General features: G+C 40.6%; 1 protein-coding gene, 1 non-coding gene and 1 pseudogene across 3 annotated transcripts; all 3 read right to left on the reverse strand.

The window, feature by feature from the left end:
* Positions 1-412: 412 nt before the first annotated feature.
* Positions 413-782, reverse strand: LOC150059026 (small ubiquitin-related modifier 2 pseudogene; annotated as a pseudogene).
* Positions 783-9,408: 8,626 nt separating this feature from the next.
* Cfap418 (cilia and flagella associated protein 418) lies at positions 9,409-26,277 on the reverse strand. Of its 2 annotated transcripts, XM_090339092.1 has the most exons (6): positions 26,082-26,276; positions 22,301-22,379; positions 18,448-18,512; positions 17,842-17,907; positions 14,217-14,312; positions 9,411-9,759 (listed from the first exon to the last, which is right to left on the reverse strand). In XM_090339092.1, exons 1-6 carry the CDS (start codon positions 26,234-26,236, stop codon positions 9,606-9,608), a joined length of 615 nt encoding a protein of 204 aa, XP_090195218.1. In that variant the 5' UTR covers positions 26,237-26,276; the 3' UTR covers positions 9,411-9,605. The 2 variants fall into 2 exon arrangements, with proteins under 2 accessions (XP_090195219.1, XP_090195218.1); XM_090339093.1 differs by lacking the exon at positions 14,217-14,312 and having other exon boundaries at positions 9,409-9,759; positions 26,082-26,277.
* A 426-nt stretch (positions 26,278-26,703) lies between these two features.
* Positions 26,704-26,785, reverse strand: Trnas-aga (transfer RNA serine (anticodon AGA)). Its single transcript has one exon. It is a non-coding gene; the product is annotated as a tRNA-Ser (tRNA).
* Between the last annotated feature and the right edge of the window lie 45,304 nt (positions 26,786-72,089).

Raw genomic sequence — 72,089 nt, forward strand, 5'->3', positions numbered from 1 at the left:
CAGGTACGTACAAAAAAGTTATAAAATGGTCCTTGGTTTTACAATGATAAATGAAAACATTAAAATTCTCCAATCAAACAAGATATGTAAGGATTTTTGTTGTTTTTTTCTTTTTTTGTTAAAACAGTGAGAGCAAAATAACTTACTGAAATATAAAGATAAAAGCTGAATGAGCATGCCACTAATGGAGAAGGGGGATATTTTTACCGAACCAGTATTTTTCCCCATCCCATCTCCATTTGATGTCAATCAAAATATACCATTGGCCATTTAGTTAAAAAAGAAAAAAAGGAGAAAAGAAAAGCAATATGCTTGTGCACATACACCAGTTACTTTATGTACAATAAAGGAATGGGGAAGGGGAAAATGAAAGAATAAGAAAACTGTACCGTAGTAGTCAGGATATGGTGGAACCAAATTGCAGTTTTCTAATGAAGAATGTATTCTTGGTCTATAAGAACAAAGTTCTGGAGCAAAGTAGCAGGTTCCCTTTTTTAGTAGACACCTCCTGTCTGCTGCTGGAACACGTCAATTGTATCTTCATCTTCCATTTCCAACTGTGCAGGTGTGTCTGTTTCATTGATTGGCTGCCCATCAAATCGGAATCTGATCTGCCTCATGGACAAACCCTGTCGTTCACAATAGGCTTTCATTAGTTTACTAAGTGGGGTATGCCTCTTCATCTTAAATTGCACCACAGAACCATCCTGCCCCGCCACCTTCAAATGAATATGATCATTGTTCTCAGTCTTGACTCCTTCCTTGGGCTTTTCGTCGGCCATCGCGAGCCAACTCCTCAGATGTCGCTTCACAAAAGAGGTCCCCCGTCTGCACCAAATGAGCACACAGGCAGCACCACAGCGGCTGGAGGAGGTCAAGATTTTTATTTTCATTCAGAGATAAACATAACTCTAGCTCTGTAGACTTTTGTTAACAATAACAGTCTGATTAAAAAAGGATGGATGTTTCAGAAAATTCTTCTGGGTGCTTTTCTCAGAAGAGACAGAGCTTGAGCTCAGAGGTCCTCAGTGCAAGGCTGCCCTCTAGGGGTTGGATACTTATTAGTCTACTGAACTCAGAATGTGGTCTTTTGAAATTCTAGTTTCTTCGGTGCCACCCTGCCCATTTCTTCTTCACTGTGACTAACTCTCCCTGGGTAGGGCTACTTCAAGACCTCCCTCCTTTGCCAGGGAAAGCCTAGGATGGGATGTTAATGACTTAACTAATCTAAAGTTGCAGTAAGAATTTCAGACTGTGAAAGGGGAAGTTTAAGCATACAACCTTCCTTTTTCCTGTCTGGGAGCAGAGTACATTTCTGGCACAAGTACTGACCATACAGCCTAGCAGTTTCCATTCTGGTCACACTCTGATAGATGAGAAACACAGAGATTTCCAGTGCTGGGTTTTAGTAGGTTGTGAAATAGTGTAATATACCAAGTCTGCCAGTAAATTTTGATGTCTGGAATGGAGTCAGATACATGACATAAAAACCCAGTTTTTACATTAACTCATTTTGTTCCTCCTTCTTTGCCAACTCATTTTCCCCCACATCTCCTACTGTTGCCTTCTGACCATTGGCCATGGCTTCCGGTTCATGGTAAATGAACTCTCATGCTCTAATTCTGCCTTTACTGAATACACTTTTCTTAGGACTAGCTCCCTGAGATGTTTTATTCTCAGTGTGGGATGCCATTCTTCTCTTGAGTCCAAAAGAAGTGACACACAGAGTATGTGTCACTTCAAAAAAGTGCTTTTTAGCCGGGTGCTGGTGGCTTATGCCTGTAATCCTAGCCATTCAGGAGGCTGAGATGTGAGGAGACTCTTATCTTCAATTAACCACTAGAAAACTGCAAGTGGTGCTGTGACTCAAAGTGGGAGAGCAGTTAAGCTTGAGCTGAAGAACTCAGGGACAGTGCCCAGGCCCAGAGTTCAAGCTGCCCCCCCCCAAAAAAAAGAACAAATATGTATATATGCAGCCGTTTACATGGTTTTCCTGAGCATCTACTGTGCTCTCAGCTTGCTTGGGACAGGCAGGCAAATCAGACCATATGTGATGCCTGCTGGTAAGGATGTGCCATTACAGATCCATGCACTACTTACTGGGATACCAAGGAGGAAGTTAATTGATTTCAGAGGCGAGAAAAGAGAACAGAGCAGGCTTTTTAGGGGGGGGGGAAGTGCTTGTTACTTTTCTCTCTCAATTGCTTTTGAGTTAGTTCAATTTGTATCTACCAGTTTGACTCTATTGGACAGGTTTAATTTTTTTTTTTTTGTCAGTTGTGGGGCTTGCCATCAGGCTTGGCATTATCCCTGAATTTTTTTTCTGCTCAAGGTTAGCTCTCTACTACCTTGAGCCATAGAACCACTTCTGGGTTTCTGGTGGTTAAGAGTCTCACAGCAATCCTCAGATCCAGCCTCCTGAGTAGGTATGATGAGCCATCAGTGCCAGGCCAGGTTTAAATAATTCTTTTCTAGATCTTAACTCTTGCAGCTTTTGTTCTTACTATTCCATTTGCCTACAACCACTGGAGGCAAAAATCAAGCCAATTTATTTTGTAAATTTCCTTATAGTTCTTCAAACATCTGCTGCTTCAAAGTATGCTCTTCTGTACTAAGTCTCTCTTAAGAATCATCTCCAACCAGGAGGAGGAGCCTTCTTTCCTGCCACCCAGTGGTTGGCCTTTGTAAGGTACTGATTACTTGTCTCTATGAGGATTACTGATCATTGCAGAAATAAGTGGTTTCTTTTTTCCGCCTGACTGGAAGCTCTGAGAAGACACAGATGTCATTATGAAACCTGCAAAATCTCTGGGTCCTTCCTGTTTTTATCCCAGCTCCTAATAGGTGGCTAGCATAGTTCTGGGTCTACTGAGGTGGATTTTCTCTATTTGTAAAGAAGTTTCTGTTTTTTATTGTTATTGTAAAGGCAATGTACAGAGGAGTTACAGTTACACAAATCAGGTAAAGAGTACATTTCTTTTTGGACACTGTCACATCTACCCTCACTCTCTCCCAGTTTTCCCTCCTGTCCCCACCCACCCACTTTCAACATAGTCTCTAGTGAGTGCCACTGCTGTGTTTGTTCACATTCTTTAAAAAAAAAAATTTTTTTTTTGCCAGTCCTGGGCTTGAGCTCAGGGCCTGAGCGCTGTTCTTGGACTTTCTCAAGGCTAGAGCTCTACTACTTGAGCCTCAGCACCACTTCTGGCTTTTTCTATGTATGTGGTACTGAGGAATCAAACCCGGGTCTTCGTGCATGCTAGGCAAGCACTCTACCTAGAAGGAAACAAATTACTAACCCAATTCTCATCTTACAGGTGAGCCTAAAGGAAGAGTGGGTTATAGTACACAGCAATTCTTTTTTTTCATATATTTTTTATTGTAATTAATAGAAGGGTTACATTATATTCACCAGATAGAAGGTATATTACTTCACAAACATTGATACCCTTTCTCATGTCTTGCTCCCCATTTCCTTCCTTCCAACCCCACCCTTCATCTTGTTTTCCCCCTTCCCTATCCAATTTCAAATAACCAAATATGCATTTATTCAATATATCAGATACTAAAGTGAAATACTGTAACAATATGAGATAGATGAGAAATAACATAGTACATTGAGGACAACAGTCACTTATTATATGGCTTTTGTTTTTAAATCCTAGAGGTCCTTCCATTTAGCATCATACTGTATGGCCTTATGTATCTAGGTTTTGTTTTATTGCAAATCTCTGCTAGGAGAGCCCAAGGTTTCTACTGATTATGACAAATGAGGGAAACCATTGAGCCTATGTTCCTTTGAGTCTGGCTTACTTCATTTAATATGATTTTTTCTAAGTCTTTCCATTTCCTTACAAATGGGGCGATGTCATTCTTTCTGACAGCAGCATAGAATTCCATTGTGTATAAATACATCTTGTTGATCCACTCATCAACTGAGGGACATCTAGGTTGGTTCCATATCTTTGCTATGGTAAATAATGCTGCAGTGAACATCATTGTGTTAGTGGATTTAGTATGCCCTTGTTTCTGGATGGTTGGGTAAATGCCAAGTAGTGGAATTGCTGGGTCATAGGGGAGCTCTATGTTTAGTCTTTTGAGGAACTGCCATACTGCTTTCCGTAGTGGTTGAACGAGTTTGCACTCCCACCAACAGAGTACACAGCAATTCTTTATTTTTTATTTTTTATTTTTTTTTGCCAGTCTTGGGCTTGACCTCAGGGCCTGAGCACTGTCCTTGGACTTTCTCAAGGTTAGAGCTCTACCACTTGAGCCTCAGCACCATTTCTGGCTTTTTTCTATGTATGTGGTACCGAGGAATCAAACCCGGGTCTTCGTGCATGCTAGGCAAGCACTCTACCACTAGGCCAAACTCCCGGCCCCAGTACACAGCAATTCTATATCAACATTTGACAAGTTCTTGTTCCTTAAATGTTAGCTGCAATGCAGAATCTAAAATCTTATCAAATGAACTTGGAGTACTGCTTTACACTAAACTAACCTATAGAATATAAGCTAACCTATAGAATATCAATGCATTGGTCATTTGGCAATATCAGTGTTGAATTATATAGATTTTTCCAAATATTGTTTCATTTTTATCATAGAGTATCAAAAAATCACTTGTTAAGTCACAACTAGTCTTACCAGGGAAGAATTTAAGTATTGGGGATTCTTTTCTTGCTTACTGTGGTAGATAACAAACTACCCAAAATTCGAATCTTAGCTTAAAACAATGTACTTCATTCTCCTATAGCTGCATCATTCATTGTCTGAATTCTAGTAGTTTGAAAGTTTTTCCAAGCAAAACAGATCCCATAAGAAAAGCAGTTAGTTTATCTAACGCCATTGTACAATACTTCCCACTTAGAAACCAACAATATTAAATATATATATACATATACATATATATATATATATTTGCCAGTCCTGGGGTTTGAACTCAGGGTCTGGGCACTGTCCCTGAGCTTTTGTTGTTCAAGGCTAGCACTCTACACTTAAGCCACAGCCACACTTTGGCTTTTTCTGGGAATGTGGTACCGAGGAATCAAACCCAGGGCTTCATGCATGCTAGGCAAGCACTCTACCACTAAGCCACCTACCCAGCCCTTAACAATACTTTTGATATTAATGAAGTCAAAGATTTTTTTTTTTTTGCCAGTCCTGGGCTTGAGCTCAGGGCCTGAGCACTGTCCTTGGACTTTCTCAAGGCTAGAGCTTTACCACTTGAGCCTCAGCACCACTTCCGGCTTTTTTTTTTTCTACGTATGTGGTACCGAGGAATCGAACCCGGGTCCTCATGCATGCTAGGCAAGCACCTTAACCACTAGGCAAAACTCCCGGCCCCTGAAGTCAAAGATTTTTACTACCTGTATTCAAACCATCGATAAGTGAAACTGCCTTTTCTGGAGGAAACGGCAAGTGCATAGCACTGTTGCTTTAAATGGTGTAAAGGAGGGCCTCAGCATGTTTACCCACTGTTTATATCTCCAGTGTAAATGTCCACAGAGCAAACAAGAATATGTCTTAAGCACCATGAAAATAGATTTGTGGAGCTAAAAAAAACTCTTGGATATTCACCCGGGTGGATTTAATTTAGAGAGCAGATGGTGTACAAGAGAAGGGCTTGGAAAATTGTCTGGATTGGATAGTTGAGTGAGGTCAATCCAAGGTGAGGGGTCCTTGAGGGTCAGCAGGCAGGTGGCCTGGCTGGGAAAGTAAGGAATGATTTCATGATGGCACGTTCAAGTCAGCCAGAAAGAAGCAGGTTGGGGTGGGGTGGGGGTGGGTGGGTGGAATGGGGGGGGGTTCACACATCTTACATAGCACTGCTACCCTTCTCATGGGGGATGGCTGAAACATAGGATCAAATGATCTGTTGTGGTATACATGCTACATGTTTGCTATGTTAGACAGTATTTACTTTAAAAGGAAGACCAGTCAGAGCATTTGCTGAGCACATATTGTGGAGCAAATGCCAGGTGTTTTCATGTTATAGGAATAACTCCTTCACTCAGATAAGGCAACTGAACCCCAAGGAGTCAAGTAGCTTCCTCAGGAATAAGATTTGCATCTCAGATTCTGTCCACTTCATTTTGTCATCCATGATTTTAAGCCATTTGAATAAAGACAAGTGTAATTATCATTATCCACATGTGTATCTATTATATCATCCTATGCAATCCTTTCTTTGGCGATTGTCTTGAACTCAGGACTTGGGTGTTTATCCTTGAGCTTTTATGCTCAAAGCTAGTGCTCTACCAACTTGGGCCACAGCTCCACATCTGGCTCTCTGTTGGTTAACTGGAGATAAGAGTCTCACATACGTCCCTCCCGGGCTGGCTTCAAACTGTGATCAAGCTCTCAGCCTCCAGTAAGCTAGGATTATAGGTGAGCCATCAAGGCCACGCTCTATGCAGTCTTTTGAAATGGGCACAGAATATGTCACAAACCCAAAGAAAAGTGATATGGAACCTCTAGAGAGATGAACTCTTTCCAAGTTTGCCTCTGCTTTAAGAATTTTTTGAGATAACAGGAATAGCCGACTCGTGGGATCTCTGTGGTGGTGGATAAGGATTGTTGGTAAAATAGGACAGCAGAGAAAGCTAAGGATTTGGAACTTACCACTCAGCTTCATCTCACTCGCTGTGGAGTGCTTAGCTTAAAAAACAAAATCAAAACTCTTTTGCATCCAAAAAGCAATTCAGATTTATACCCTCTACACATGTACCTACAATTTGGCCCAAAAGGAAATAACAAATTTACTGGCATCTGGATAGGTGCTCCCCTATCAACTGTGTCTGTGTTTCTTGTACCTGGATCTGCTCCTTTGATACCCATGTTCTTTCTCAAACTTGTGGTGGCATGTCTCTTCATTCTAGTGTAAACCAATTGTGTTCAACTGGATACTTGGAAACATTTATTTAAAAAGTCCATTAGACTCTTTTTTTGTTTTCGAAAATTTTATTCATTTATTCTTTATGTAGTACTGAGGGCTTAATGCATGCTAGGCAAACTCTCTACCACTAAGCCACATTCCCGGCCTACTTGGAAACTTTTTTGTTGACATCAAAATGATTTCAAATTAATACCCATATAAATAGATTACTATAAAATGAAATCAATAAACACAGAGTAAAGCTATTTGTTATTTACTCATGTCAAGGCACAGCAATAGTGTTAGAATGTGATCAGTTCAAATAAAGCAGTTGTCTGGCTTGACAAATGATATTTGCTGCAGGTAGAAAACTATTATAAATATTGAAAATAGTCAAAATATATTAAATGTTTTATAGATTTTACATTTTTAAGTTAAAGTTGTCAAGAAACCATGATTTTCTTTTATATCTATTCTAAAATACTTGCATTTAACTTAAATCACAGCAGATAATATCCATCTGTATATAAAAATAGATATCTAAATATTCACCTACACTAGGACATGTTCATAAAACATGTACTTTATAAATTTCCACTAAAAGAAACTCACTATGTTAGAGAATGTCAAACATGGGTTATGTATACAAGTTTCTGAAATAAAAGAAAAAATGAAACAGGACAAGTTTGTCCTTTTACAGGCAAAATCAGTTTAATATAGGTTAAAATATGTAGGTTTAATATATTCAAATTAATGATTTAGTACGTTTTCTCCCTGGAATAAAAAGAAATCACCCCATTATCATCCCTGCCAACAGCGAGCTTCTCTGTGGATCTTGTTGCTTGTGCTTTTTTTTTTTTTTTGCCTTCAACAAATCTCCCTGAATTTCAGACACAGTTACAAAGAGATATAACTTTAGAGTAAAAAATTTATTTAAAGATAAAGCCTGCACATTGTTTTAACATAAAAATGTGAACATCAGTCACTCTGACATTTGTTTTGTTGGAGTGCTGGACTCGGGGTAAGTTGTACAAGTATGCGCGTGCGTCGCAGTCAGGAAAAGGATTTGAAGGATCACCAGTTCCTCCCTTGGGCAGGTGGCTGGATGGGCAGTAAATCTAAGATTGTAGCTTTGCTAAAAACTACTCCCTTTTGATGTACCCTGTCTCATGTTTGAACCCACATGTATACATGTAAAGAGAGTTTTTGGCAGGCAGGAAGCTTCCCAAATCTTTCAGTGGTGCTAGGAGGGGAAAACTTTGAGACAATTGCCTTTTTGTATGTGCCACAATTTTTTTTTTTTTGCCAGTCCTGGAACTCAGGGCCTGAGCTTTCTGAAGGCTTGTGCTCTACCACTTGAGCCACAGCACCACATCTGGCTTTTCTATGTATGTGGTACCAAGGAACCGAGCCCAGGTTTTTGTGCTCTATCACTAGGTCACATTTCTGGCCCCAACAATTGCCTTTTTGAATGTGCCACTGCTGTAAAGTTCAAACATCAGTGACGTCAGGGGCCAGCAGGTTGTCTGCTGATTTGTTATGCTACACTTCTTTCCAATGTACCCATCTAATAAATAATATACCACTCTCGTCCACCAGAAAATTGCATAGGCTGAAGAATTATCTTACTCGCTGTTCACATGTGGGCATTAACAATGACAGTTCTTGAAAACCCAAACAATGACTTACTGATCTCAAGAATTTCTGTCATTGTAAGTGTGTTGGAAGGATATATGTGGATATATATATATATATATATAATATGGATATTTGTTCAGATAGAAACTAAATAACTTTCAATAGTATAAAACAAAGGGAGAAGAAATTAGTAAGCTAAAATTGGTAACATTATCATTATTGAGTATAACACTGCCTGTCATTGGTGAGGTCCATGAGTTATAGGCAATGGTTTACAGATACCTGTACTCCTGTCAACCCTTCACCTAGCCACTCATCATGCGGCTTTACGGAGTCCAGATTCTCAGTTCTGGCAGTAACAGATCAGGCTGGACGAGGCGCTGTGAACATTCCTACAATGACTTCTCTGCTCTGGCTACATTCCCTGCCTTTAACGGCTCTATGTGAAAAAAAGATTGAAGTGTTATTAGCAGAAAATACTATAATTGCCAATTCATGGCCATATATTTCTGTGAAACTTCATAATTAAACTTCCATGGGAAAAGAGATAAGTCTAGCAAAAACAAAAACAAAACCCTGGGCATTTGTTATCTTACTAGGTGAAGCATCCTCATATCAAAAAGGAATAATTCTGCAGCCATGAGTGACTCACCTACAATCCTAGTACCTGAGAAAGCTGAGACCGGAGGATCACAGCTTGAAGCCTGCCCAGAAAGGAAAGTCCTTGATGCTCTTATCTCCAACTAACAACCAAAAAGCCCCAAGTGGAGCTGTGGCTCAAGGGGAAAAGTGCCAGCCTTGACAAAAAAGCTCCGACAGTGCCCAGGCTCTGAGTCCAAGCCCCAGGATGGACACACACACACACCCCACACAAACACACACACACACACACCACCCACACCCACCCCCCCACACGAATAATTCTAGTGTTACAGTATGTCTGTCTCCTCTAGTCCTTTGTGCAGTTAAGTGAGATTCACTGTGTTTTCCAAAGGGCACGGCGTTAGTCTACACCTCTGTCTAAGTATGATGGCGGTCAGCTGGAGTCTTTTCTCACAGATGTGTTTGTCTGCATGTAAAGTCTGTATTCCTAATGTTTACCACAAACCCAACGAAGCTGATGATCTGTTTGCAGGTTTGTCAGTTCTTCAATTGTTCTCCAGCTACACTGGCAGGCATATGCCCGAGCTCCTTTCTTTGTTACCAGTTTTGTTTTTAATTTGTGGAAGTCCGGCATGTTGTTTCTGTTGGTAGACAGGAAGGTGTCAGCATTATGGCTTTTATCAGTGTTTAATGATACAGAAATCCTAATACAGCTTCCTATTATTTCCAAATTGAGATTATTTGAACAGCAAGTGACCTTAGTTTCTTCACACTAACAATAGAAGACAGCTTCAGCAGTGTCTTTCTCATGATATTTCTCTGATATTCAGTACTTTTTTGAAGACAAAGTCTTGTTAAGTAACCCAGGCAGATGCATATGCATGGTCCTTTGGTTTTAGCCTCTCAAGCATGCACCATCACATCCATTTACTATTCTATGCTTTTTGCTTTGCCAGTCCTGTCCTTGAACTTTCTCAAGGCTAGAGCTCTACCACTTGAGTCTCAGCACCATTTCTGGCTTTTTTCTATGTATGTGGTACTGAGGAATTGAACCCAGGTCTTTGTGCATGCAGTCTACCACTAGGCCAAACTCTTGGCCCTATTCTACACTTTTTAATGGTAATTCTATAGCCTGTTTATTAAGGTACTGCACTGTACAATACAGTAGTTGAAGGGCTGAGGAATTACCGATTTGATGTGTCAGAGATGACATGAATGCAATGAATGGCAAGTACAGTGGCTCACGTGCACTAGGCATGTGCAGTAGAGAAATTAACAATAGGTGGAAGAAGCACAAAGGTAATGAGCTCTGATGAAAAATCCTTAGCTGCTTTTCATGTTGAACTCAGTCTGTATCTTTCATTTCCTTTAGTGGTTGCTCCTGGGCATCTACCCAGAGCACTGCATGTCAGGATACAGTAAAGATACTTGTACATCCATGTTCGTTGTTGCAGAATTCACAATAGCCAAGTTATAGAAACAGCCCAGATGCCCTATAATTGATGAGTGGATCATGGAAATATGGTACTTATGTACAATGAAATCATACAAATATACAAGATGATAATATTGTATTAGTAATATTGTACAAATACAATATGATAATATAAGCATTTGCAGGAAAATGGAAGGACCTAGAAAAAATTATGACAAGTGAAATAAGTCAGGCTCAGAGAGACAAATGGCACACATTTTCTCTCATATGCAGTTCTAAAATACAAACACACATGATAACACATACAGTCATATGCATATCTACACAAACACAAAAATACCTAAAGGATGGGATACTTAGTGGCGCAACTCTTCTGAACAACTAAAGAACCATTTAACAAAAGGAATACCAGGAGGTTGAAATGTGTTCTCTGTGTGTGTGTGCGTGTACAGCAGGGGCACAGGAATGGAGGGAGGAAGGATGAACAAATGTAGTCATGACATTCAAGGTACATTATGGAAAAACTGAGCTATGCTCAAGCCATAGCTTGAGGCTATGGATGGAATAGCGAAAGGTGGGAGAGAAAGAAAGGGGTGATATCTACGCGCATTGCAATCATAACCTCATTTCTGTAATTAAAACCCCTTGTCTGCAATGACTTAAGAAGCACAAATATTTAAAGAAAAATAACTGGTAAAAAGTTGGTAATAGGGGCAGGATGCAAGTGGTAGAGGACCAGCTGTGAGCAAAAAACTAAGCCAGGAGTGTCAGGCCCTGAGTTCCAGCTCCAGTACAAAAAAGAAAAAAAAAATTACCAAAACTAAGCTTGTTAAATGAGGGAACATGTTATTTATTCATTTTGCTTTTTTTTTTTATTGTACTGAGGTTTGAACTCAAGGTGCTACACTTGTTAGACAGGCTCACTACTACTTGAGTTATGCTCCCAGACTTTTTGCTTTATTTTCAGATTGGGTGTTGTGGCCCAAGCTGGCCGGGACCACAATCTTTCCCCTTAAACTTCCCACAAAGCTAGAATGATAGGCCTGTGCAGTCATTGTTGTGATTGTGTGTGTGTGTGTGTGTGTGTGTGTGTGTGTGTGTGTTGTTATGAGATCTAGACACTTTAACTTTTTTCCTAAACTGACATTAAACCATAATCCTCTCAATGCCTACTTCTTAGGTAACTGGAATTATAAGCATGAGCTACCATGGCTGGATATGCTCTGAATTACAAACCTAACCCAACCTACTATTTTACTGCTTTGTGTGTTTTTATTTGTGCCTGGAATGGGGGTTGAACAGAGGGCCTGGTTGCTGTCTGCCTGAGCTTTTTCATTCAAGGCTAGCACTCTACCACATGAACCATAGCTTCACTTTTGTTTTTTGCTGGTTAATTGGAGAGCCTGACAGACTTTCCCGTACCAGCTGGCTTCAAACCCCAATCCTCAGACTTCAGCCAGGGTCATGAGTAGCTAGAATTATGGGAATGAGCCACTCAAACCAGGTCTAATCTAACATTTTATATTTGACTGAATTCTTAGTGATATTAGGAATAGGAATCATTAGTAGTCAGAAAACTGATACAAGTGCTTTAACTCATTACGCTGTCTAGGCTACTCTTTCTTTTATTAAAGAATTTATTAACATTGATTTTTACATCATATTTCAAATGACAAGTTTAACAACCAAGTATTCAAGAAGGGAATCTCTATATACAATCACTGGCACTTAGATTTTAGAACCTAATCAAAATTAGGCTGAGGGTTTGTATATCATAGATATATATTAATCTATGTAATAAAACATTATGTCTATAGAGTCATAAGTTTTTATATCTATGTAGTTGTATTTGTATTTCCTGTACCATGTCTATAGCATTGGGTATGCAACTATTGAGTCCTCGCTCTTGTACTCTTTGGATCTAATAGCCACATATTAAGGACACCATGTGCCTTTTGTTTCTTTGGTCTTGACTTGTCTCACTCAACATGATTCACTCTAGATTCATCCACTTCCCTGCAAATGCCATTATTTTATCTTGTCTGTTGGCTATGTAGAATTCCATTGTGTATATATACCACATTTTCTGTATCCATTCATCTGCAGTAGGGCATCTGGATTGTTTCCATCGCCTGGCTATTGTGAATAGTGCAGAGATGAACATAGCTGAGCAGGTGTCCTTATCATATCATGGGTTATGATGTTCAGGGTAGATGCCCAGAAGAGGTATGGCGGGATCATAGGGAAGGTCAATTTTCAGTTCTTTAAGAAACCTCCACACTGCTTTCCAGAGTGGCTGAACTAGTTTACCAGCAGTGCAGTAGGGTTCCTTTTTCTCCACAACCCCGTGCCTAGGCTACTCTTGAACTTATGATCCTCCTGCTCCTGCTTTAGCCTTCCTAGTGCTGGAATTACAGACATATATCATCACAATCAGCTTCAGGTGCTTATTAGGAAGAATGTATGTTCAAAATTTAGTATAATACATTATCCTATCATTTTTTCATTAAAGAAAACACAGAATTTAACAAAATCAAAAAGTATTTTTCTTGGTGATTGTGGTATTAATCACTCACCACTTGTTGTGGTCAATAACCTCCTTTCCCTCCTACACAACTTGTGGGCTGGGATGGGAGGGAAAACCGAGGTGAGAGCAAAGGAAGGGGTGATACTGTTTAAATGGACTCTACCTGACTGATGTAACTGTATATCATCTTCATAATAACACTTAAAAACTACGAGCTCTATCGTTGATATATGACGATTATTAACCAGAAGATACTAAGTGGGTTTAGAAAAAGCAGGGAAGGCAAAGGGAAACTGAAATTAAAAGCTAACATTTCAACTACGGGAATAAAAAGTAAGGCGAAACCTAAAAGCAGGGGTTTTGAAGCTGGGACTTGTAGACAGAAGTAGGCTTTGACGTTTTTCCTAGATGTGGATGTATGAGCACATGTGTGAGTCCAAAGCCAAGCTGGGTGGTGGGGGACTCAGGGAAGACGCAGGACACGAGGCAGTGTGAGGGCCAGGGAGTTCTGGGGCGGTAAGATGATGCGCAGGACAGCCAGAGGAGTGGACCGGAGAGCGGTGATGGACAGAGTCTGCATGATGGAGGGCACTGAATGTTTGCTAAGGAATCTGGACATGATTCTGGGAGCACAAGAGTGTTGGACATAACTGTCACAAACTCAGAGAAAGACCAGGGAGTACTTCTCTACTACTATCCAGAAATAAATCCTTATTTATCCTTACAAGGATAAACAATCCTTATATTTAGACTGACAACACACAAATGGAAAGGAAGAGATAAGATAGTGAGATAAACAGAGAAGAGGAAAAGTCACATGTCTGGCCAAGACCAAGCGACAATACAGAAAAAAGAGAAATATAAAGTCCTCGATATTTTTTTTTTCCCCAGAGTGAACTTCCTTAAAAACATACCCAGAGGCTGTGTCTGAGGCTCAGACCTCAACTTCCAGATACTTGGAGAGGGAGAAAGCGGAATAGAGGCCGGGTAGTACAAAAGTTAGTGAGATCCTGTCTGGAAAACAAACTAAAAATGAATGGCTGCAGGCATGGCTCATGCCCACTTGTGCATTGCCTGACAATGTCCCACAACTCAAGACCCAGGGCTGAAAACAGACAAAGCAAGAGAAAACATACCTGAAAAACAGATAATCGCATGATGTGTCCCACATATAGTCACTGTAGCTCACTACCCAGAAATCACAAGCTATACACCGCAGATGATCACATGCTCTGATTGGAGAAAAGGAAACGTTTACTGAGAGATTGGTATGTATGTAGCATAGGACATATTTACATATTACAGGTTACTGAGTACAGATTAAGTATGAGTGTTTATACTAAAGAATTATTTATACATGTAAAATTTCAGGGTAATTTTTGCACACATCCAAGATCTTGCACAAGAATACATGTATGCATATATATATATTAGACATAAAACAAAGTAGACCTGTAGATTTTTTTTTTGCCAGTCCTGGGGCTTGAACTTAGGGCCTGAGCACTGTCCTTGGGCTTTCTCAAGGCTAGAGCTCTACCACTTGAGCCACAGCACCATTTCTGGCTTTTTCTATGTAAATGGTACCGAGGAATCGAACCCAGGTCTTCATGCATGCTAGCTAGGCAAGCACTCTATCACTAGGCCAAATTCCTGGCCCCCTATAGCTCTTTTAATTAGATGATTTTCAAATTATATCCAAGGGAACTCTACACAAGCTACCTAAGTACTTCACTATCAAAGAATATGGGACATTATCCTGAAACAAATCTCTATCTACTGTCAACGACTTCTGTGCGTTCGAACCATGCTCATTTGTTTTAGTTTCCCCATGAACTGGCATCAATGCATGCATTTGCTTAGCTAAAATAAATTTCCTTGCCGGATGCTGGTGGCTCATGATTATAATCCTAGCTACTCAGAAAGCTGAAATTTGAGGACTGCAGTTCAAACCCAGCTGGGGCAGGAAAGTCCATGAGACTCCAATTAATCACCAAAAAGTCAAGGGGCTCAAGTGGTAGAATGCTAGCACAAAAGCTCAGACAGAAAGCTGAGACAGATCCTGAGTTCAGGTCCCATGATGAGTGTACATGTACACACACATGCACACACACACGTACACATACACGCACACTTCCTTGTTTTCTACACATGGTTAAATATATTTCCTATCTACCAAGTGTTTACAAATGACAACAAAGGAAAAAAATTGTCACAAGCACAGTTAGCAAAGTGAACAGTCTCTGGATAGAGTGCTGGATTTAAATGCTGATCCTATTATTATTGTGGTTTTTTTTTTTTTTTTTGGTGCCAGTCCTGGGCTTGAGCTCAGGGCCTGAGCACTGTCCTTGGACTTTCTCAAGGCTAGAGCTCTACCACCTGAGCCTCAGCACCACTTCTGGCTTTTTTCTATGTATGTGGTACCGAGGAATCGAACCCGGGTATTCATGCATGCTAGGCAAGCACTCTACCACTAGGTCAAACTCCCGGCCCCTGTTGTTGTTTTTAATGTCAGTACTGGGTTGGCTTGTTTGGGTTTCTTGGTCATAACTGTTGCTCAATGATTTAAAAATATATACAAATTTCATAAGCAACTCTGTATTTTCTTTTAAACTGTTAATTTCTGAAGTATCTGGTACATATGAAATTCAACAAATTTACATCTGTACAAATTTGAATTCATATTTTGGATATATAAGCCAGCAAATGAAAAATGATGGCTCCCAAAGCTACCATAACTTGCTTTCTTATACATACATAGCTTATTACATGACTGTACAGAGTGTTAACTTTAATGCCTTAATACACATGTGCAATTTGGCTGAATTATTGCTGTTGTGGGAGTCATTATTTAGAATCTCCTGACATCTTATATGAGCAAAGTCTCAACCATAATGTTAAATACAGCTATTTAATTTAATTTAAAATTTAGTAGTTTATTTAAATCTATTCACACTACCACATTTTCTTACAAACACTGTCCTATGAGAAAAATGAAAGTAATGTGCAGTTAAAGAAGCCATTTCACTGCTATGAGTCACTCTATTAGATGATAATTAGTACAGTCTATGGAATAATCCAGTCTGGCAAATAGTTTTAAAAAATGCTATAGATAAAATTCAGTTTGCTTGAAAATAATGCCTTGGGTTTTATCTATACCACTTACTAATGTTACTACGCTTCCAACTCTTATTCTTTTTCCTTTTCACTTAGCTAGAGGCCTAATTCTTTTTTTTTTTTTTTTTTTTTTGGTGCTGGTCCTGGGGCTTGAACTCAGGGGCTGAGTGCCAGTGCTGTCCTTGAACTTCCAGATCTCAGCCTCCTGCATAGCTAGGATTACAGTTGTGAGCCATCAGTGCAGCTCCAATAGCAAAAGCAGCTACTTTTCTCCTACCCACATTAAATGCAGTGACTGGTACACTTGAAAGTGCATTTCATAGGTTAGGGGTCAAGTTACCCGTTTGAGTTCCTGTTTTGTAATCATAAATGTGACCTGGGGCAAGTCATATTACCTGGTAGTTTTATTTTTTTGTACTGGTTCTGGGGCTTGAAATCAGGGTGCTGTCCCTAAGCCTTTTTTGCTCAAGGCTAAGTGCTCTATTACTTGAGCCACAGGTCTACTTCCAACTTTTGGTGGTTAATTGGAGATGGTTAACTGGAGATAGATTTTACTGCCTGGGTTGGTTGAGACTCTTATCTCCAAAGAACCATCAAAAAGGTGAAGTGGAGTTGTGGCTCAGGTGGTAGAGCACTAGCTGTGAACAAAAAAAAAAACAAGGAGCAGCACTTAGGCAGAGTCTAAACCCTAGTACCAGCAAACAAATAAAGTAATGCAGGTAGTAGGCTCTTTCTTTGGTTTTTTTTTTTTGTCAAAAATAGAACCAAAGGTAGCAAGGCATGCAAAGATTTTCCTGAAGTCATTCCGTATTGTGAAGATGAAGCTGGAATATGCTAGGAATTAACTTGCGCTTGGAGTAAGACTGTCTTGAGATACTGGGTGAGAAAGCAAATCTGGACAGGGGCAGGGAACAGACAAGCAGTAGTTGAGGTTCTGATTCAGATCTATGCAAAATCAAGTGACTGTGCTTGAAAATGTTTTGGGTAATAGCTTTTCTGCTGTTTGGTGAATCAGCATGGCCGAGGTGTCATGTGCAGCATGCCAGCACAGCTTCCTCTGGCCTGGGAGGAAGTGCTTTTTCCTGGTGCCTGTGAAAATCAAGTCTGAGGACCAGGTGCTGGTGGCTCATACCTGCAATCCTAGCTACTTAGGAGGCTGAGATGTGAGGATCATGGTTCAAAGCCAGCCCAGGCAAGAACATCTGTGAGACTCTTAACTCCAATTAACCACCAGAAATTCAGAAGTGGTGCTGTGGCTCAAGTGGTTGAGCACTAGCCTTGAGCGAAAGATTCAGGGACAGCTCCCAGGCCTTGGGTTCAAACCCCATGGCCAACAGACAGAAAAAAAAAAAAAAAAGAAAGAAAGAAAAAGAAAATGAAAGCAAGCTTGACCCAGAGTGAGCTAGGAATTTTATACAATGAACAGCACATACCCTACATCACAACTCTTAGTAGCCAATTCCCAAGAATAAGAAACATTTAAAAGAAGTGTCCCTAGAATGCCTAAAAATATGTTTATTATAAAATAATGGGTGCCAAGATGAAAAGAACTACACATCTCAACAAAAGAGCATCAATTTGTTAAAAACAACAAATAATTTTAAAAAAAACCTAATGGAAAAGAGTAAGGTATTTGTGGCTTCCTACCTCTGTGATGTATTTGTTCCAATTCCACATGGAACACTGCTTCCACTCAAATATACTGGCCCGCAACTGGATGTGTTCAACAGATGGAGAAAAAGAAAATTACAGGAAAAAGAAACAGGAGAAGTTAATTTGGCCCCACTGACTTTATGTTCTTGTAATCAAACTGTACTTTTCCCCTAGCAAGCCAACTGTTTCAAAGAAGAGATATTTATTTTATTGGATATAACCTACATACTCAGGAACACTCAAAAGAGCTCAAATGAGTCACAGAAAAATGTGTTTGCCAAATAATGTAAGGAACAAAGTAAATGCTACATAATATAACAGAACATTAATTTTGAGAAACTGTTCACACATTTTTTTAAACACAGTAGAAAATTATTTACAATAGCAATAATCTCCTATTTAATTTCCTTTACAGTAAGGGAGAGGGGTGTCATAGACCATAAGAACATTGAAGATATTGTTATTGGTCTTTCTCCTAAAGGCCAACCTACATTTTATTCTTCAATGTCACTACTGCTTAAATGGTAACAAAATCTATTAGACAAGGCTCATAGTGTTTTGCTCATTAGTGCATAACTCACCAAAGCAATCTCAACTTACCTTTTAGTGAGGCCTTGAATGGAGGCTTTAGTAGATGTGTTACTTGAAGGTTTAGATTTTAATTTCTGTTATAAAACAAAACAATAAGAGGCCAAGAGTAACTTTGAGAATGGTAACATGAAAGCTAATATTTTTTGTTTTAATAGTGAGACTATGTTTGAATTTTGTGGCATCATTTTGTAAGTATCTGAAAGGAAAACAAAGATCACAACCATTTACAAGTATCAAGGAAGTACAAATCCATAAGGAATTTGCAAATTGCTTTCCTACATTGACTTTAAGTATAGGAAATTGATATACTGCCACTTAGCATGTTAAGATTTAGAATCACTTTATAACTCTTCAGCTAATATCAGAGTTCAATGATTTAATATGAAGGGCCTGCTATTTAAAACTTAATTCTGGAAAAATTCAATTGAGGAAGAAAAAACCCTAACCAACCCAGACTCATTTTTAAAGGCTGTGAGTGGTATATATCTGCATTAAAAATAAATGAACCAAACTCCTGTATAAGTTCAGGAATATTAACTTTGACCAAATGAAATGTTATCAACCAATAGATATTCAAGGAAAATGTAGTTACCTAGTTATAATTAAACAGAAGTTCTTATATGATTATATAATGTGCCCATCATTAGCCAGCATTATTAGCTGTAAACTGGTATAAGTTCCTAAACAACATAAACTAACTACATATTAGGACCACCTCCAAGGAGAGGAAGTAAGGTGAAGAAAGCAATTTAAACTATGTAGAGACATGATTTCATTTTACCTAGTGAGTGAGGGAGTTGAATGGAGGCAAAACTATCTCACTTTGCTATTTCTCTTCTTTTTGAGATTAAATACGATTTTTCTCCTCTTCCTTTTTTTTTTTTTTTTTTGGTCAGTCCTAGGGTTTGAACTAAGGGCGTGGGCACTGTCTCTGAGCTTCTTTTGCTCAATGCTAGTGCTCTACCACTTGTGCCACAGCACCACTTCTGACTTTTTGAGTAGTTTACTGGAGTCTCATGGACTTTTCTGCTGGGGCTGGATTCAAACCGCTATCCTCAGATCTTAGCCTCCTGAGTAGCTAGGATTACAGGTACTGGCTGGGTATTTTCAAATAAGGAATGTTTTATTACAGTTACATTTGTTGTTGGTTTCTAGGCTTTCTAGAGCAGGTCTGAAGGCAGTTAGATGAAGCTGGGGCCCATGGCAGGCTCTAATCTGAGCTACTCAGGAAGCTGAGATCTGAGAATCATGGTTGGAAGTCAGCCCAGGCAGTAAAGTCTGGGAGAATCTTAACCACCAAAAAAGCTGGAAATGGGGCCAGGAGTTTGGCCTAGTGGTTAAAGTGCTTGCCTAGCATGCATGAAGACCCGGGTTCGATTCCTTGGTACCACATACATAGAAAAAAGCCGGAAGTGGTGCTGAAGCCCAAGTGGTAGAGCTCTAGCCTTGAGAAAGTCCAAGGACAGTGCTCAGGCCCTGAGCTCAAGCCCAGGACTGGCAAAAAAAAAAAAAAAAAAAAAAAAAAAGCTGGAAATGGAGGTATGGTTCAAGGTATGTCTGACTTCAAGCCTCAGGATTGCTATAAGAATGCATGCATATATGTACACACACACACACACACACACACACACACACACACACACACACACACACACAAATGTAAACTGTGAGAGAGCCAGGACTATGTGAGGGTTAGTGCTTTGGGGTATGAAATGCCTGTTAACACAATGCAAGCAGGGACCATTCATTCATATACACTTCTTTTGCTCACCTACTAAATATTTAACACAGACCATTGTCTCCCTGAAAGGGTGGAAAACTAGACATAATAACTAAGAAAGAAACATAGGGACAAAAACATGAGAAGGGGTATCAATGTGTGAGAAGTAATGCTCCTGCTACCTGGTGAATGTGACTGTAACCCCTCTACATATTACCACAATTAAAAAAAGAAACATAGAAATGCATAAAGTTACTTCTTTATGATTCAAGAGCTATATTCATTTCAATTTAGAATTATCTTTTTTTTTTTGGCTAGTTCTGGGGCTTGAACTCAGGGCCTAGGCACTGTCCTTGAGCTTTCTCAAGGCTAGCACTCTATCACTTAAGCTACAGCATCAGTTCCCTCTTTTCTCTGTGTGTGCTACCGAGGAATCGAACCCAAGGCTTTGTGCCTGCTAGGCAAGCAGTCTGCCACAAGGCCCAGTTTCAATTTAGTATATCTTAAAGCCATACCAGCCATATCTTCTGAATCGCTTCGAAGTGAAAATAATGTCTCATATGCAGATATATACTTTAGTTAATAATGTTCAAATGATTAATGAGTAACAAAACATCATGCCAGTTTCTTTAGCTACTCATGAGCATTATGACTCGGCACTTAGGATACACTAATTTGGTACTTGTGATACTTGCGGGGTGTTTAATATTACCATTGCATTGACTTATGAGATAGGTGAATGAAAATGTCACACAGGCATGCATACATGCATGTACACACAAACTACACCAGTTAGGTCTTTCTTGGTCTTGCTAATAAAAATACCAGTGGCCCACATTCATAACTTGCACTTTTCAGTCCACTGTCTTAACCTTACTTATCTTAAAAAAAAACCCTCTTGTGCTATATTTGTTATATATCTATTTTCTTGGTTTTCTTTGTGAATAAATAAGTTGTGGACTATTATATAGCACTTAGATATTGTTTCTGGTAGCTACCTTCTTAAAGTATCAAAACATTGATGGAAAGGACAGCAGTTGCTCCTGGGAAGGAGGGCTGTGGAGCAGGGCTTGAAGGGCCTTTAACAATATCTCTGTTCAAGGGACATCCAGTTTAACCTAGCTACATCATGAGTTTGACTAAGGCCATCCTAAGTTACAGATTAGGCTTGAATTCAGGGCCTGAGCAGTGTCCTTAGGGCTTCCTCAAGGCTAGTGCTCTACCAGTTGAGCCACAGTACCACTTCTAGCTTTTTCTGTATATAAGGTACCAAGGAATTGAACCCAAGGCTTCATGCATGCTTGCTAGGCAAGCACTCTACCACTAGGCTAAACTCCTGGCCCTAAAAAATTCTTTTTAATTAAAAATAAGTAAAATTTAAAAAGCACAACGAATACAGCAAAACATGCAAATATATTTAGTTTGGATAGCTATTAGATATGTTCAGTAAAAAGGTGACTATATTATTATTTTATGGACATTTTATAAAATTAGAAGGGATACACAAATACTAAAAATTGTTCTGGTTTTCTTTTTTTTTGTTGTTTTTTTTGAGCTGGTTCTGGGGCACGAACTTAAGGCCTGGGCACTGTCCCTGAGTGGTTTTTTTTTTTTGTTCAAGGTTAAAATTATACCCCTTGAGCTACAGCTCCAGTAGTGGCTTTTTGGAAGTTTGGAGTCTCACAAACTTTTCCTGCCTGAGCTAGCTTGGAACTGAGATCCTCAGATTTCAGCCTGCTCAGTAGACAGGATTACAAGCATGGCCAGTAGTACTCAGCTAAAAAGTTAAAATATTAACGACTTTAGTCCTGGGCTCTTAGTACTAGCACTGCAGCTGAGATGCTGAACACATACCTACAGTGGACGTTGTCTGTTTTGAGTTTTGTACAAGGCGATTTTAGACAACAAATAAAGACAAATGACTGACACCTGGGTGTTTGTTGACTTTTATACTAACAGCCTCCCTAGTTTCTTATCCTTGCTGAGAAAGAAACAGGGAAGCACATGGTGAGAGTTTCTCATATTTAAAGTAAATGTACTCAGGATCTAAAGGCCTACACATAGCCACTGTGCCCTCTTCAAGGCTATTCCAATAGTGTGGAAAGATAAGGACGTACTGCACACCAGTAACACATGACTTACAAAGGATTTTTTATCCAAGTTGGGTTCTTCAAATATTTCATTAATAAGACTATCAAGATCATCTTCTTTTTCTGTTGATCTGAAAAAAGAAAAGCACACAGAGAAAATCTCTCTTGAAAATGGAAGCACAGATACGGACTTTACATAGAAAATTTTGTTTCATGTTCACTACTGGAGATAACAGTGTAAGGAGAAGAACAACGTTAACTGGTTTTCTTGCTGTGGATGCACCCTAAGTTTCTGAGGCAAAGATATACTTTATTGGTATAAATTCACAAATGCTCTTTACTGTTGCATATGTAACCAAGACAAATAAGACAGTTATACCTACATGTTACATTCAAGAGAAAACTGGGAATAAACTTTCCTAAATGACATGAATTACTCATTTAGAGAATGTGAAAACAGAATTACATGGAATTACATGCAAAAGTTACCACTGGATGTTAAGCATGTCTCTTTACTAGAGGAGCCAAATCATCAAATTACAAAGAGACCAAAAAACCCCAACTCAGACCAAGCCAGGAAAACTCTCAGTGGGTCCTAGTGGCTCACAACTGTAATCCTAGCTATGCGGGAGGCTGAGATCTGAGGATCACTGTTTGAAGCCAGATGGGACAAGAAAGCCCATGAGTCTCTTACCTCCAATAAATTACCAAAACAGCCAGAAGTAGAGTGCTGGCTCAAGTGCTAGAGTACCAACCTTTTAGAGCTTTAAAGTTTATATGTTGTAGGTGCAATATTATCAACATCACAGCTTCATTGGACATTTAATTGATTTGTTTTGGAAGGCACAGTTTTTTGCCCCTGTTTATTTTGGCAGAACTCCTTAGAAATGTGTTAACTCTCAAATCTCTGAACACCTGGAGCTGTAGCTCTTCTTTGTTCCTGCCTGGAATAAGATTAATTTATAGTGACGTAAGAAAATCCAAAGCCTATGGCTTCATGCGTGATGGCTGCTCCGAGCCTTTCTGCTTTGGTCTTCCCTCTCTTATCCCTAATGTCTTGCTCTACCTTGGCTTTTTCCTTTGCTTTAAGTATGCTTAAGACTTTTCTCTTTATGAAAACAAACAACAGCAAAAAAAAACCCTCCCCAAATAAAAAGAACAAGAAAACAAGCCACTCTAAAAAATAACATTTATTTAAGCTGCCACCCTCCCTTACTCAATGGCTGAAAGTCTCCATCCATCTGCTTCTTCACAAGCAGATTAGATTTGGCATTAGCTGGTAACTTAGATGAACTTCTCAACTTAAACTACTGACAGCCCTAATTTGGTGAGTTCAGTAAAGATAACAGTATTTACCTCAGAGGGCTGTGGAGATTAAATAACACCTATAAAACATTCAGCATAAAGAAGTGACTCAGTAAGTATTAGCTATTATCACTGTAGCTATTATGAGGGATTATATTTAAATATTCCTATTGGTATTATTCTGAATCACTTTCTTACTATTGCATTTCTGCTCAATCAAGGCTAGTCGTCCCCCTCCCTCGCCTCACTCCCAAAGATGGGGTCTTGCTGGGTAGTCCAGGCTAGTCTTAATGTCATGATTCTCCTGCTTCAGTCTCCTGAGCTCGGGGACTTACAGGCATGTGTTACCACACCTGGTTCCATATCGGTCTTAAAAAAAACCCCTGAATTATGTATTTCTCTTGATTATTTTGAACACCGTGACAAATTGTGTTTTTACTACTAATATTACTCAATTTGCTTCCTAGCTTTTAAATATTGTAGCTCAAGGCAAAATTTTAATGAAACATTACATTTATAATCCTATATGGATAATACATAGGAACTATGTTTAGAATGAAGTTTATGATCTTTATTGCCACTTTTTTGCATAGTTGTCAGACAAAATGATTAACACAAATGACAACAGTAGTGATTCACTAAAGCTTTTATAAATGTATTACTGAAAAAAAAAAAACCTAAGGGCCCATTAAGGGTAGTGATTCTAATTGTTCTACATTTATTTAAAAATGCTCCTTGAGGGCTGGGAGTTTGGCCTAGTGGTACAGTGCTTGCCTAGCATGAAAGAAGTCCTGGGTTCAATTCCTCAGTACCACATACATAGAAAAAGCCAGAAGTAAGTGGTGCTGAGGCTCAAGTGGTAGAGGTCTAGCCTTGAGACATTGCTCAGGCCCTGAGTTCAAGTCCCATGACTGGCAAAAAAAATACTCCTTGATATTCAAATAATTTTTGGAACTTCTGGTTTAAACTACTTTAGGATTTTTCCAATGTTTTTATGTTGATACAAAATTGTTGTTCTAGTACTTAGGCTTAAATTCAAGGGTCTAGGTGCTGTCTATAAACTTTTGTGTTTAAGGCTAACATTCTACCATGTAAGCCACAGCTTCACTTCTCAACTTTTGATGGTTAATTGGAAGTAAGAGTCTCATGGACTTTCCTACCCTGGCTGATTTCAAACTGTAATCCTCAGTCCCCACCTTCTTAGTAGCTAGCAGTGTCTGGCTTGCCAGTGAATTTTTTTTTTTTAAATAAATACATGTCATTGTAAATAAGTACGGAATTGAGTAGCACTTCTGGGAAATTACACACACCCCAAAGATATAAAGTTAACAAGAATCATCCAAAGGTGTCTCTGTGTAATTGCCCAAATATTCTAGGCAAAAGGCAATTAACAAAAGAGTATCAGTGTCACTCCAACTCATTACTTTGAAGGATGAATCCCCAACTGATATATGTATTTTTTGAGGTTGAGGGGGAAATAAAGTGAAGGAGGAAGTCCAATTAGTGATTGTTAGGTCCGCCTGGAAGAAATGACTTCTTCCCTTGGCTCTCTCCCCCTGCACCCTGGAAATCCCCGCCCAGCACCTGTAACCCTGGCAACTGGCATGCCTGGGGGCAGTGGAGGTCCCCATCCTCTGAGATCACATCCGCTTGCGCGGTGGCTATACCCTACCCCCTATATAATCTCACTTCCCGCCCTAAACTCTCTTGCTCCCTGACTACATCTTGGGTGGCAGGAGTCTGCTCTTTCCTCACACAATAAACCCTCTTCTCCTGAACTGCGTGGAGTTTCCTTTTGGCAGCAGACCTTACAGTGATTACACAGTGGGAAAAGAATTGGCAAATTTGAAATATTGTTTTAAGGGCTAAAAGAATTTAAAAGATTGAAGAAATGACCCCAGAATTCGATATGGATGCCGGTCAACTTGCTTGGTCCCTTAACTTGGACCACGGGGAAAAGTAGTTGGCTAATTAATGCGGAGCATGCTGACAACAATAAACTCATCTAACTCCCCGGGTTTAAAACACATCAATCAGGAAATGACAGAATGGAAGTTGTCTTTCTTCTGAGTAACAGGCCCATGGACTGCCCTGGGTAAAGGGGTCAGAGGAGGTTTTCTGCTCGGGAACACCGCAGGATTAGGAGGACCGGGGGCGGGGACTGGAGCGAGGCCTGAAGCCGGAACCCCAGCCGCAGGCAGGGCCGCGGTACCTGGCCTCACCGATCGGGAAGGGCGGGGCTCAGGGGCGCCCGGGGGAGGGGCCAGAGCGGCAGGGGCGGAGTCTGCGGGAGGGGGCGGGGCTTAGGCCTACTTTGGGGAGGTCGAGAGGCTCTGGCCCGCCAGTCCCGCTAGCGCGGCCGCAGCGCCGGGGTCCGCAGGGCTGACTCCTAGTGCGGGGCAGGGTCGGGGGTCGGGGTCACGGTGGGGGACGCCCGCACGTTTCGCGGTGGCCGGGAGGGGGGGGCGCGGCGACGGCGGTGGGGACACGGCTTTCGCTAGGACAGCCCACCCCTCCCGCCCGTGAACCTGAGATTCGTCCTCGTCTGGTCTTGGTTCGAGACGCTCAAGTGGGAGACGCTTTCGCGGCCTGTGGCCCACTCGGTCCTGTCCGGCTTCAGAGGGTCGGATCTGCAAAACTTGCTCTCGACCTCATCCAAGAGCTCATCCAGGTCCTTCGCCATCTTGATTCGTCACGTCTTTGCCTCTCAGGGCTGGCTGGGGGCCCGCGGGTGGTTTCCAGGGCAACGCCAGAACCTCCCCGCCCTCCCCCCGCGCATGCGCGAGCCTTTCAGCCGCCGCTGCGGACGCCCACGTGGAGGGGGCGCTGCGGAGCTCGCCGCCGAGGCCGGGGCGGGTCGGGAGGTCGGGCCGGCGCGGGGCGCTCCGCAGGGCGGGAGACCGAAGCCCACCGCCCCGGAGGGTCAGGCGGACGCTGTCCTGTTTGCTCCGGCGAGCTTTTCTGGCGTGTCGCCTCCGTTTCCCCCGCCCGCGCTTATGCCGTTGCCACAAGTACGCCAGTGCCCATCGTCCCCTTTTCTGCCCCTCCATTCGGGTCAACCACTCACCAATGTCTTAAATAACCCGTGGAAGTCCGGAGGGGACGCTCGAAAGGAAAAGTAAACGTGCTTTTAGCCAAAAACTGCACCACCGTAGTCGGCAGGATTCGAACCTGCGCGGGGAGACCCCAATGGATTTCTAGTCCATCGCCTTAACCACTCGGCCACGACTACTGCTGGTGTGCATTTTGGCAGTGAGATTCTATGTAGACCGCGGCAGCCGCCGCCAGCCGCCGCCAGCCGCCGCAGGAACAGGTGCGACGTGGATCCGGAGCCGAACCCGACCCGGCCGCCCGGCCTGCGGCCCGGCCCACGCGAGGGCTGTCCTCAGCCGGCCCGCCTGTGCCTCGAACGCGCCGCCCTTTGTACTCCGTCACAGAGAGGGGGGGCCGGAGTCCCATCCCCGGAGGTCCAGTCCGTGGGCGAGGGGCGCGGGGGAGGGACGGGGACGGGGACAGACGCCCGGGTGGCACAGCTAAGGGGCTTTTTCTTCTAGAGGAGGGAACGTTCTGGGCTTCCGAGCCAAAGCTCCAGATTCCACCTCGGTCTATTGGATCGACTTGCAGGACGTCCCCGGCTGTCACCTCCCTAGTGAATGTGCCGCGCCCCGAGGGCCGACCCCACCCCAGGGGAAGCGTGCTGCCTGCAGGACGCGTGAGGTGGGCGTCGCCTGGGCTGTCACGAAGGCTGTACGCGCTCGCGGTGGGGTCTCACCCGCGCGCTCGAGTGGGAGGCGTGGACACGCGGGGCAGAGTTCCATCCGGAAGATGTGTTAGTTTCCCGCAATGACCTTGCTGGGGATGTCCTCGATGCTCCTGGAAGAGCGACGTGAAACGAGTTGGTGTGCGAGGGGGAACCGTGACGTCATCACCGGAATCCACCTTGAAATGCGAGTTAATTTCGGGAACAGGTGATCGAGGAATTATATTTTAAAAACTAAGTTGAAAAAAAAATCACCACCTCCTGACTACTTTTACTCCATTAAAAAAAAAATCTATTTCTTGATGTCTGTTGTATCTGGAAAATTGGAAATGCTACAAAGTCTGGCTCCCCCCTCCCCACCAAGAGCTGCTGTAAACTGTGTCGTTTTCATCTAAGCCGCGTGTGTGTTCGTTTGTTTTAAACTTGTGTTTAGGTTCACTAATTTTACATTCCCATCCATAGTGCGTGTATAAGGGTTTCTTTTCCACCCAGCGTCCCTGCCACTATTGTTTTTTGTTTATCCTTGGCTTGAATTTAAAAAAAAATTATTATTTGTTTTATTTTTTGACAGTCCTCGGGCTTGAACTCAGGGGCCTGGACTCTGTCCCTGTGTTTCTTTGTGCTCAAGTCTAGCCCTCTACCACTCGGGCCACAGTTCTACTTCCAGCTTTTTCTGAGTAGTTTATTGGAGGTAAGAGTCTCCCAGACTTTCCTGCCCAGGCTGGCTTCAAACCATGACTTTCCGATCTCACCCTCCTGAGTCGTTAGGATTACAGGCATGAGCCACTGGTGCCTTCCTCGATCCTTGGTTTTCATTTTTTTTAAAATTTTATAATCCTCAAGTGCTTGTACAAAGGGTTTTCAATTCACTATATCAGTTTATGAGTACAGTGCATTTGCATCAATGTCACTCTTTTGTTCACCATCACCTCTCCTAAGGTTATTCATTTCCTGAGATTTTGATGTTTTGATATTAGCTATTGTGATTGGACTGATTGGAAATGTCACTGTAGTTTGATCTGCATTTTGCTTATAGCTAAAGATGTTGGGCGTGTATTCAGGACTTCAAGCTTTTCTTTGGCCTCTTTGCTCCAGGCTGGTGTTCTTATCACTTCTGACTTGTTTTGGTTTAATTGGAGATTGGAGGCTCTAGGATTTGTTTGCTCAAAGGTTGTGGCTTCAAATCTGGATTCTCATATCTCAGCCTCCACAATAGCTAGGATCTTAGGTAACCTGTAAGAGTAGCAGGTAGACATTTTTTTTGTTTTTGTTTTTTGTTTTTTTTGCCAGTCCTGGGCTTGGGCTCAAGGCCTGAGCACTGTCCTTGGGTTTTCTCAGGGCTAGAGCGCTACCATTTGAGCCACAGCACCACTTATGCCTTTTTTCTATGTATTGTAGTCTTCATGCATATTAGGCAAGCACTCTACCACTAGGCCAAACTCCTGGCCCCCAGGTAGACATTTATGAGAGATTATGAAAAGGTAGAAGAGGATATGTTTCTGGTTTTATATGTTTATGTGAATTTTAGAAAGAAATTGAGCTTATTCCTTTGATCTACAAGCCACATACAGTAGATCATCCAGACTTGGGTCTTTTGAGAATTCTGTTTATGGCATGTTTAGATCTCCAGTGGATCTCCTGACTATAGTCATATTAATTTTTTGGATTGGAGTGTCACATCTCACCTATGTGCTATATGTTATGTGTATGGCTGTCTAATAAACTATAAGATGACAATATGTCAGGAGTGATATGAAAGTATACTTAAGAAGACTCCAGCCTCCATATGTGATTATATAGACATGCTTTCCCACATTCGTACCAGTCCGTAGAAGATAAAATTTACAAAAGTTACATATTTCTTTGGGTTTTGTTTTATTTTCTAAGCTAAACGATTTTCTTGTATATCTCTCAGTCTTAGAAAACATACTGAGCATCAGATGTTTCCAAAAGAACTGGCAAGTACCTTCAGACACTATCATTATTAAACAAGGCGAGGAGGCTGTGCCACCTATTATTTTATGCACCTAGTATTCCAAGGAAGTATTTTAGGGAATAAGTATTGAAATGAAGGAAACCAAGCCTATTATAATCCTACTTACTCAGGAGGCTGAGATCAGAGGATAATGGTTTGAAGCCAGTCCAGGCAGAATACTCCCAGAGACTCTTATCTCCAGTTAACCACTAACAAGCTGGAAGTAACACTGTGTGTCAAGTAGTAGAGCTGTAGCCTTGGATAAGAAAGAAAGCTCAGGGACAGCTCATAGGCCCAGAGTTCAAGCTCCAGGACTGGCACCAAAAAAAAAAAAAAAAAAAAAAAGAAGCCTTATGGGCTCTTCCAAGTAAGTTAAAGCATGCTCTGAGGCCTGTTTTGTTTTTTTATTTTTTATAAGTGAGTTAGGGGTGGTGAGGCAGCTGATAGTTGTCTTCTGTAGCTCCAGGCTAACCCCTTCAGTTACAAGGTGTTTTATAATCCTCCTGACTATTCATATAATGAATTGCGAGGCCTCTTTGAATTCCCATGTACTTAGCTTTAATTTCTCAGCCCTGCTTTTCTCCCCACATATCACAGGCCTGCTGAATAAATACTCACTGCTAGCCAATGGCGTTGGCATAAGGGAGACCCCCTCTAGGAACACTGCAAGCCTCTGCTCCTGCAGGCTGGGGGAGAAGTGGGACTGCGCAATGGCAGCTCCAGTTCTTTTAAGAAGACCCTGCATTAGGTCTTGATGTCATGTAGGTAAATTCAGCCCAGAGCATGCAGGATCTTTATTGGGATCTGTACATTCATCTCTCACAGCTGTGGAGCGTTTAGACTAATCACAGCTCTCACGGGGCTGTTATCATGTTGGTAATTTGAAAAAGGATCAGGAGCCTGCAGGCTTGGAACGTCTTGAGAAAACTCTGGCTCTGCAATACACCATCACATGCGGGGGAGACCACTCGCCGCAGCATCGCAGAGAACTGAAGAATGCTGAAACCAAGTATTTCTTTGGCACGATTTCAAATGGCTTGAGAATCTGAGAACTTTTTTTCCCTCTTAAACTGCAAAACAGATCTTTCCTCTTCCATCAACCCCAGTGCTATCAATATGTCTAATGTTAGGTGCCAGAAATGAACTAGCCTCTTAATGATAACAATGCCAAGGTTACACGGCCATCCGGGGCTTCTCTCAGGAATCTGTTGGGGTGGATTTTGATCCACAGACATGTTCTGAAGGTCATTTTAGTCTACTTCTCTTCAGCAGCTGGGGTAAAACCTGTCACTTTTTGCCAGACCTCAGGCTTTGAGATGCCCTCAGACACCATTTTTCACGGACCCTGGCCCTTCTTATGAGAGGGCGAGGTTCAGAGTTGGTGTCTGGGTAGCAGCTTCTGCCTGCACAGAGGTCTAGTGAATTACAGTCATGTTCCAAAGGCCAGGATTCACAGATGTGCCATGAGGATAACACAGTCTCTGGCTCTACCGAAATGGATGTTTTCTTACCATGGGCATAATGACCACACAACAGATCAGTCTGAGAAGGCTAATGCTAATGTGTATCTCCAACCACCAACTTTCTGAGGAGACAGCGCAGCCTCTTCCTGAGGATTTTGTATTGACATTTTTTTCCAGTTCTAGAGCCCCTTCTTCTCCTCTCTGTATTTCATATACTTTCTTGCCTTATTGTTTAGCCTTGGGCTTGGATTTGGTGCCTATCACTTTCCCTCCATGGGCCGTTTAGGCCTGATCCCAGATTTTAAGCAGACTAAATTGTTCTGTTCTGTAGTCACCTGTCCTCATGATAACTAACCTTAATGGCCTTAATAAAGCTATCTGTTATCTACCTCACAGTGAGCCACTTAAGGAATACTTGGGGGCAGGGAAAGATTTTAGTGATTATACATAAAATGCTTTCATTTATGTATTTTTTAAAAATAAAGCAATAAAGACCATAGAGAAAATAATTTAGAATTCTCTCTTTGGAGGTCTTGATTCTATTACATTCCTTGCATGATCTTATTTCATTATCATGCTGACAGTTCAGGATAAGACTGCTTCTAGTAGTCTAAGGATGGATCGTATAAATTTAATATCAGATTATCATATTTTGGAATCCACTGATGCCTGATTTAACAATGATTAAAAGTTATATATATATATATACACACACATATATATCTATATGTATATATATGTCCATGTACTCTCACCTGTGAAAGAGAGCAATGGTAATCGCACCATGTGCTGTTGTGAGAGCCAGATGAGATGACACCTAGGAAGCACTCAGAACTAATCACCAGTGAGGCTGCTCATACTGCTCCAGCTTCCACTCCTAACATTCTCCATTATTGGTTGTTCTCTAGAAGCGTTTCGCCATTATACGTCTTCTTGGCCCCATTACCTCTAAAAAAGTCTAAATTAGTAGACTTTACCTATAATCCAATCTACTCAGGAGACTGCAATTTGAGATCGTGGTTTGAAGCCAGCGTGAGGAGATACAACCTTGAAATCTAAATGGTAGTGTACCAGTTGGGAGTGGAAAGTCTGAGGCTCTGAGCCCCAGTACCAGCACACACACACACACACACACACACACATTTATCTATACTTTTTTATGGGATGGTGGTATTGGGGTTTGAATTCAAAGCCTCACACTTTCCAGGCAGGCACTCTACCACTTGAGCTACATCCCCAGTCCAATGTCATCTATTCTAAAACGTGCCTCCACTTTAAAGCTTTTTCTGATTGATCAGTAAGATCGATCCACTCCTCCCTTGGGTATTTGTAGTCCTCTAACATTATTGCTCTTATTGTTATAGTTATTTCCAATGTCACTTGCAAGAAAGTGAAATCTATGAGGGTGGGAAGCAGGCTGACCCCAAGTATATTTTTGCAACAGGCATTCCTAAACATCTGGCATAAATGATACATTGAATGATTGCTGGCGGTAGAATGTTGGTGTTCCCCCAAATGACACTTTGAGATATGATCAAATTAAGGGGGGGGGTTGGGAAGTGATGAAAAATGGAGTTTCTATCCTCACGAATGGGACCATTTTCTAACAGGCTAGAATAAGCTCTGTCTTTGGTTCTTTGCCTATTGAAACTGGAACTGCTGAATCATATCGTAATTGTATTTTTATGATTTCTTTTGAAGAGAAGAAGGGGGAGAAGAATGAAATCATAACTAGGAAACTAGGAAAATTGAGGGAATAGGTGGGGTTGGAAGGGATGAGAGAGAACATTGGGGTGGCACTAATCAGGATGCACTGTACTCACAAGCTGACGGATTGAACTGTAATGCCTTTGATGACTACTTATAGATAATAAAAATCAAAAAGAATTTGAGGCTCTACTATATTGTTTCTAAAGCAAGTGTACCATTTTGCACATTACAACCAAGAGTACACAAGTAGTCTAATTACTCCAAATTATCACTAGCACTCTTTTTATCCACCCTAATAGATATTAGGTGATATCTTGTAGCATTGGTTAGCATTTTTGTAATGTTTAGTGCTACTCAGAATCTTCTCATGCGCTTATTGGCTATTTGCATATCTTCTTTGGAAAACAATGTTTAAGATCTTTGTCTAGTTTTCTTTTGGACTGCTTTTTGGTCTCCACAGACCCTGATGAAAAATGTTGATAATGTTATTGGTGATCCATTATGTATGATATCTCATTTATCTTTTGCTGCTTTCAAGATTTTTAGTTTTAGTTTTTTGGCAAGTTTGATTATATGTTTTTTTTTTGATGTGGGACTCAATCTTATTTGGAGTTTATTGAATGTCTTGGTTGTTTAACTTAAGGTTTTTAAAAAATCAAATTGGGGACATATTTTAGACATTACCTTTTGCTGTTGTTGGTGGTGGTGGTCATGGGACTTGAACTCAGGGCCTGGGTGCTGTTCCCGAGTTTTTTCCACTCCAGCCTTTTGTTCTACCACTTTGAGCCACAGTGCTACTTCTGGTTTTCTGGTGTAAACTAGAGATAAGAGTCTCATGGACTTTCATGCCTGGGCTGGCTTTGAACCACAATCCTCAGATCTCAGCTTCCTGTAAAGTTAGAATTACAGACATGAGCCACAGCGCCCAGATTTAGACATTGCTTCTTTATATAGTCTCTCTTCCCCTTCTGGGCGGTTCGCTTGATGCAATGTACTGTCCAATAACTTACAGGAACCTTGGGCTCTCCTACCAGAGATTTACAATAGAACAAAATCTAGAAACATAAGGCCATATAGCATGACACTAAATGTAAGGACCTCCAGGATAAGGAAACAAAAGCCATATAATGAGTAATTGTTGTCCTTAATGTACTATGTTATCTCTCATCTCTTTTGCTGTCCCCTGGTTATCTCATATTGTTACAAAATTTCACTTTGTTATCTGATATTTTTTTGTTGATATTACATGAATTTGGCTTATGATGTTAAAATGTTACAATTTAATCTTGTCTCTTAATTTTAGCAATATTATTGGAATTCATGCTTCATTATTCCTGTGTTTATCTACATGACCTTCCTAATTATGTGTCCTGCTTATACTATTATCTCAGTTTAATCAGTGAAAGGCTTTTACTTGCTGCACAGGGGAAGGCTAAGCAATGTTACATAAGTAATATTTATATGAGTAACATTTAAACCTTGTCCATCAATGTTTATAATATATGTTGTAAGCAGAATTAATATGAGCATGCCTAAGTATATAAAACATGCAAGCATATACTATTTATGGTAAAAGCAAATTCAAATTCTTGTTACATTACTTCCTTATGGATACTTACACATAAAGATATATATATATAACTGTATATTCATATATATGTATGAAGTCAATGTTAAATATATGAAGAGCCAAAAGAAATGTGGAAAAACTTGCCATCTTATTGCACTAGTTGTTAATGATGTCTACTTCTTTATCTGTCATAGTGGTTTGTTTTGGTTAGTTGTTATTTCTAAATGTGACATCACTGAAACCTGGGTAATCATTTTTCAAAGATGGCCTCATTTCCACATTTTCAAGGTTGTGCTGTGGTAGAAAATTTAACTTGAAAATGCAGGGCGACAAAATAATTGTTTCATTATTATCTTAATGACAACCAGTTATATGTAGAGAGCTTTTTCTTTTTTAATATATTTTTTATTGTAATTAATAGAAGGGTTACATGATATTTGCCAGATAGATGGTGCATTAATTCCCATACATTGATACCCTTTCACATGTCTTGGTCCCCATTTCCCTCCCCCCACCCCCACCCCTCATCTTGTTTTCCCCCCTTCCCTAACCAATTTCAAATAACCAAATACAAATATATCCAATATATCAGATAACAAAGTGAGATACTGTAACAATATGAGATAACCAAGGGACAGCAAAAGAGATGAGAGATAACATAGTACCTTAAGAACAACAATCATTCATTATATGGCTTATGTTTCTATATCCTAGAGATCCTTTCATTTAGCGTCCTACTATATGACCTTTTGTATCAAGGTTTTGCTCTATTGCAAATCTCTGCTAGGAGAGCCCAAGATTTCTACTGATTATGACAAATGAGGAAAACCATTGAGCCTAAAAATGGCCTATAGACACATGAAGAAATGCTCAACATCTCTGGTCATAAAAGAAATGCAAATCAAAACAACTCTAAGCTTTCACCTCACTCCAGTTAGAATGGCCAGGATCAAGAATACTAATAACAACAGATGCTGGAGGGGATGTGGCCAGGAGGGATCACTACTACACTGTTGGTGGGAGTGCAAACTCGTTCAACCACTACGGAAAGCAGTATGGCAGTTCCTCAAAAGAGTAAACATAGAACTCCCCTATGACCCAGCAATTCCACTATTTGGCATTTACCCAATCATCCAGAAACAAAGACATACTAAATCCACCAGCACAACAATGTTCATTGCAGCACTATTTACCATAGCAAAGATATGGAACCAACCTAGATGCCGCTCAGCTGATGAGTGTATCAACAAAATGTGGTATTTGTACACAATGGAATTCTATGCTGCTGTCTGAAAGAATGACATTGCATTCCAGGGTATGCTATGCTAATTGCCTAGTATGTGGGGTCCTGAACCACAACCTGGTACTCTGAGGAAAGGCAAGCTTGCACGTCTACAGGGCCCACACTTTGGAAGCTGATAGTCTATCCAGGGAAGGTTATTCTGGCTTCTGAGTGTGGATATTTTGGTGGTCACCAATGTAGTCAGAAGGCTCCGTTCCAAACCTCTTCAAAGCCCAGTGATGAAAGTTTGGGGTTCATTTTCCGCTTGGTGTGATGCTTATGATTTAAGGATGAGGCAGAAAGCCTTTAGTGCCTGGACACAAATTGGAGAGTCGAGAGGGCTGCAGGAAGGTACCTATGTGATCCCCAGCTTTGGGATCATGGTTGTGTTAGCTGCTGGAGGAGCTAGGAGCCCATGCTGCTGGCATGAGCACAGTACCCGAAGATACCGTGGACTTTGAGTGTCTGGCTTCTAACTCATCACTAACAGGATCATTGTGGATGAAGAAACCTGAAGAAGGGAAATTATGAGCAAGTACTAGAGACTCTGAAACAAGCTGAGCCAAAGTTAGAAGTTTGCCTCCTTCCTACAGCCAGCCTTCCTTTTCCTGACTGCAGCACCCGCCTCTCGAGTGTATCTGGTGTGTTCAAGTAGCTGCCGCCAGCTCTGGCCCCTTGCTTGCTGGGGTTGTGTGCTTGTGCCCCAGGTTAAGTGGCAGGAAGGAAAGAAGGCTTCTGTCTCTCACCTACCACGCCTGGGAAGTTCTCTAGGATTGTGTGTGTGTCTTTTCAGTTTTGTACTTGGGTTTGAACTCAGGGTTTGTAGGCTGCTGCTATGCCACTTGAATGATTCCCCAGTGATGCTTTTGCTGATTATTTTGGAGATGGAGTCTAGAAACTTTTCTGCTCAGGATGGCCTTGAACCACTGTCCTCTAGATCTCAGCCTCCTGACTAGCTGGGATGATAGGTCTGAGCCACGGGGGCGCAGTATGGATATGTGCCCTTAAACTTATAGTGTTATGAGCGGTTGCCCTTATATTCTTGGGGGCTCAGATATCCTTTGCTTAGAGACCAAAGACCAGCCCGATATATCTTGGGTTTTATTTAACACCATCGTCTTTTGAAAATAAAGAGATTAAAAAAAAAGACGATGTATAGAAGCTGAACATTGGCTCTTCCCAAGATCTGCTTTTATGGATCACAAATAGAGCACTTAATCTTAACCACTACAGCAGTCCTCTAATGCGAGGCTTCGGCCTAAGACAGATACTCACCGTGACTGAGATGGATGATGTAATAATTAAACTATTACTGTGTAGAATCTATTTCACCTGAAGGTTCCAAAGCTTTAAGAACATCTGGTGGCAATTTATTAGTTAACACAACATTTTTTCTGCATTTATTAAGTGTTGATAATGCACTAGGTGTTGTACAGAATAAAATTCCTGCTCAGAGGCCAGGAGAGAGGACAAGCGTGTCTCATTAGAGAAGGCGACGCTTACAACCCTTAAGGAGAAGGATGAGTCCTGAAAGCCGTTTCTGTATAGAGCAGTTGAAAACTATGATTTTGGAGAACTTTTTCCTTTCTGTATTTTGTCTGTAGTTTATAAAATGGTTGAATAGATTAGTTGTATCTTCACTTCAGTTGTGTTGAATTATTTAGTCAGCAACCAATAAGCAACCAAAGATATAACAGGCTCAACTCTAAATATGGAGGTCTAGCAGCTTCAGTTTTGTGAGTGTTCAGGTGATCCTTTTAAAGATACAGTTTCATTGTTACTATTACGGTGTTTCAGGGAAGGGTTACTCTTTAAGTTAGATAATGACTTTTCTTTGCTTCCTTTGCTTCCCCAAAATTTCCTCCTTCAGTCCCTACCTACAAGTTATATAGTTCGTTTTTGACCTAATGTGTACTGAGTCCTATGCTTGCATTTATTCACCCTTCCTCCTCCATTTCTGCTCCTTCCCTTTCCCCATCAAAAGAGAAAAGAACAAGAAAAACAAAAGCAAACAACCCCCTCCAAACAAAGACAAACAATACCATCTTCACTACCTCCTCCACCACCACTACCATCCCTCCCCATGTTTCTATTATCTGGAATTTGTTTTCATAGTATCTTAAATATTTAGAGGTGGGGCTTGAACTCAGGGCCTGGGCACTCTCCTTGGGCTTCCTCAAGGCTAGTGCTCTACCACTTGAGCCACAGCACCACTTCTGGCTTTTTCTGCCTATGTGATGCTGAGAAATTCTGAAACAAGAGCTTTGTGCATGCTAGGCAAGCACTTTACCACTAGACCACATTCCTAGCCCAGAGGCCACACATTCTTTACATTTTGGAATTGATGGCATCCAAACCTGCTCTCCCTCAAGGTGGTAGCAATGAGGGTTGCTTAGCTCAGTAAGTAAGGTGGAGGCACCAGCCCCAAGCAAAAAAGTCAAGCAAGAGATAAGGTCCTCAGTTCAAGAGCAAGTAGTGGCACAGAAAAACCCGCAAAACAAAACAAAATAATACCTTCTACAGATAGCTTACAAGAAGAAAAATCTCCTCTACAGCCATAGAAGGAAACTTCTTTCCTAGTTAATCTCTCCTGGATGGTGCACTGCAGTGGACCTACAGTGACTGACTGGTTCCTGAATCAATAGCTGATGAGGAAGGGTGGGACTATTATGGCTGGCTTAGCTACTCTGGGACTAGGTATAGAGTCTGTTTTCCCTGGGTTGCATGGAGTAGGTGGATGATCGGAGTTAGGACTTTGTTAGGAAAGAATCAAGGAGGAATACTGGGAGCTCTCGATAGGATCCACTTTAAGTACATGATATTATTATGGAGGAGAGACCCTGGATTTCAGAAAGCTTAATAACTATCCTAGTTTTCCCAGCTTTGTGAGACAGAGAATTTTAATTAAGAATCAGGTGCCATCTTGGAACAAGTTCTGGCCCAACTCAAGAAACAGGCTTTCTTGCAGAACCTCTCATCTGGTTCCTCCTATCTTCACCCACTTTCTCATAGGTGAGAAAGGCTCTTAATGGCATAAAGATACAAGTTTCTATGCTGTTCTGAATCCTAAAACCGTAGACACATTATTTAATTTCTTTGGGATTCCATTTTTTCCCCCAAGAAAGATGCTAGAACTGTTGTATTTGCTAATGTCTTGAGTTTTACAGTCTAGTCCTTTTCTTCTTTATTCATTCTTTCCTTTGGATTTTCCACTTATTAGTGGTTTCAAAGTTTCCAAACAATATAGAAATAAGTAAGTTTATTGCTGAATTTCCTAATTAGCAGGATAGTTTCCTCTTCCTGTTCCTGCCCACAGGTTACAAAGTTCATTTTCCACATATTATATACTGGGTACTATGCTTGCATTTATTCACCCTTCCTCTCCCCATTTCTGAGCCCCCTTCCCTTTCCAAAACAAAACAAGAAACCCCAAAGAAGAAACCAAAAAACCCCCCTCCACCACTACCTGTTTTTATGGAGAAAGGTATATCATCTAGTGGCAAAGAAATATGAACCAGAGAATGAATGGCACAAATACACTACTGAAGCTCTTAATACCACCCAGAATTCACTGTCTGAATCCTGAAACTGATACTCCTTGGGAAGTTAAGTATTCAATGTGTTTCTAAACTAACCTGCCTCCTATCTGCCTCTCTTTTATAAGAAAAGACCTAGGTCTCTACTGTTGCTGGAATAAAATATTGTACATGACTCAAAGTCCAAGGTGAACAAGAGAATACTTAGGACAGAAATGGCTTTGGTGCTGTGTGTGTGTGTGTGTGTGTGTGTGTGTGTGTGTGTTCTGATACTGGGGCTTGACTCTTTCACTCAAAACCAGTGCTCTGTCACTTTGAGCTCTAGCACCACTTCCAACTTTCTGGTTGTTAATTGGAGATAAGGGTCTCACCAACTTCCTTGCCTGGGCTGGCTTTGAACCTTGATCCTCAGAATAAGACTCCTGAGTAGCTAGGATTACAGGTGTGAGCCTGTAATTAGGCTTTGACTGTCATAATGAAATCTGCTAGTTTGATCTCTTTGGGTCCTTACAGGCCTTTGGTCACAGTTCTGAGTCTTTTGGACTTTTGACACAAGTAAGTCATACATGAGAGGGAAACTATTATTATTATTATTAATAATAATAATGGATTAATTAATTAATTTTTTTGTCTGCCATAGAGCTTGAACTCTGGGCCTGAGCCTTGTCACTGAGCCTTCAGCTCTACCACTTGAGCCACAATGCCACTTCCAATTAATTAGAGATAAGAGTCTCACAGACTTTTTGTGCCTGGGCTGGCTTTGAATTGTGTCCCTCAGATCTCAGCTTCCTGAATAGCTAGGATTACAGGTATGAGCCACTGGTGCCCAGCATTATTATTATTATTTTTTAGAGCAGGGGAAAAAGATCAGAGCATTACAGAACATTTATTCCTCATGTCCTCATATCTTTCTTATCTTCTCTCTCTTCTTCCTCTGCAGAGTGAGGTGCTGAACTCTAAGACCTGGCAATGGTTTGCCCCACCCAAATACTAACCCCCATCACCAATGATATCACCGTGGGCTCTTCCTGTAAAAGTGCATTTTTGCACACAACTGTTAGAGAAAAAAATGGATCCATGCAGGTTCCCTATCAGCCTTTACCTCCAGAAATCACGACCAGTCTAGCTCTTTATAAGTACATAAATCATTTTAGGAAAGGTGAAAGTTCATTTGGCCCAATATTTCTCCTCTGTTTTGGTTTTCCCACCCCACCCTCAACTTTTACAAAGTCTTTTAGAAGCACTTTCTTCAATAACTTCTTCCATATGTTGTGTATATAAGCTCATCAGGGACCCCTCCCCCCACCTCCTTCTGCTTCCTATTTTTGTATGGTATCCACCAGTATTTGAATTATTATTAATAAAAAAGGGAATACCCTGCAATTCCACTCCAGTGGGACACTGCCATGTTTAGTGTGTTCCCTCACCTAAAAGCTCTGTGGGGTTGTGAGGCGATTTTTCTAATTTAGTGAGAAACAGCTGGCCTGCTGTCAGGATGCTCTCCTTTCCTCTGAAAGTTTAGGTGCTGCCCTGCCCTGCTCAGGTCACAGCTTCCAGGGACAATAGATAGCGAAAGTCACTGTTTTCCTTTGAGAAGTCCACCAGAAAAACTCAGTGTGTGTGTGTGTGTGTGTGTGTGTGTGTGTGTGTGTGTGTGTGTGTGCATGCGCATGCGGGGGTGGGGGGTGAGCTGGAGGGGATGGGGGGGTGGGAGGAAGCAGGAACATAGCCTAGTGGTAGAGTGTTCACCTAGCATGCACGAAGCCCTGGGTTCTATTCCTTGGTACCACATACATGGGAAAAGCCAGAAGTGGCACTGTGGCTCAAGTGGCAAAGGACAGTGCCTAGGCCCTGAGTTCAAGCCCCAGGACTGGCAAAAAAAAGACATCATGCACACACACATACACAAAACAAACAACAACAGCAATAAAACTCTGTGGTGGTGGGAAAATGGGAGAAAAACATGAGAAGGGGTATCAATGTTCAGGTTCACAGTTAGCACACTATTTCATTTCTCACGAGTAGTAATGATGCCATTCATCTTCCAGGTTGCTGTATCTTGTCTTTGTAAGGAGACATTTTCTTTCATGTGTTTATCTATTTGCTGTTCAATTTAGCTCTTCCCATAGGTCTCTGCAACAGGACAGGTGGGCTGGTCCTTTGCCTGAGCTCTCACACAGTTTACTGTGCCTGGCAGGGCTGCAGTACAGGGAGTTACACTTCATTATTGTTGATTTGTAAGGCAGACTTTTCTTCTATCACTGCCAGCTGCTTTGGAGTGTTTGCCATGCCTCCCGGGTGCAGAAGCCCCATGGATGTGGGCAGCCCTGGAGAGGCTGTACCAAGACTCATGAAAAGAGAGTGGAGTGAGCACCCTTCTTCTTCCCAGCCCTAGAGTGATGTCATTAGAGACATGTCTGTTCAAGTCCTTAGTCCACGTTAAAATTATTTTGGCACACTATCCCTAAGCCTTTTTTTTTTAAACACTTAACACTTTAGTCTTTATTTGCATTTGAAAAACCTTTAAGGGTCCCTAAGCCTTTTTTTTAAAAAAAGATTTTATTAACACTGATTTTTACATTGTATTTCAAATGTCATGCTTAACAAACAGTATATATTCAAGAGGGGAATCTCTACATTCAATCACTGGCATATAGATTTTAGAACATAATTAAAATTAAGTTGAGGGTTTGTATGTCATAGGTTCATATCAATCTATATAATAAAATATTGTGTCTTTAGAGTATATATCCCATCATAGATTTCTATGTCTATGTAGTTATGCTAATATCTCCAAGACCATGTCCATAACCTTGGGTACCCAAATATTGAGTCATGGCTCTTGTACTGTTTGGATCTAATATCCACATATCAAGGAGACCCATGCGCCTTTTGTTTCTTTGATCTTGACTTATCTTAACATGATTTGCTCTAGATTCATCCACTTCCCAGAGAATGTCATTATTTTGTCTTGTCTGTTGGCTATGTAGAATTCCATTGTATATATATACCACATTTTTGTATCTATTCATCTGCAGCAGGGCATCTGGGTTGTTTCCATCGCCTGGCTATTGTGAATAGTGCAGAGATGAACATGGCTGAGCAGGTGTCCTTATCATATCCTGGGTTATGATGCTCAGGGTAGATGCCCAGGAGTGGTATGGGATCGTAGGGAAGGTCTGTTTTCAGTTTTAAAGTAACCTCTAAACTGCCTTCCAGAATGGCTGTACTAGTTTACATTCTCACCAGCAGTGCAGTAAGGTTCCTCTTTCTCCACAACCCTGCCAGCAGCTGCCATTGTCTGAGTTCAAAATCTTGGCCATTCTTGTTGGGGTAAGGTGGTATCTTAGGGTTGTTTTTATTTGCATTTCCTTTATGACCATAGATAATGAACATTTTCTCATATGCTTTTCTGCCATTTTAATCTCTTCTTCTGATAAGTCTCTCTTTAGTTCCCTTGCCCATTTAGTGAATGGTTTATTGGGTTTGGGGGGGATTAGTTTCTTGAGTTCCCTGTAGATACTGGATATTAAGCATTTGTCAGATGTATTGTTGGTGAATATCTTTTCCCAATTGGTTGGCTGTCTCTCTACTTTTGCGACTATGTTTTTATCTGTACAGAAACTTTTTATTTTTAGGTAGTCCCATTTATTGTGTCTCTCTCCAATCTGTTGTGACCCTGGGATTCTGTTCAGGAATCTTTTGCCTGTGCCTATGAGTTCCAGTGTCTCTCCTACTTTATCATGTAGCAGTTTCACTGTTTCTGGTCTGACGTTGAGGTCTTTGATTCATTTTGCTTGTGCATGGTGAAAGGCTAGGGTCAATTTTTAGTTTTCTGCAGGTAGCTGCCCAGTTTTTCCAGCACCAATAATTGAATAGACTGTGTTTGTTCCATTGTATATCTCTGACTCCTTTGTGTAATATAAGTTGACTATAGGTATGTGATTTTATTTTTGGGTCTTCTATTCTGTTCAATTGGTCTTCTGGTCTATTTTTGTGCCAATACCATGCTGTTTTTGTTATTATGGCTCTATAGTAGAGTTTGAAGCCTGATATTGTAATTCTAGGCCTTTTTGTTCAAGACTACTACACTACTACTTGAGTCACAGCTCCACTTCTGGCCTTTTTTGGTTGTTAATTGGAGATAACAGTATCACAGACTTTCCTGCTTGCACTGGCTCCAAACTGTGATCCTTGGATCTCAGAGTCTTGAGAAACTAAGGATTACAGGTAATCGGCACCTGGCTTTTCCCAGTCCACTTTTGAACAGGGGTTTATTCTGAATTGTAGGAGTTGCTTACATGTTCTGGAGGTTAAACTCACATTAGAAACTTGACAAATATTTCTCACTCATTGCTCTGGATGGAATCCTACTCTGTAGATTATCTCCTTTTCTTTTCTTTTCTTTTTTGGGGTCATAGGGGCCTGGGCACTGTCTCTGAGCTCTTTAGCTCAAGGCGGGCACTCTACCACTTGAGCCACAGTGCTACTTCTGATTTTCTGGTGGTTAATTGGAGATATGAGTCTCAAGCACTTTCAGGCCTTGGCTGGCTTTGATCCACAGATCTCAGCCTCCTGAGTAGCTAGGATTATTGGCATGAGCCGCCAGTGTCCAGCTATTGTAATCCTGTTTATGTTTCTTCCCTTTGGTATCAATTATATCCCAGAATTAATTGCCAGGACAGTTAGAGGATAGAACCACAGAGGACATCCAACCAGTGGGCTCACTGAAGCCACAAAATCATTTTAAAATATGATGGTACAGACAGATATGCTTCTCAGTTGCTTCTGTTGGTTTTGATAATTTTATATGACCTATGAATGATGTTATAAATACCAAATGGCCCTTGGCAGAAAATAGGTTCCTGTATGGTATAAGGGTCTAATCTCCAAAGAAGACATATAGGTTGCAAATAGGTATATGAAATATCGCTAGTCATTAAGACAAGGTATAGCACAATGTGATTGTCAGTTCTATCTGATTACTGTCAAAAGCCAAGACTGTTTTTTATTGTAATTAGTAAAAGGGTTACATGATATTTGCCAGATAGAAGGTGCATTAATTCATATACATTGATACCCTTTCACATGTCTTGGTACCCGTTTCCCTCCACCCCCACACCCCCCACCCATCTTGGTTTTCCCCCCTTCCCTATCAAATTTCAAATATCCAAATACAAATAAATTCAATATATCAGATAACAAAGTGAGATACTATACCAATATGTGATAACCAAGGGACAGCAAAGGAGATGAGAGACAACCTAGTACATTAAGGACAACAATCATTCATTATATGGCTTTTGTTTCACTATCCTGGAGGTCCTTTCAATTAGAAAAGCCAAGACTTTTAACCCCTGCTAGAGTGGCTGCTATTAAAAATCAGAAATACATGATGAGAATATGACAAATTAGAACCCCTGTACATTGTCCATGGGAATAACAATGGTGGAGCTTGGGCTGGGAGTTTGGCCTAATGGTAGAGTGCTTGCTTAGCATGCACAAAAACCTCGGTTCAATTCTTCAATACTGCATACATAGAAAAAGCCAGAAGTGGTGCTGTGGCTCAAGTGGTAGAGATCTAGCCTTGAGAAAGCCTAAGGTCAGTGCTCAGGCCCTGAGTTCAAGCACCAGGACTGGCCAAAAAAATGGTGCAGCTGATAAGGATGATGGCATTCAGTTCCTTAAAATTTTACAAGTTAGAGAGGCCCTAGTGCCTCATACCTATAGTTGTAGCTGCTTGAAAAGTATGGTGCAAAGCCAGCCCAAGCAGAGAAGGTTTTGAGACTCCATCTCTAAAATAAGCATTAAAAAGCCAGTCTGGAGGGAGGCATAGCTCAATTGGCAGAGCAGTAATTAAATAAGCAGAGCCAAGTAAGCACAAGGCCCTGTGTTCATGGGGCCATGGCTCAAGTGGTAGTTTGGTAAGTATGAGATCCTGAGTTCAGATATCACTACGACAATTAAAAATAGAACTATCATATAATCTATCAACCCTGCTTCTGAGTATTTATCTGAGAGAATTATAGTTAGGAGCTGAGAGAGAGAGAGAAAGAGAGAAGAGAAGAGAAGAGAAGAGGAAAGAAAGAAGGAGGGAAGGAAGGAAGGAAGGAAGGAAGACATTTTGCTAAAAATCAGACTTTTTATATTATTCATTTGCCAAAATAATTTACCTAGGAAAATATATAAGAATTAATGACTGCTTAGACCATTACATAAAATTAGAATACAAATTTTTACAAAGAACTTAAAAGACAGTCAGAACTTATAATTATGGCTGTCCCAAAAAGTGACTCTGGCTGTGTTTCATGAACGACAGGTATTTTCATGTTGTAAAAGAGAAAATTCAGCCAAGCAGTGGTGGCTAGTTACTCAGGAGGCTGAGATCTGAAGATTGTGGTTTGAAGCCAGCCCAGGCAGAAAAATATGAGAAAATCTTATCTCCAATTAGCCAGCAAAAAAAGTGGAGGTACAGGTCAGGTGATAGAGTGCCAACATTAAGCAAAAATGCCAACTGACGGTTACAAGTGCTTTGTTTTTCTCTCTATTGGGAAACCTCTTCTACTGCCTCCTGTGATTTGAAATGCCTTTTCCTTCTGCTGACACTCTATTGTTTTTTGTTTTGTTTTGTTTTTGCCAGTCCTGGGCTTGAGCTCAGGGCCTGAGCACTGTCCTTGGACTTTCTCAAGGCTAGAGCTCTACCACTTGAGCCTCAGCACCACTTCTGGCTTTTTTCTATGTATGTGATACCAAGGAATTGAACCCGGGTCTTCGTGCATGCTAGGCAAGCACTCTACCATTAGGCCAAACGCCCGGTCCCTGCTGACACTCTATTGTTACCAGTGTGACCCATAGAAATCTAGGTTAGCTTACAACTAGATGGCATATGTACCAAAAAGAATACCCAAATTGAGAGATAAGGGGAAAGGACACAAAACAAAACTCTTACCATATGGATTATTTCCTCAGCATGGTTAGAAAGTTGCTGCCTGTTTTTAAAATGACCAGTAGGGGGCAATGCAGGGTGAGATTCCCAGCATTGCCCTGACCTTCTACCCATAAAAAGTTACTGGAACACAAAATATGGGATGTAATACATCTATTTTAGTTACATTAATACTTGCCGAGGGATTGATATAAATTTAAGGTCTCGATTGTTCTTGGGATAAGATTACAGAAGGAGGTTTTAGTTTGAAGAATGAAGAACACATTCTGACTAGATGTTCGAAGGCTTTTAAGTCCTGGGGCCTAAGATTGTTCCTGGAAAAATGCTTCAGACATGACCACTGTGCAACTATGATGCATTTGGGTAAGGACACTAAAAGAAGGATCTGGCAGCCTTGGATTGAGGGCCAGAGGTTGGGGAATGACATGAGAGATGTATTTTAAAACATTAGGAAGCAGCTGTCTTCTGTGCGGACTTGGATTTTATTGGATGTGAGGCAAGTGAACTTAAAGCCAGCAGCAAGTTTATTATAAAATCAAACTAAAGAAGGGACAAACAGTTCTTCTTGAGAGGGAATGGAAATTGAGGTGCCCTTGGAGAATAAAGAGAGAACAAATAATAGCTTTTTTGAAAGTCACAAATATAAATGATCCAAGGCAGAATTTTAAGTCAGAGGCTTTTACATTTATTATTTTACCATCTAACATTATTATTATTTTTATGTACCATATAATATTATTTTTTGTAATAATTACAAAATTAATTATTTAAATTAGTTAAATTTAAAAATTGTAATTATTCACCATATACCATATACATATGTACATTATACCATGTGTAATTATATAGGCACTATATCATATACAATTACCATACACTATCACCTTATTTTATATACATGTAACATTATTATTAGTTTTAACTACCATATAACTCGTGTGACACAAATAAAATAAATGAGAAGTTGTCATGTTTGTGAAGTAATGCACCTTCTATCTGGAAAATATAATTTAAATAAATGAGAAGTTTCTTACTATTTTTTTTGGGCAGTCTTGGGCACTGTCCTTGAGCTCTTTTGCTCAAGGCTGGTGCTCTACCACTTGAGCTACAGAACCACTCCTGGCTTTTTCTTCATATGTGGTACTGAGGAATCGAACTCAGGGCTTTGTGCATGCAAGGCAAGCACTCTACCACTAGGCCAAACACCCAATCCCTCCCTTACTCCTTACTCCTTTCTACCTGGCTACAGTTTCCTTTCCCACAACTTTCTAGAGATGTTTTATACACACACACACACACACACACACACACACATTAATCATATACCATCCTGATTTTAAGTTTTAGCATGACTATTATAGAGATAATTCTATTTTAGTCTTAAAGTATTCCCTCTTTTTAATTGCTATAAAAGGTTCTATTTTTCCATAGATAACCATGTGGGCTATTTTCAGTTTTTCACTACTAGAGTTGGAGATTGGTTAGACATACTTATTTAGAAACCCAGACCTGTATGATTGCTTTTAGCTGTCAGCTCTATGCTAGGTTGCTTCATGGCATTTGCCTAGAAGAGTACATGGATAGGGACCTGAAAAGGGAACCATAGATGGCAAAGGCCTATGAGTACATGCCCTCAGCCAATATGATCAGTTTTCATTTTTATAACATTTTGCTCATATCACAATTCCTGAGGACATTTTTGCCTTTCATTTGATACCTCTGCCTTCTTTGAATTTCAGTTTATTTATCCAAAAAGATGGATTGAAAGTTGTATTCATATGCTTTCTTTTTTCTTTTCTTTTCTTTTTTTGTCAGTCCTGGGCTTGAGCTCAGGACCTGAGCACTGTCCTTGGACTTTCTCAAGCCTAGAGCTCTACCACTTGAGCCTTAGCACCACTTCCGGCTTTTTTCTATGTATGTGGTACCGAGGAATCGAACCCGGGTATTCATGCATGCTAGGCAAGCACTTTAACCACTAGGCCAAACTCCTGGCCCTCATACACTTTCTTAAGCCAAAGTGCTTTTGTTCATTTTTTCCAAATCAGACAATTAGGAACTGCCATGGGGGCAGAGGAATGATATGATTTATTAAGTTTCTTTATCATTTCCTGTCAAATAGCTGTTTGTGGAACCTCTGGAGTACCCCGGAGAGGCTGTGTGGAACCATGAAGGGATATATGAGGAGAAACCGATACCAGCTGGAAGGTTTTTCTCTTGAGGCTCATGGCTGAGGGTACAGAAGTCTGTTGAGGTTTTGTCACCTACCAGCTGATAGATGGCTTAAGAAGTTATGTAGACTGCCCCAAAGGGAAATGACTTAGAACATGCACAGTAGGTCTAGATGAGAGGGCAGGAGGGCAGGACAGAACAACATAGAACTAGGGAAAGAGAGGGCTGGAGGCCTTCCTATTTGTATCTTGAGTAGTAAGTACCATTTTGTGAGCCTATTCCTGAAAATGAGAGGTTTGCAAGTGAAAGGGCCCATGCATGGTGTTGGAATGTGGCTGGTCCGCAGGGTGGCCATTTGAGAGAGGCGGTGGGACCCTCAGAGGTGGACTCTAATGGGAGGTCTGGAGGATATTTGAGATCAACCCCATAGAAGGGATCAGGTGTTTCTTCTGGAACCTCAGATAGGAAAAGTTAATTTTTGCCAGAGTGAGTTGTTATAATACCCACATGGGCCCTTGCATTGCTCTTGATTTCCTCTCTTATGATATGATCTCCTATTCTATCACGAGTGCTAGCCATGGGGCCATCTACCTGAGAAAAAGCTGGAAGTGGTGCTATATGGGTCAAGTGGTAGAGAGCAAGCCTTGAGAAAGCTTAAGGACAGGTTCTTTGTTCTAGCCCCAGGACTGGCAAAAAAATAATCCCCTTTACAAAGTTACTCATCTTTAGGTATTTTGTGATAGTGTTGTGGCTATGTGTTTATGGCTAAGGTTCATGCATGTATGGCCTGTCCTCAATACAGCAGAATTCAGAAGGGAGGCTTTTGTGAAATGATTGCATGGATGGCATGCTGGAAATTGAAGATAGGAAAGGGAGAAAAGCAATGTGGTGAGACAAGAAAGCAAGAAACCAAGGAGGAACAGTTCTTACACTCTTATTGCAACCAATCTCACAGGAGTGAATCCACTCTTTGAGACTATCATTAATCTCTTCATAAGGGCAATGTCTCCATGATCTAATTATCTCTCACTGAGCTCCCACACTTCAAGTTTGCACCACGTCCACATTGCCACACTGGGGGTTCAGGGGTCCAAAGCTTTGAACACCTTTCTATCCATCCGAGCCATAGCAGTGAAGCTGGAACTACTCTGTTCTCTTTTTCTTTTATAATCTTGACATTAAAAGGATAGACTGCCACTCAGTTTTGAATTGTTTGATCTTTTCCCATAAGTCAATTAAATTGTACTATTATAAGTGCGTTAGATCAGGAGGAATCCCGTGTTCGTTTGTCTCATTGTTGGTAGTAAATTCTCTCACTTGGTGAAGATTGAGTTACCAGACTTCTTCACTATAAATTTAACTACTTCCCTCTTTGTAAAGAGGCGTCTTGTGGAGAGCTAGTCTGAATCTCTGTGTAGATTCCTTTCCTTCTTCCTTCTCTGTTTGTAGTAGATGTTTTGCAGGGTGTCAGATGCACTCTAAACTTATATTTCTAGCTTGTGATGATCTATCAAGATGTAATCCCCATTTTAAATGTTAGGGGACATCTGTGCATTTGTGAATCCATTTCTGTTGGTTCTTGGTTTCTGAAACGTATGTTCCGGCATGGTGTTCACCACTGACTATGAAAACAGCCAAGCAGTTTCAACACAATTCAGTGAGCTGCAAGCAATGACTGATCTAGTACCAACATATCCTCTGCATAGGATTTGCCCTGCAAGCGAGTTTGGATTTTACCCACCTGTGTTTGATAACATGAAGAGTACGGAGCTGATAGGAGGAGCTGGTGAACATTAGGTTAGTATTCTTATGGGCTATGTTGAATGAGTATGCAAGGAAGCAGGGCCTGCATGCGCACTGCCAAGAGACTGCAGTGAATGCAATAAAAAAATGACTGGACTTAGGAGATACGTTGGCGATAAAATGACAGGTTTTGAAGAAGGGAGAGAGGCTCTTATGACTCCCAGCTACTTAAGAAGATTGGGGCATCTTGGACTAAAGTAGAGAGAGAAAGATTATGAATGGCGGTCCACTGAGTTCAGTTTTACACCTGTTGTGGGCATGGAGAATGGGTGATTGATGTATGGATTTCTGTACTGTCCATTAGAGATGAAGCTGGCCTTGTAGCCAGCAATTGAAGGCGCAAGTATGTATGAATCGTCAGCTAGAACACATAGGAGAGTAAGAGAGAAGCCAAAGGCCTATTTCAAGGGCCTGGGGATCTGGCCTCAGGCATCATTAGCATTGTGGGTAGGCAGAAGAAGAGGGCAGACTAGAGAAAAAGAAGCAAGCCAACACAGGAGAGTTTCAGGGACATTCAAGAGGAGGGAGTGTGATGAAAATCAGACTGGCCAGCCAGGCACAGGCAACAGAAGAGTCAAATAAGGTAAGGCCTGAACTGCACTATGGTAATTGGATTTGGCTTTCAGGTGGGCCTAAGGGACTTTATTAAATTTGTGTAATGAAATTTGTGGAGCGTTTGTGACCAGGTTGAAAAGTTCCCATTCTTAAGAACCCCTCCTTGACTAGTTCCACACCCACTGTTTACTGAACTCATTAAAAGGCATTTGATGATGCGAATTCTCTCTGAGCTGCAAGCTCTTTTATAGTCATTTGGTTGGGGCCATACCAAACAGGAGGAAATTAAGGCCCAGAGAAATCATTATCTGTTTGAAATCAAGTGGCAGATTCAAGACCTTAATCCAGGATTTTCCCACCGCATCTGCACTGATGTGATTACTTTGTACTAATGCCCTGCTTTTCCTTGTGTTGCTTATTTACTTTCTGGTTGTTTTATATTTACATTGTTTGGAGTTTCTGTTACTTTCCGAGGCATAGACAATAGAAACTGAACCCCTACTGATTTACCTTTATTTCCCCTCTTAGTGTTGATTTTGTTTTCCTGGGATAATTGGAAGAATAAATAGACTATCATGGGTAAACCTCTTTGCAAACCACTGGATGCACAGGAATTGTTTCAATGTATACAACTGGAGGAGCAAAAGTCACACAGATGAGATGAAATGGATGGGTAAAAGACAGCAGGTAGTAGCCAGTTGGATTTCTTTTAGCTTTCATGGTTAATCAGGGACCTCTAAGTGTACCTCTGAAGTCAGATGTTACAGACACAGGCATTGCATCAATGTACAGGTCAGATGAGAAATCTGACCCCAGAGCTCTACTTGCTTTTATGGAATTCCCAGGTCTGGAGTCAGTAGCCACTTGTACCATGCAGTGGTACACACGTGCAATGGCTACATAAGAAAGATGGACCATCAGGGATTTGGGATAATGCCATTTAGTGTAGTGGACATTCAAAATGTTTGCACTAGAAGGCCGGGAGTTGGTGCTTGTGTAGCATACATGAAGACCTAGGTTCAATTCATTGGCACCATCTATATAGAAAAAGGTGGAAGTGGTGCTGTGGCTCAAGTGGTAGAGCTCTAACCTTGAGAAAGCCCAAGGATAGTGTAAGCTCCAGGATTGGTAAAAAAAATAAAATGTTCTCAGTAGAAACACTCCAGTTTTCTTTTGAAGCAAGAACTCATACACTTGCTTGAAGCTGGCAAGTTCTATTAGTTTATCATATATGGAGTTATGGAGGCTGGGAAGTCAAACAATAAGATCTGAAGAAGGATAGGAGTTGGTTTCTGGTGTGGGCTTCCCTTTTCTTTAGTTCCTGGGGTCTGGATGTTATCTTTTCCTTTTTTTTTCAAGGATAGTGTTCTTTCACTTGAACCATAGCTCCACTTTTGCCTCTTTGATAGTTAATTGGAGATAAGAGTTGGCTTTGAACCTCAAATCTCAGGCTCCTGAGTAGCTAGGATACAGGCATGAGACATTAGTACTGGCTTGGTGTGGTTTCTCGTTTTAGCTTTGGGCTTCATATAACAACGATAAAGCTGAACGCATGAAGAGCGAATGAGGGTAGAAAACGGGACCTGTCTCCCTTATCTATATCTAATTCTATTGGATCAGGATCCTTTCCATCTCCTTATAACCTCATTTAATCTTAATTACTTAAAAAACAAACATTGGAGGTTAGAGCTTCAATATAGAAATTTATTATTTTTCTGAGAGGGGGTTGGGAAGGTAAAACCTTTCAGTCCATAATGGCAGGCAACATTTATTTCTTCTGCTTGAAAATTAGTGACTCTAAGGGATACACCTAAACCAAAGTCTATTTGGTTGGTTAAAACATAGTAATCTGATAGGCACCAATGGTTCTTGCCTATAATCCTTGCTACTCAGGAGGCTGAGATCCAAGAATTGCAGTTCAAAGCCAGCCTGGGTAGGAAAATACCTAAGACTCCTATCTCCAATTAACTACAAAAAGCTATAAGTGGAGGTGTTGATCAAATGGTAGAACCCTAGCCTTGAGCACAAAAGCTCAGTGACAGTGCCCAGGCCCAGAGACTGGTAATAACTAGACAGTAATCTATTTAAAGACTGATGTCTTTATTGACATCAGTCCCCTTTCCACTTCTTCCTGTGTCATCTGTGGCATTTCTTGAGCAACTCTGTTATGCAGGCAGACAGGAGATTCTCCCATGTCATTCTCCATCCTGATGTAAGACTCTTAACCTGGGAGCTGGCTGGGTGGAAAAATGACCAGCTTGGCTCTTACAGTTCTGGCTCCATGTTGCAAGAAGTTGGCAATTCTCCTTCTGCTTTTTTCTTTTTATGACTTGTTCCACAGTCTGAGACACCTACACAGATGGTTGGCACTTCTGCTTCTAAGGTGGTGGCACTCACCATCTTAAAGGCTCTTAGTCTGCCCACTGCTCCAAATAGGGGGACAGTGACATAGGAAGGAAGCTAAAACTTTCTGCCAGGGATCTCTGAGCTTGCAGTCTATCTGTGTGTAACTGATAGGTAGTATTAAACTATCTCCAGAAAACAGCTATACTTAAATAAGCAGCACCGAATACTACAAGCCCCACGTAATCATTACAGTCCACCAACCAGCCTACAGATAGGTGCATATAAAGATGGTTCTGAAAAACTTTGGGTTCATACTCACGTCATTTTTTTTTGTTGTTGTTTTGCCCCAGTATTCGCCTCTGCACCTGGAAATCACTCAGCATAAAGTAAAACACTGTACTTTCCAGAACTGTTTTTGTATTTTTTCAATTGCAGATGTCCGGGAAACAGTAAACTCTTGTTTTGAAGCTTTTTAAAATTGAGCTTTTGATTCCAAGAAATTGAAAATGGTTCCTGTTTATGCTTCTTATTGGTGATAGTTTAACTAGCTGGATTTTGTTTGCTCTGGATTTTCATTTTTTTTTTTATGGTTTTCCTTTAGGAGTTTACCAGTCCCTGGTCTCACTGGTAGCAGAGGAAAAAAGTGTCTAGGGAAATTGAATTTCTTTTTATGTCCACACAAAAAAATGGCTACTTGCCATTGTAGACTAAATCTAGGGCTTTCTTCCCAGGAGTTCATGGATTAGTAAAATCTGAGCAACAATAATACCGTTTTAGTTTTTTTAAATAATGATTAAAATATAAAACTTGGAAAGTGTGTATAAAATTAAGCCATGATAGCCAGTTATTTCTGCCATTGTTATGCAACAGTTAATATATGAATTCTTTGCTCTTGGAATTTAGCAAAAGATGCATTTTCTTGGGATGATTGGGTAAGTCTGATGAACACTTACCAAAGTGTAGATCATGTATTAACTATTAATACTTTCAAATTCTTTTTTTCTTTTTCTTTTATTGTAATTAATGGAAGGGTTACATTATATTCACCAGATAGAAGGTACATTACTTCACAAACATTGATACCCTTTCTCATAACATGGTCCCCATTTCCCTCCCCCCCTGCTCTTTTTGATTTCTCCCCTTCCCTATCTAATTTCAAATAACCAATTAAGCACATCTAAAATATATCAGATAACAAGGTGAAATATTGTAACAATAAGATATAGCCAAGGGATAGCAAAAGAGATAAGAGATATATGAGTGATTGTTGTCCTTAATGTACTATGTTATCTCAAATTCTTTTTAAGCAGTTGTTACTGTCCTGTTGTTTTCTTTTTCTTTTTTTTAAACCAGTTCTTTCTATATTTCCCAATTCAGATAGCCCAAGTAGTAATGGAGAGTTCTGGGATAAAGGCTGAAGGGACTATATGACCAAGGAAGAACTTAGAAATAAATGGTATATGTTTATGTTTAGTTCAGACTCTTGAGCAGAAATAAAAAAGGATGCAGGCTGAGTTTTGCGAGGTCACATTTCTTACTATGGTTTACTAGACAGGAAGATGGCTGAGAAGAGACAGGAATGAAAAGGCAAAATAAGCAAGGCTAATAGTCAAATGTATCAGGCATTGTGCTTTCCTATGTAGCTTCACTGATTTAATTTTCTCTATTGATTCATAATATGTAGAAAGAATTATCCCTTTATTTTAAAGGAGGAACCTGAGACCGAGTTTACACTAAAAGCAAACATTAAACTGGATACCAGTGGCTCACTCCTGTAAATCCTAGCTGCTCAGGTGGCTGAGATCTGAGGATCACAGGTCAAAGCCAGCCCAGGCCAGAAGATCTTTGAGATCTTATCTCTAATTAACCATAAAAATTCAGAAATGGAGGTATAGTTCAAATGGTAGAGTGCTAGCCTTGAGCAAAAAGATCTCAGGGACAGTGCCTAGGCTCAAGGCTAGTGCTCTACCACTTGAGTGCACCACTTCCAGGTTTCTGGTGGTTAATTGGAGATGAGTCTCATGGACCTTTGTGTTACGGCTGACTTTGAACCCATCCTCAGATGTCAGCCTCCTAAACTAGCTAGGATTAGAGGTGTGAGCTACCTTTCAGTGTCTCCACACACTGAAAGGATATTATTACTCAAAGGTGAGTGGAAAACGCATGCTTATCCACTGAATTTGAAAGCTTATTTAAATGATAATCTGTGTGAACAAGATCTCCTTATTTGGAAATAATAAAAAGATTTTTTTCATATTTTTTATTGTAATTAATAGAAGGGTTACATTATATTCGCCAGATAGAAGGTGCATTACTTTACATACATTGATACCCTTTCTCATGTCTTGGTCCCCATTTCCCTCCCCCCCACCCCTCATCTTGTTTTCCCCGCTTCCCTATCCAATTTCAAATAACCAAATACACATATATCCAATATATCAGATAACCAAGTGAAATACTGTAACAATATGAGATAACCAAGGAACAGCAAAAGAGATGAGAGATAACATAGTACATTAAGGACAACAATCACTCATTATATGGCTTTCGTTTCTATATCCTAGAGGTCCTTTCATTTAGCTGACCTAACAGATTTTCTAAACAGCAACTGTAGCTCTTTGTTCTAAACTTACAGGTTCAGTCAAGACTTGACAATTTTTCTCTAGCTAGTTTTTCACCATGGAAGTGACAAGTGACAAGTCTTTTCTCTTGAAAGATAGTGGCATTATTTTGATGGTTCATTTTTATATGTCAGCTTGCTTAGGTTAGGGGTTGCCCAGGTAGCTAGGTATGTCTGTGAAAGTATTTCTATAGGAGATTAGCATTTGAAACTGCAGATTAAGTGAAGAAGGTCCATTTTCACCAATGTAGGTGAGCCTTGTCTATAAAACAAAAAGGGAGAGTATATTCTTCTGAAGTTGAGGTATCCATTTTTCCATTGTCCTTGGATATGCAACCACTAATTCTCAGCCCTTTGGATGCTGTGACTTGCAACCAGTAGCTCCTCACTGCTCTCAAACCTTTGAACTCAGGGAGAGAATAAACCACTGGCTTTCCTGGTTCTCTAGTTTTCAGATGGCATATATTGTAACTCCTTAGACTCCATAATTATGTGAACCAGTTCCTAAAATAAGTCCTTTCTTTTACATATCACTTCTATTTCTCTGGAAAACCCTCAGAAATACAATTATGTACTAAAATATATCCATGATTTACTTTTATAGGTGTGCTTCTATTTTTTCCTTTGAGAAACAAAATAACTTTCCAGTTCTTCAGAAACTGCAGGGCATCATTTTTTTCCCCCTTGAAGTGTTTCCTAATCTTGGCTTGATTTGCGATGTCTTCTCATAATCAGTCTCTCATTGCAACCTTTATTTGATCTCTCCTCACATCACTGTAAGTCATTATTTCTCAAGACACGGTCCTCAAGCCACTTACTGATGATACTTCAGTTGTACTGAAGCAGACTTTGGAGTAAGGTCCTGAAATTAGCACTTCAATTATGCTCCACAGATGACTTTTTCCCCTACTGGTCCTGGGGCTTGAACTCAGGGCCTGGATGTTATCTCTGAGCTTCAAGTCTAGTGTTCTACCACTTGAGCCACAGGTCCACTTCTAGCTTTTTACTTTTTGGTAGTTTAATGGAGATGAATTTCACAGGCTTTCCTGCTCAGGCTGGCTTTGAACCATGATCTTCAGATCTCAGCCGCCTGAATAGCTAGGATTATAGGCATGAGCCCCTGGTGCTGAGCTACTACAGAAGATTTTTATACATGTTTTTCCTCTCTGTTCTTTCTTCTCTTCCATCTATCTCCTTCTTATGCTGTGTGCAGGACTAAAATTTAGTACGCACTGGTCTACTATATTTCAAGCACTTGGCAGATATTATATCTTTAATCCTTAAAATGGTCATAAATGGTAACTTCTGTTTTCTAGTTAATGGATAGGGGTTTAAAGATAGCAAGTGACATATCCAGGGCCAGGTTGCTAGTAAAATATACAGGTGGGAATAGGAGCTACATTGTCACTGCAGAAATAATCCTGAACAATAAGAAGAAAATCTTCAGCTTTCCTATGGGGCTTGATCTTGCTGAATGAATCATCTCACTCGACTGCATGTTCTCTCTGGTAGCGAGGTGTAGAAATAGGTGAGATATGTGTTTGGCAATGAAACTTAACCATCATTCCATTGTGATAAGCAATATTTCACTGGAAGCCTGGAGCAGAGGAATAAGTGATGAGTTTGGTGCACCTGGGGCCACTGTGGGAAATCAGTTTAGAGTAACAAGGAATACTGATTTTTCAGATTGCATCATTGTTGAGGTTGGGACTGGGCTTGAACTATAGGGGATCGAAATTCATTTTCTGTTGGCAAAATACCTCTAAGTGAAAGTCTTTAAAAGGCTCATAAAAACTTAAAAGGTCCTTGGACATCAAATGGCTCTTACAAATTAATCAGAAACATGCGGATTAAATGTCTCATAAAATACATTAAGGTTTAAAAATTATGGGAAAAAAGCTCAAGGCAAAATGTCTTTTAGGTTTGTCCAAACCCAACCCTAAATTTTTGGTAAAAGTTAGAACTGTGTTGCCAATAGCAGGATGGCACTGGACACAAATTGTAGTGTTGTCAGGTAAGACAGGAAAACAGAGACCTTCTTCAGTGGGTGGGCCTGGCCAGGCCTGGCCTGGCTTGGTGACATGGAAGACATGCTTGGTAGATTTCCCTGATATTAGGAGGCAGGATGGGAGTGGCAGGAAGAGATATAAAAGGAGAAGGAAAATTCAGAAACAACAAATTGGTTTTCTAGACAATGTTGGCTGCTCAGGTGTTTTTCTTTCCTAGATACTGGCTCATTTCCACCTCTGGAGAATGTTCTAGGAGCAATCTTGTAAAGGAGAGAGGTCTGGTTCTTGGCCAGAGGACTTACATTTTAGCTAGGTGCCTGTGGCTTACCACTGTTTAGCTACTTAAGGAGGTTGAAATCTGGGGGGACTGCAGTTCAAGGCCAGCCCAGGCAGAGAAGTCTGAGAGACTCTGTCTCCAAAATAACCAATAAAGCTAGGTGCTAGTGGCTCAATCTTGTAATCCTAACTACTCAAGAGACCGTGATCTGAGGATCCTGGTTTGAAACTGGCCTGGGCAGGAAAGTCCATGAGACTGCCATCTCCAGCTAACCACCACAAAGCCAGAAGTGGAGCCATGGCTCAAGTGATAGAGCACTAACCTTGAACAAAGAAGATCAGGGACAGCATCCAGGCCCTGAACCCTGAATTCAAGTCCCAGTACACACACACACACACACACACACACACACACAATACATTTTCATCTGAACTCTGTCACTTCTCCATTGGCACAGATGGTTCAAGACACAAGAATGTGCTTCATGAGGTTTCTCCAAGCCTCAGTTTCCCATCTATTACATGGATGTTAGCATAACATGGAGTAGCATTGGGAAGACAAGTGAGATGATGATGAAACTCACCACTGAAGCATTTCGTGAGTGCCTTTACATTCTTTGACATAACCCCCATGCTCTAAGATTTATAAATTCAACAGGAGATAATTGTCTCTCAAAAAGCACCCGGAGGACAGCCCAGAGAAGGGGAGAGAATGAGGAAGTTTTCTTTGCAACTGGGCAGAAGACCAGTTTTGGAATTGAATTTGTAAATAAATGTCAGGATAAATGACTCTTACATTGAATTAATCATTTATTTATTGATTACTTTATTATTAGTTTAATTATTAAATCTTTCTTTTGACACAACTTTTTTTTTTTTCTTTTTTTCCTGTTACCCAGACCTTTTCTCAGGGCTGCCTGTTCATATGGCTTGCTTGCTTAGCTGGTGCTCTATTACTTGAGCTTGCCTTTTTGTTGATTCTTTTGAAAATGGAGTCCTATGGCCTTTAATTATTTATTTTTTGCTTGGGCTGGTTTTGAAATCGTCTGGATTTTAGCTTCTTGAGTAGCTAGGATTACAGGCATGGATCATTGGTGCTGGCACTTTTTTTTTTCCTTAAGAAAAGAACAAAAGAAGAGGCTGGGAGTTTGATCTAGTGGTAGAGTGCTTGCCTAGCATGCACGAAGACCCAGGTTTGATTCTGCGGTACCACATACATAGTAAAATCTGTAAAAGCTGGAAGTGGTGTTGTGGCTCAAGTGGTAGAGCTCTATCCTTGAGAAAGCCCAGGGACAGTGGTCAGGCCTGAGTTCAAGCCTCAGGACTAGCAAAATAAAAGAAAGAAAGAAAGAAAGAAAGAAAGAAAAGAACAAAAGAATTAATATTAGGCTGGGAGCTGGTAGCTCAACTGTAATACTAGCTATTCAGGAGGTTGACATCTGAGGACTGTGATTCAAAGCCAGCCTGGACCAGAAAAAGCTGTGAAACTCTTATTTCCAATGAGCTACTAAAAAGCCAGAAATTGAGCCATGGCTCAAATAGTGTAATGCTAACCTTGAGTGAAAAACCTAAGGGATTGTGTCCAAGCCCTAATAATGGCACCAAAAATATTTTAGTTTCTGCCATCTAGATGAAGCAAAAGAAGAAGAGTTGTTTTGTTTTTTTTTTTTTTTGGTGGGTCATGGGCGTTGAACTCTGCCTGGCGCTGTCCCTGAGCTGTTCAGCTCAAGGCTGTTACTGTTACCCTACCCTTGAGCCAAGCTCCACTTCCCATTTTCTAGCCTGGGCTGGCTTTGAACCTTGATCCTCAGATCTCAGCCTTCTGAGTAGCTAGGATTACAGGTGTGAGCCACTGCTCCTGGCTAAAAGAAGAGTTTTAAACAATGTATATGTACCCAACCATCATAGAGTTTAGTAAATACTTTTGCTATTCTGTAGTAAGTGCCCCTTAGACATTTGAAAAAAGAACAACATAGGAGCATCTAAGTATATGTTCTGTTAAAAATTTATGTCTGTATCTCCTTTATGTTCACTTTCACATTCAGATTTACTTACATGACCCTGAGCATCATCCATCAAAGAAAATATATCCGTCACACCTGAGAAACTGAGTGGGAATCTTTTCGTTATTTGTTGCATGGCCATTTGTTCATTTTATGTGGCAAAATACATATTTTACTTAATTATGGACTTTAAATGAAAGAGAGTGAACTAAATGGCAGTGATTTCATGTTACCATGAGAACTCAATTTATTTTATTGTTCCTAAATTTATGGTAAGCTATAGTTCTCTTACGCATTACAGAATTACACTGTAATGGGGGTGTAGTGTTATGTCTGCAATGGAAAATAGCCATCTACTGCTGAGACCTTCTTATTAAAATTCTATTGTATAAACTCAGAACAGTTTGTTACATAACAAGACAATTTACAGTCATTGTGATAACAGAGGCTGTTTGCTGGAAAGAAAAGATAGCAATTTCTGTAAAACTGCACCTGCAAGGAGGCTATAATTTCTCTGTTGCTGTCACATACAATGTGAATCATAGATTATTACCGTTTTTAAGGGCTCCATGCATTTCCTATTATTTATTATAGCTCCTATAGGACTTACTCTAGTATGCTCACATGTATTGAGATGGATGTATATTCAGACACACAGATGTGTATATAGTTATACACTTATACACATATATTATGTGCACACACATTATGCTTCTAATTTATGGCAAAGAAAATAAATAAGCTCAATGACTAAAACCTTGTGAAACACCCAAAGTCAGACAAAAGGAACCTTTACATCTGCCTGTTAAACTCAGGACTAACTCCCTGGAAAGCTTCTCAAAGCTGCTGCCCAGGTTTTTCAAGGAGAAACCTCAATCTTGTTAATGAACTGTAGCCAAAGGCCAGGCTTCCCCTGGTGTACCAGCACTCAAAGGTCCCATTTGTCACATGCTCTGGGCTCTACTAATCAGCATCTAGCCCCAAACGCCCATGGATATGGCTGATTCCAGAACCAAATGAGCTTTTTCTCTGCACTCTTCTGCTGTCATCCTAAGCTGTTTCTTAGCCTGGTTCTCTTGGTGCCAAATGATTCCCTGCTGCAAAGAAATCACTTCTTGGAAATACCTGTTGTTCAATCAACTGCGTATTTAATAATTATACAGAAAAGCAGTCAAGTTTGGCAAACAATGAAACTGTGTCAACTTTGATTTCTGCCTCTTTGCTTTTATTATTTCTTTTGACAACAACTTGACCATTCAAAGATGTAGCTAGTTCCACTATTTCCTCTATTGGTTATCTCTTTCCACAATAATGCTGAGTAATAAATGGCTATATAACTTTAGTGGCATATTTAACATTTATTGCTCATTGTGGAGTTAGCTAGGGATGATATGGAGGGCTGATTTTGGCTAGGCTTTCTTACCTGTTTAGGGCCTGCTCGCTGTTCAATGATTTAAAATGGCCTCAACTTGGGCAACTTGGCTTGTGCCAGGTATGTGTATATGCTCTGCTCCAGGCATGGACTTATGGTGTTGGTCAGAAATGCAAATGGAGAGAGCAAATTTGATTATGAAGCACTTTTCAAATCTTGTATCTCATTTGCTAATCTCTCACTGGCCAAGGTAAGTCATATGGATAATCCCAGAATAGAAGGCATTGTCAAATTACAAAGAGCATAGATATTGAAAAGGGTGAGGACTCTTGGGCATATGTCTGAAGGAAGGCATGTCAACATTCAGTAGAGACACCTGTATACTGATGTTTACAGCAACATTATTTGCAATAGCCAAGCTATGAAATCAGTCTAGGTACTCAACAACTGATGAATAGATGAAGGATGGTATTTAAACACAGTGGAGTATTATTCATCCATGACAAAGAATAAAATTATATCATTTGTAGGAAAATGGATGGAACTGGAGATCATCATGTTGAACAAGATAAACCCAGATCAGAAAGACAAATATTCTTTGTTTTCACTTTGAAGAATGAATTTAGATCCTCCAAATTAATAATAGGCATAAAATGGGGACTGTTTTGGGCATGGGGAACCAGCTGGAAAGGGAAGGCGGTAAGAAGAGGATCAAGGGAGGTGAATAGGATTAAAGCCAATTATATACATATAAAATAGCAATAGCATACTGAAGCCTTATAAAACATTACAAATGGAAAATGAGCAGGAATTGAGAATGAGCGATAGTGGGGTGAATGTGGTCAATGTAATTATATGAACGTGCAGAAATATCCTCGGTCTTGGGTGAAATTAATTTAGATGAGTAGAAGAGGAAAACTTTTAAGAACTGAGCTATACGCTTGATACATACTGAGAGGCAGGGTCTGTTTCTCTGTCACCTTGGATGTGGGCTGTGTCAGTCGATGCATGCTGGACAGAGAGCACAGTGGAAATGACTGTTGCCTTGTTCTGGGCCAGACTATCACAGAACCAGCAGCTCCCTTGGCCTTCCCTCTGCAGTGTTTGCTCCTGAGATGCCTCTTCTCACAATAGCATTGTTGTGAGGTGAGATACCCAGGCTACATATGTAGGAGACCTAAGCCATGTGAGGTTGTTTATTGTTGAGCTTTCTTGGGTCATCAGATGATATCTTCAGTCCTGTCCAGCACCACAGGGCTGAGAGGACTTGTTCAGCTTGGCTAGCATAGTGACAAGTATAAAGAAAAAAATGATTTTTTTTGGCCAGTTGTGGGGCTTGAACTCTGGGCCTAGGCCCTGTCCCTGAGCGCTTCAGCTCAAGGGTAGCACTCTACCACTGAGCCACAGCGCCACTTCCAGTCTTTTGGTGGCTAATTGGAGATAAGAATCTCATGATCGGGCCGGGAGTTTGGCCTAGTGGTTAAAGTGCTTGCCTAGCATGCATGAGGACCCGGGTTCGATTCCTCAGTACCACATACATAGAAAAAAGCCGGAAGTGGTGCTGAGGCTCAAGTGGTAGAGCTCTAGGCTTGAGAAAGTCCAAGGACAGTGCTCAGGCCCTGAGCTCAAGCACAGGACTGGCAAAAAAAAAAAAAAAGAATCTCATGATCTTTTGTGTCCAGGCTGGCTTGCTTTGAACCATGATTCTCAGATCCCAGCCTCCTGAGTAGCTAGGATTACAGGTGTGAGCCACTGGCACCTGGCAAGATTGTTGTTTTATAAGCCACTGACAGCCGGAATGGCATTCTCTGTAGCCATAGTCAATATAAATACTCTTTAAGAGCAGTATTTTACATGTTAGATCAGGGAGAAGAAGGTATTTTTTCTTTTCTTTTTCATCTTTTCCCCTTCCCTTCCTTTCTTTCCTTTTCCTTCTTTTCCCTTTCCTTCCTTTGTTCTTTTGTTGGGTCTTGCATTCTTGACTACTTTTTTTTTTTTTTTTTTTTTTTTTTTTTTTTTTTTTTTTTTTTTTTGCTCAAGGGTGGCCCTCTACACCACTCGAGCCACACCTCCACTGCTTGCTCTTTGCTGGTTAATTGAGATGAATCTTTTAGATTTGTTTGTCCAGGTTAGCTTTAAACCTCAATCTGAGATCTGAGCCTCCTGAGCAACTTGTCTTACAGGTGTGGATCACTAACATCCAGAAAAAGAAGGAGATTTTTACATTTTACAAATTACTATTAAGGTGTTATAGAGAGGGGGTTACTGTATAGGTATTGTAGAGGGGATGGGGAGAAGGAAATGGGGACAAAAACATGAGAAGGGGTATCAATGTGTGAGAAGTAATGCATCTACTCCCTGATAAATGTAAATCTCTATTACCCTGACAATAAAAAATAAATAAAAAATATCAAAATCAATATATCTTAAGGAATAATACAAAATCCAAAGAACCTTAAAAAACCCATTTCTTAAATTAGATAATAAGTACATTTCTTTTTGGGAAATGTCAGCAGAAGGAGATATTTTCGATCAGTGGATATTTCTAGGATCCTTGAAAAAGGTAGTGACCTAATTTACCTAAATTTAAAGCCAGTTTTGTGAATAGTTATCTGAAAAGGTAGATGCTGATTGTCAAGGGTGCTGGCGAGGAAGTGTAGAATCAGAGAGCTTGGAAGGATCTTAGCTTGTAGAGGCTTTGCAGCAGCATCACCTTGTGTGTGTGTGTGTGTGGGGGGGGGGGGTCCATTCTCTGCTCTTGCCTCCAGAGGGCACTGTGGAGACCTTTCCAGAACAGGAAAGGGGTAGGGAAGGAGCTCCATTACTTCCTAAGGCATACATGTGCCCTTTGAAAGTATGTGTAAAATTTGCATATGTGTTTTATTATTATTATTATTATTATTATTATTATTATTACTACTATTAAAAAACCCTTAATTTTGCATATAGGATGAGACTAAATGAAACGATCTCTAGGATATGGAAACAAGAGCTTTATCTTGTGTGATTGTTGTTCTTAATATTTTATGTTATTTCTCTTCTCTGTTTTTGCCCTTTGGTTAATCTCATATTGTTACAGTATCTGACTTTGCTACCTGGTATAGTGTATATATGTTTATTTGTTTATTTTAAATAGGAAAGGAAGGGAGGAAAACAAGATGATTGGGAGAGGTTGGGGGGGAAGGAAATGGGGACAAAAACATGAGAAGGGGTATCAATGTGTGAGAAGTAATGCACCTGCAACCTGGCAAATGTTAACTGTAACCCCTCTATACATTATCCAGACAAACAAAACAAAACAAAATCCTTAATTTTGTTGGGAACCAGTGGCATGTGCCTGTAACCTTCCCCATTCAGAAGGCTGTGATTGGAGGACTGTGGTTGAAGCCAACCTGGGCAAAAAACCAGCAAAAAGCTTAAGTGGTAGAGTGCCAGATGATCAAGCAAGCCAAGAACAAGCATGAGACTGAGTTCAAGACTTCCCAAACTGAAAATAATGCTCCCCTCCCAGCAAACCATCCGATGTGCCTTTTCTGCTATTGGTTTGATTCCTGCAGTGACACTTAGCAGGGGTTCAGGTCCCTGGGTGTCACCCATGTATTGTTGATAACAATTGCCTTACTTTTTTTTAGAGATTTTCTTTGTGATTGACAAATAATATGTTTTCTTTTTTATTGCCAGTCCTAGGGCTTGAACTCAGGGCCTAAGCACTGTCTTTCTCAAGGCTAGAGTACTACTACTTGAGCCTCAGCACCATTTCCAGCTTTTTTCTATATGAATGATACTGAGGAATTGAACCCCGGTCTTTGTGAATGGTAGGCAAGCACTCTACCACTAGGCCAAACTCTTGGCCAATATGATGTTTTCTCAGGACAAACTCCAACCTTCTGTGAGTTGCTTTTCTCCTTGCTGCAGATGGTCAGAAGCGGATGGTACCATCATTTAGCTCAGATGGTCTACCATCTCCTGTGTTGTCACTTACACATGTGAGCCTATCAGATGGCCAGGGTCCAGCAAATAGCCAGCCTGCGTGGTGAAGCTAGCTCTGGCTGCAGGTCTAGTTATATGTCATCTATGTCTCTTCAGTCTCTCTGGGTCTTAGTCTCCTCATCTGTAAGGTGGGGTCAGATTAGAGATGACAGTCCTACACAAGGCATTTTACAGAACACCTAGGGACACTAATATTGACTTTTGGAAACTACTTTGAGGGTTTTTGCACAATGTAGGCAGTGTGGGATGGCATAAGGCACATGTCCTTTAGGAAAATTAATGTGCTTTAGGTCTTTACTTCTTACTCTCCCTGTTGACTTTCCATGTTTAATTTGAAAATGGGATCTGTGGTCTTGTATTATTTCTTTGATTCACTGCCACTATTTGCTGAAACAAACCAAAGGGGAAGTTTATGCTAGAGAATAGTGAAGAGGAACAAATAACCAAAATTGCTCCTACAATGAAATGCATTGATAATCCAGTTACTCTCTTCATGGTAGGAAAGGATCTCGTAAGCCCCTTCCAGCTGTGGAGGTCTCAGGCGTGCCCTTCCCTGCCCCCACCACACGTACTTCTCCATCTTCTGGACTGTTATAAAGTAGCTGGACCACTGGCATTAGGACATCCTGGTCTGGACCAATTCCATTTGAGAGGTCAGGGGTCTGGAGTCTACAGTACAGCTGAAGGGAGCATGCCAGATTGAGGGGGGTAAGATCATATACGGGTACTTGTTGCTGTGGCAAAACTCTAGGGTGATGAGTGGTGCACTGAACTGAAAAGCTTTATACTAGAAACTCAGGAAGGTATATTCATGTAATGATGGCAGGCTTGGTAAAGATTTGGCTGCACCCATCCACTTTTCAGATACTGTGAGGTCAGCCTTTTCTGCCCAGAATTTTATCCTCATAATTTTTTTTAAAGCCCATGTGTATTTTAATGGAAATTTAATCATATGTTTCAGATTTATTTATACTTAATTCATCAAAATGTTGTTTTGCAAGAGGGATTTAAGGTCCAAGAAGCCTTTTGAGTTTTTTTTAATAAGCTTTTTAAGGGCTTGCCTCCTCCTGCCCCCCTCCCCACCTTATAAACAGGAAACCATGTATCACTGAGAACAAACAAACTTGAACCTTGAAAGGTTCAAATTGGATTTGAAACTCCTAAATTGTGAACATTAGGAATACTCTGAAGGGAAATGGGTTTTCCTTAGAAATATATTGAGAAGCTGCTAAGGATTTCAGCAAATTTGACTGCTTTTCTAAGATTAATGAATATTCTGAAATATAGTACACCAATAAAAAATAGTATAGTCTATTTTTTTTGGTCAGTCATGGGGCTTGAACTCGGGTCCTGGCGCTGTCCCTGAGCTCTTCAGCTCAATGCTGTCACTCTACTCCTTGTTTCACAGTGCCACTTCCTACTCTTTTTTTTTTTTGTGGCAAGTCCTGGAGCTTGAACTCAGGACCTGAGCACTATCCTAGGGCTTTCTCAAGACTAGAGCTCTACGACTTGAGCCACAGCACCATTTCTGGCTTTGTCTATGTATGTGGTACTGAAGAATCGAACCTGTATCTTTGTACATGCTAGGCAAGCACTCTACCACTAGGCTAAACTCCCTGCCTATATCTACATTTTTTTTGTGTGGTACTTGAGTTTGACTTCAGGGCCTTGTGCTTGCTAGGTAAGTTCTTTATACCTAGAACCACACCCCAAGCTCTAGTTGCTTTCGGCATTTTTTTTTTTTGATAGGGTATCACACTTTTGCCCACCTACCTCAGACTTGATTTTCCAGCCTCAGGCTCCTGAGTAACTGGAGTTGTAGGCATTTGTTACCAGGCCTAGCCAATTTATATATTTTATGCTTTAATTATTTTATATAGATATTCCTTATTTATTCATGCAAGTCTATGTACTTGCATTGTACAATGTTCAAAACATTTGACATCAATAGTCTTTATCCTTACATGCCTTGTTTACTTTCTATGTATATTTCTGTAGAGTCTAGATTAGTATATATATTATAATTCTTCCTTTGTGTAAGCAGTACCTAAATGTACTTGCTTATCCTATTGACATCAATGTGAAGAGCTGACATGCAAAAAAAAATTGGTCTGACCAAGAACTCTTCACTTTGGTACTTATATTTTGTGGTGGTTGGAGATGCAGGATGGATTTAAGAGCATTCACCTCATATGTACCAGAGATACCTCTGTGGGCAGAAGCTTTGCTAGTAGTGCCATTGCAGAATATATGTTCCTTTGTCATTTTTTTTTGTGCATGTGTTTTGGTGAAAGTACTAAGTCTTCTGGCTCATCATTACCTGACTAAATTTTATACAACTTATGTTAGGTCAGGTCTGTAGTCCCAGTTCCTTAAGAGACTGAGATCTGACGGTCATGGCTCAAAGCTAGCCTGGACAGGAAAGTCTATGAGAGGCCCTTATATCCAATTAACTACAAAAATGCCACAAGTGGACTCGTGACTCAAGTGATAGAGCAAAAAAGCTCATTGACAGGCACACACACACACACACACACACACACACACACATCTTTTATATGGAAGCAATCAATTAAAATTCAGTTAATGGGTACCAACTCCAAAAAACAAACTGGATGACTCTGGAAAGTGTTTTTGTTTTAATATTTCATACACTAAGGATTCATGTTTTATTACTAAATTTTAACTGTGGGTTAAAATATATTGACATTTGGCAGAAATATCTTTTTAGGGAAATGAGTAGCTTTGAAACAAAAATTCCTACAAATAAAATTTCTCAATGCCACCATCACAGCTAATGAAGGAATTGAGCAGGAACTTCGTTAGGTTCACGTCCTTTCCAGCTGTTCAGAGGGGCCCTATCACATCTGCCTGGGAGAGGAATGAAGAACTTCGGTGGCAAAACACCACATAAATAATTGCTCATCCTGTGTGAAATGCCTTTCATCCGCTCTGGGAAAACCTTGTGGTAAGAAGAAGCCAGGTAGGAATAGAAGGCTCAGTGATTTCTGCCAAGCAGATACCTAAGAGCCAGCTGGCTATTCAGATCCATGGGCAGAGACCCAGAATGGCAAAGGCCAAAGGAAAAAGAGGAATTGCGTCAGCTTCAAAAATGAGTACTTAATAGCCTCATGAAGGAGGCTTTGAAAGAATTTAGCACATAAATAAAATATAAACAAACTTAAAAACAGGCTTTAAAGGCCTGGTATAGTATGCTAACTATTATGGGACCCAGTATTGGTGCCAAGGATGTGTCATTATAGGTGGTTATGGCTTTTGGAAAAAGTGCAGAGTTGAGCTGGGGTGGTACAGGTAAGGTGCTAGAGTTTATGTGGGTGGTTGAGGTTTTAATTTATGATCCATTTGCAAACTAGGTCAAAGTGTGCTCTCTGTGCAGGTTGTGGTCATCTTCATTTTGAATTTGACTGAATCAATCTGCATAACCACTGTTGTTGCTTGGCAATTATTTAGCATGTCTTGTGAGAAAAAAATGGAGAGGCCACATCTCACACAGTGACAAACTCGTTAGGTTATGGTCCCCCAATGTGCCATCTATTTACCTATGCATAGATTTATATCTGTCTATATCTATGTCTGTTAGGACAAGTTATGAGTGTTCATGATACATTATCGTTACTTTTTCCTTGTAATTGAAGTAGAAATATTTTAGCTGGGTGCCAGTGGCTCATGCCTGTAATCCTAGCTACTCAGGAAGCTCAGATCTGAGGGTCACAATCCAAAAGCCAACTGGGGCAGAAAAGTCTGTGAGATTCTTCTTTTTTTAAAAAAAAAATTAAATTAAAAAAATTTGTGGGTTATGGGGCTTGAACTTTTGCCTGGGTGCTGTCCGTGAGCTCTTCAGCTCAAGGCTCCCACCTTACCCTTGAGCCAAGCCCCACTTACCCTCTTTCTAGAGGTTCATTGGAGATAAAAGTTTCAGGTCCTTTTATGCCTGGGCTGGCTTTGAACCTTGATCCTCAGATCTCAGTCTCCTAAGTAGCTCGGATTATAGGCATGAGCCACCATGCCCAGCTTTTTAATTTTATTTTATTGTTAGGGTGATGTACAGAGGGGTTACAGTAACATTCATCAGGTAGTGGGTTTGAGAGATGCAAGAAACCTAAATCTACTGGGTTAAGTTTCAGTTTTGATGGCTTTTTTTCTTTTGGTCAGAAAAATTTAGCTTAGCTTTTTAATCACAGTTAAAAAATCAGAATTCTTTTTAATCTGAGAAAAATTCCAATATTTATCACAATTTTGCTTCATCTTTAAAGGTCTTTACTTAAAGGAGCCACACAATTTGGACTTTCCCTATTCTTTTCCCTGGAATATGTTTGACTTTGCTCTTTGCAGTCTAGGCAATTGCTGTTAAAGAGACTTTCCACTTAACATGTAATTAATAGTTTAGCATTTCCCTCAGGGCTTTCCTTGGGACCCTTTCCGTATCTGTTTTCTATTACAGAGTTCCCTGGCTAAATATTTCCAGATCACATAGATTTAGATAAGACAAGTTCCAGAACTTAGAGTATTTTTTATTTTGACATTTACTGTACTTATTGGTGTTATGAAAATAATACCTTGACAAGTCCCCAAATAAAAAATCATGATATTCTCAAATCTTTAGGAATTTAGAGTGACTAGTGACCAACCAGTAACCAAGTATGCTCCTCGTGATGTTTTAGCAAATTTGAATGACCTCAGAATCAACACTTGTGGAAGACTTTCTGTGACGGGAATTCTATTTCCCCTGTCACAGTCTCCTTGGGTGGTCAGTGAACCTATCAACTCTCCTTTATCTGTGAGAATCAAAGAGTCAGGACAGGATGAACTAAGGTCCCGGGCAAATCACATTTTTAATACAGGTATGCAGGGAGTCTTAGGGAGCAGACTGCAGATCGAGTGTGCTAACCAGAACATGGTACGGGTCACACTGAGTGCTATCATGACTTCAGTGGAACAAGTAATCTCAACCCAATCTGGTGACTAATTAGGGTTCAGTGAGGTGCACTGGGTGGCCTTTATTCTTTTTCTCTCTTCTCTACAGATATTTTCTTTTCTTATGAAACTTGCCTCATAACACAGTTACTTGAATATATGTGTCTCTCCTCTACTAGGTTTGAGCCTAGTAAGGAACTGTATTTTTTTCCCTCCATGCTTAAAGAGCTATTCTCCAGTTCTTTGCACAATGCTTTGCATGAATATTTTTCAGGTTGTATGGAAGCTTTAAATTCCACAGAGATGTCTATTTCATTTAGTATTTTGGGTAAGAATAGATACTTGTAGCAAGTAAGCCACCAGATTTGAAGTGGCTTTTGCAAAGACAAATTGATTTCCGATTCATAAAGCAGTTCACTGTGAGAATGTCTCATTGGTGATGACTCGCTGCATGCTAACTCTTTATTTTCAGGAGCCTTCTATTTTGTAGCACTCTCTCCTAGAAGTCCTCAGAATCTACTGTATCCAGCCAAGTGATCGGGAGAGGTAAACAGTATGTAGAAAAATCACACACACACACACACACACACACACACACACACACACACACACACACACTCACACATATTCACTTTGCCTGAAAGTGACACATGGCTTGCACTAAGGTTCTGTTCCCAAGGATCAAAGGAAGGTAGGGAAAGAGCAGTGCCTGGCTTGGAGGCCAGTGATCCATTTTATCTTCTCAACAAGGTAACTTCTTTGAAAAAATGTACAGCTGTACAAAATTAGACTGAAGCATCTCTAAGCCATTGTAACATTTTTCTCCACTTTATCATCGAGGAGACATAGACTTAATGAAGGAATGAGAATTTTCCAAGTTGATATAGCTATGGACATAGACCAGAGCTGGGACCAGAACCTAGGTCTGCTAACTTACAGTTAGGACAGGTTCTATGTCTAAAAGAAAAATCTGTGGTACCCTCAACCTAGATTATATCCCAAGTTTCTTCAGATTCTGAAGGAGGGGGAGCAGAATTTGTGGTCAGTAGTCCAAATCTTCAAACCTTGTAGGCTATCTACAGGCCAAATTACAAATTACAGTCAAACCTTGTAGGCTATCCATAGGCCAAATTGTCCTCGGGAGACTGTAACTACAGTGGAACAGTGAGAATTTGGGTAATTATTGCCTAGGATACATGATCCAATGTATACCAAAAAGGAAACCTTTATTGAGATTTGCTCACTCCCTGGATCCTTTGTGTCTTATGGCGTTGACTATTCCCATCCCTGCCATCTCAGATAGGTATGATTATTATTATTACTATTTCCATTAGGAAAGGGAGGAGATCAAGACATGGAGAGAAAAATCACCAGGGGTGGGGTCTAAAACTTATGTCCAATTCCAGAGTCTAATTCTCTGTTCTAACTCTCTGACATGGGATTTCATTGTGGGCTTCAGTTCTTCTGTAGCTTGCTCTATCCGGTGATCCCAAGGGTTTTTCTGTGTGGAGGGGGGATAAGATGTTCTGTCATGAATAGTATAGGAGTCTTTGGCAGTCAAGGTAACGAGAGAGCTTACCTGGGTTTACCTGTCTCCCTCAGGAAGAGTGAGTGGCATAAGGCCATGCAATGTCTGTGAATGACCTATTACATATTATGTATGAACTTAGCACGTGCCAGGGGCAAGAAGACCCAGTGAGGTATGAAGGACTTGTGTTACCTGGCATACAAAGGTACATATTGTACAAAGGTAGGTAGTAAGAATTCAAATTTTAGACCAGGGGAAGTCTTTCCTCTCTCTACACCCCTAATTCTGAAAAAGAAGTTAATACATTGAGAAGTATCTGGTTTTTTTTTTTTCACCCTCTCCTAGCTTTTTGCTTCTAATTTAGTATGTTTTTAATGGCATTGTCAGCTGCAGTATTGTTTGTAAAAACACCTCATCCTGAAAATTAATTATTCAGCAGCAAAATAAAGTAAAAGATAGACTTATAATCTACTAAGCATTTTTGCTTAAGTCCTGGGCTCTACCACTTGAGCCACAGTTTCAGTTCCAGCTTTTTGGTGGTTAATCGGAGATAAGACTCTTATAGACTTTGGACCTGGGCTGGCTTTGAATCCTGAACCTCAGATCTCAGTCTCCTGAGAAGCTAGTATTACAGGAATGAGCCACTGGCACCAGGCTTCTATAACTTTTAAAGCTTAGCTTATCTCCC

The sequence above is a fragment of the Megascapheus bottae genome, chromosome 9 (assembly GCF_031878675.1).
Source record: "Megascapheus bottae isolate mThoBot1 chromosome 9, mThoBot2.hap1, whole genome shotgun sequence".
In the NCBI taxonomy this organism is placed as follows: Eukaryota; Metazoa; Chordata; class Mammalia; order Rodentia; family Geomyidae; genus Megascapheus; species Megascapheus bottae.

Bases quoted from the DNA above. Each gene is read 5' to 3' on its own strand.
- Cfap418 (XM_090339092.1), bottom strand. From the start codon at position 26,236: ATGGCGAAGGACCTGGATGAGCTCTTGGATGAGGTCGAGAGCAAGTTT. The intron at 22,380-26,081 runs GTTCACGGGCGG...TTCTTTTTTCAG, and splicing joins CAGACGAGGACGAATCTCAG to ATCAACAGAAAAAGAAGATG. The intron at 9,760-14,216 runs GTATGTTTTCTC...GTCTACCAACAG, and splicing joins TGCGATTATCTGTTTTTCAG to AAACAACATGCCGGACTTCC.